The sequence below is a fragment of the Rhinopithecus roxellana genome, chromosome 20 (genome assembly GCF_007565055.1).
Source record: "Rhinopithecus roxellana isolate Shanxi Qingling chromosome 20, ASM756505v1, whole genome shotgun sequence".
Classification (NCBI taxonomy): domain Eukaryota; kingdom Metazoa; phylum Chordata; class Mammalia; order Primates; family Cercopithecidae; genus Rhinopithecus; species Rhinopithecus roxellana.
In genome coordinates, this window is record NC_044568.1 from 53,478,391 (window position 1) to 53,539,338 (window position 60,948).

General features: G+C 51.5%; 1 protein-coding gene across 5 annotated transcripts; it reads left to right on the plus strand.

Annotated features, from left to right (window-relative positions):
• The first annotated feature begins 19,329 nt into the window (after window positions 1–19,329).
• Window positions 19,330–59,631, plus strand: MEAK7 (MTOR associated protein, eak-7 homolog). Of its 5 annotated transcripts, none has more exons than XM_030925163.1 (8): window positions 19,330–19,350; window positions 35,370–35,547; window positions 38,300–38,530; window positions 47,768–47,912; window positions 51,083–51,511; window positions 55,336–55,454; window positions 57,044–57,223; window positions 57,720–59,631. In XM_030925163.1, the coding sequence occupies exons 2-8, from the start codon at window positions 35,395–35,397 to the stop codon at window positions 57,831–57,833; spliced, it is 1,371 nt and encodes a 456-aa protein (XP_030781023.1). In that variant the 5' UTR covers window positions 19,330–19,350; window positions 35,370–35,394; the 3' UTR covers window positions 57,834–59,631. The 5 variants fall into 5 exon arrangements, with proteins under 5 accessions (XP_030781023.1, XP_010353930.2, XP_030781022.1 ...); XM_010355628.2 differs by lacking the exon at window positions 19,330–19,350 and adding an exon at window positions 28,189–28,351; XM_030925162.1 differs by lacking the exon at window positions 19,330–19,350 and adding an exon at window positions 31,515–33,371.
• Window positions 59,632–60,948: the final 1,317 nt, after the last annotated feature.

Sequence of the window (60,948 nt, forward strand, 5' to 3'; positions counted from 1 at the left end):
GTTGTGACCCCTTTATGACTTTTACAAAAGCCATAGGCAGAAATCACAAGTCCCCCGTGGCCCATATATGGATGGCGCTAAGTGAGCTTGGCCGCTTCTGCAGGCAGTGTGGCATCCCTGCAAATTCACTCCAGCTTTCAAAGAGCGGGGAGGTGGGGGTGGTCTGGCAGGTGTGTGGAGCTGGGCAGAAAGACAGGCCTATGAGAGATTCTCTGTGGTGCCCTTAGGAAGAGCGGGCACCGTTCTGAGAGCTCTTGTTCGGTAGGTGCCCAAAGTCTGAAGCAGGTGTCACCATCCCCATCTTACAGATGGGGAAAGTGAGGCTAGTTAGATAGCTGGCCCAGGTCACACAGCCAGCAGATGTGCAGAGCGTGGCTTCTCGGCCCCAGCTCTTTGTCCCCGTGCTCTGCTGCCTCTGACTGATGGGGAGCACTTTACGACGAGCTGCCTCGCGCACAGGCCTTCAGGATTTTTGCTCTGTCATGTGATTCAGTGAGTTTGACCTTGGGCATCAGCCCAACCCACTTCTCTTTTCTTTATGTCTCCTTTCTGTTCTCTGTGATCTAGGGCAGTGGCTGAGGACATCAATTCTGGAGTTAGATCTGAGGTGTGAGCCCCCAGCTCCTCCCCTCCTGTGTGATTTCGAGCAAGTCAGTCCACCTTTCTGTGCCTTGATTTCCTCATATGTAATATTTGCATAATACCTGAGTTTGCTTCATTGAATTGTATTGTGGAGATGATGACATGAGTCACTGCTGGTAAAGGCCTTAGAATAGTGCTTGGCACACAGAGCAATGCACATGCCTGCTATTAACATATTTTAAGATAACAAATCCACATTTGCTCAAAGAACGGAACTTTGTTGGAAAATTCTCTTAATCTGCTCCTGGGTGCCCTGCCAAGCAGTCTGTTCTGCTTAGAGCCAGGAGGCTCAGCTGGAGTCCCTGCCAGCCCTGCCCGGCCCTGCCCTGACTCGCTGTGTGCCCTTGGGCGAGTTGCTGGGTCTTCCTGAGCATCCATTTTCACACCTGTGAAATCAGGCCTCATTCTTCTCTGCAAGAGGCCTCTGAGCATTCAAAGAAATTCTGACTCAAAAGCAGCAAGTAGCTGAATCTGAGAGTCTTTTCTCTTCCTTCTAACCACGTCATCCAAGATTCATACAGGTGCATCAAACATCCCAGGACTCTCCCTGCTTCTGTGAGCTTGGCCGCCTGCTACCATTGGAAAGCCCTCGGAGTCATTAATAACATAGTCTCAAACATAACAACCACTGTCTTTTCCTGTTTTCCAGCTTGTGGGCTGACGAGGGGCTGGAATTGTCATCTCCATCCACAGTGGGATTGGCAGGGGGACTGGAAGGACTTTGGGAACTCTAAGTCCTAACAAAGAAAACAGTCCGCCTGGGGCTCTCCAAGGCTGTGGCCTCCACTGTGGGTGCATGCTGAGGCTCGGACCTGTTTGCCCCTTCTCCGAGGCATCACATGACTCTCCTGAGCGGGAGAAAGGTCCCCCTTCCTTGTGTGTGCAGGGCCAGCCCCTGCCTGGTTGTGCTGACCGGGAGGATTTGTGCTTTCTGATGGGGATTTGTATGCAATCTGCTTAGACCCTTAGCCCGGCTGGTGCTGCCAGACAAAAGGCAGTGGCAGAGGCTGGGCCCACGTGGCTGCAGGGAGGCCAGGAAGGAGGTGGAAAAGCAGAAGGAAACGCCCCTCCTCCAGTCTGGGGCGGAGACACTGCCCTGCAAGCAGGGCTGCAGTGGGAGGACTGATCGCTTGCGGCTGTCGTGATTTTCAAGGATAGGCTCAGGGAGGGGAGATGGGGTCAGAGAGCTTTTGAGGCAGTTTCTGGAAGCAGGGACTCCGAAAGTTCCCTCCTTAGGTTCTTCTGAGCAAATGGCCACCCATTCCCTGGACCTTCATTTCCACAACAACCAAGGGACCCTTAGTAGTAATGCTGAAAGTGAGTTGTGAGGGTAAGGTATCTTAACCATTAAGCTGCTGTCCTTGGGGCAGGGACAAAAATATTAACCAACAGACCAGCATGGTGGCACACACCTGTAATCCCAGCATGGTGGCACACACCTGTAATCCCAGCACTTTGGGAGGTGGATGTGGGAGGATCACTTGAGCTCAGTTCAAGACCAGCCTGGGTAACAGAGTGGGACCCTGTTTCTTTCTTTTCTTCTTTTCTTTTCTTTTCTTCTTTCTTTCTTTTTTTTTGATTTGGAGTCTCGCCCTGTTGCCCAGGCTGGAGTGTACTGGCTCAATCTTGGCTCACTGCAACCTCTGCCTCCGGGGTTCAAGCAATTCTCCTGCTTCAACCTCCCGAGTAGCTGGGTTTATAGGCGCCCGCCACCACATCCAGCTAATTTTCTGTATTTTTAGTAAAGACGGGGTTTCACCATGTTGGTCACGCTGGTCTCGAACTCCTGACCTCAGGTGATCCATCACCTCGGCCTCCCAAAGTGTTGGGATTACAGGCCTGAGCTATCACACCCGGCCAGCAAACCAAACCAAAACAAACCAAAACAACAATAAAAAACCAAACCAAAACAACAACAATATTAGCCGTTTGGTGGCATGCACCTGTAGAACCAACTACCCAGGAGGCTGAGGCAGGAGGATCGCTTGAGCCCAGGAGGTTGAGGCTGCAATGAGCTGTGATGGTGCCACTGCACTGCAGCCTGGGTGACACAGAGCAAGACCCTGTCTCTGAAGAAATAAAATAAAAAATTAACATGTCTCCATGTCCTTCTCTGAGCTTCCAAGTAGGGCTGATGAATGGATGAACGGTTTGGCAGGTCTGGGATTCTGGTGGCTCTGATCAGGTAAGGGTTATGTTGACATCAGGGAGAGTGCCGTGGAAAGATCCACGGAAGAGGAGGTCATGTAGGGGTGAGGAAGAGACGTTGGAGGCCCACACTGGGTGGGCTGCTGCTTGGTGTGGGCCTCTGGGGCCATGTGTGAGCACCGAGGACACTTGTCACATGTCTCTGGAATCCCATTATAGATTTGGGGGCAGGCACACATGATGAGTTCTGAGCTGGACACCACGTGGAACTCTTTGCCAGTTCCAGTCGCATGGGAAGCAGATTCGAATCCTGAGTGGGAGTTAGATGTGCCAGCAATGTACTGAATGTAATACCCATGCTGGTCGAGGGGCTGGGGAGAGGCCAGCTGTGGGGCGCGTCTGGCACTGACAGAGCAGAGCGGGAGGGAGGATGGCAGTTTCGGAGCCGGGAAGAGCCTCAGCCTGCAGAGCAGCAATGAGAAAGTCAGGGAGCCCAGAAGAAAGAGAACTGCACGGAGGGGCGGAGTGGCCGGGCTCTAGGAGAGGACTGAGAGGAGGGGGCGGAGTGGTCGGGCTCCAGGAGCCATTCCCTGCTCTCACATTGGCTGGGAGCAGGGACACCGCCAGATTCTCTCTTGCAGGGAGATCTGAGCTGTGCATCCCTGTGGCCACCATAAACCCAAGAACACAGACACAGTAGCCAAAAAAAGAGGGATGAGTTCTGTTATTGGAGCCAGGGTAAGGTGAGGAGGGGTCCCAGGCTGAGGGCTGCAGGGGGCCCCATAGGATGGAAGCAGTTTCAAACAGGCTGCCGTGTGGCAACCATGTCGACCTGTAGGTTTCTAAAGCTGCCCTTTGGTGCCACAAGGCCCCATGTCTTCCCAAGGCTCCCGCTGGTGTGACGACAGCTTATAGTTACACACTAGTGGTTCCTGATGCTGCTGGGCATTGGAACCCCAGGTGCCTGCACCCCATCTCCCAGAGCTTGCCACTCAGCCGGTCTGGAAGCAGCCCTGCCAGCAGAGCTTGTCTAAGCGTCCCACGAGATCCTGGCAGCAGGGCAGCGGGGCTCAGGGCTGCTGGGCGCACCAAGAGCCACAGGCGGTCTGATCTTTTGACTCAGCTAGCTGTTGGCTGCAGTCAACATTGTGTACTATCAAAGTCTGTGCATCCATGCGTGTGTCTCAGCTCAGGTGAGCTCCGGGACTGCCTGAAGCCTGCTCTCCAGGGCCGTGGACGCTCCCATCCTGTGGGTCTCATCAACCCAACCCCAGGTCACTTAGCATCAGGTGTTAGAGGTTTCAAAAATCACAGCCAGATGAACGTTCTTTTATTTGGGGCCAGGTCATTTCCTGGTGGCCTCCTCTGGGTGTTGGTGCCCCAGATTAGTCCACGAAATCTGCAGGCTGGCGGGTAGGGCTGTGTCTGAAGGCCAAAGGATGCCCCCGCATCCGTGGGCCATCCGGCTGTGGTGCCCACATGGTGTTCCCTCCCCAGGGGGAGCTGCTGAGCCCCAGCGCCCTGGCTGCCCCTCTCTGCCCTCTGTTTCCTGGTGCGTGTAAAAAGCTGTCACTGGGGTTGTCATGGGAATACACGCAGCCTCCCTGCCAGTGCACAGAGGGCTGAAATCACTTTAAAGGAGGGCACAACCTTTCTTCCTTCCAGAGGAGAGAAGAGACCAAACAGATGTAAAACGGCCTGGAGAACAATGACTTCAATACTCACAGGTGTGAGCCACAGAGTAGGCCAGTCATGAGTTGAATGGTGGACATGTCCTGCACCTGTGGCCTTATTTAGACAGAGGGTCTTTGCAGATGAGATCATCCTAGATTAGGGGCGGGTCCTAAATCCAATGACTGGTGTCCTTCTAAGAGGCAGAAGAGGGCTGGGTGCAGTGTCTCACACCTATAATCCCAGCACCTTGGGAGGCAGAGGCAGGAGGATCACTTAAGCCCAGGAGTTTGAGACCAGCCTGGGCAACAAAGTGAGATCTTGTCTCTACTAAAAGTGAAAAAAAAAAAAAAAAAAAATTAGCCAGGTGTGGTGGGGCACCTGTGGTCCAAGCTACTCAGGAGGCTGAGGTGGGAGGATCACCTGAGCCCTGGAGGTTGAGGCTTCAGTGAGCTGTGATTGCACCACTGCACTGTAGCCTGTGTGACACAGTGAGATCCTGTCTCAAAAAAACAAAACAAAACAAAAGAAGCAGAAGAGATGGACACAGAGAAGGCCACGTGAAGCTGGAGGTAGCCATTGGAGCAATGCAGCCACAAGCCGGGGACTGCAGGCAACTGCCCGAAGTAGCAGAAAGGCTGGGCAGATTCTCCCTCACAGTGCTCAGAAGAAAACAGCCCTGTGGACACCTGGCTTTGGACTTCTGGCCTCCTGGACGGTGAGACGAAAGGCTCTGTTGCTTTCAGGCACCCAGTTGGTGACACTTTGTTATGGCAGCTACAGGAAACAAATACAAGGTCCATTCCAGAAAAAATCAAGCTCTAGGCCCAGAGTGTGAGCTCCATACTGGTCCCTGAAGAAGGGGCCGGGCAGATCGAGGGCTGGGAGTGTCCAAACCCGAGAGTGCCAAGGATCCCCTCATCGCCTTTAGCCAAGCCTGGGTCAGGGACATCCCTGGTCAGCGCCTGGTCAGCTTTAAGGTGCACAAGAGTCTCCCAGGATCTTGTTAAAATGCAGATTCTGATTCAGTAGGTCCTGGCGGCTGGAGGCTGCCTTCCTAACCGGCTCCCTAGGGATGCTGGCGCTGCTGGTCCCGGACCGCCCTCTCAGCAGTGAGGTCTCAGATTAGTGCTTCTTCCTGGGTGTTCCCTGGGCCACATGTATCAGTGTCACCTAGATGCTGGTTAAAAATGGGAAAATCCGCTGGATGTGGTGGCACCTGTAATCCCAGCACTTTGGGAGGCCGAGGGGAGCAGATCAGGAGGTCAAGAGATCGAGACCATCCTGGCCAACATGGTGAAACCCCCCCCATCTCTACTAAAAATACAAAAATTAGCTGGACGTGCTGGCACACGCCTGTAGTCCCAGCTACTTGGGAGGCTGAGGCAGGAGAATTACTTGAACCCAGGAGGCGGAGGTTGCAGTGAGCTGAGATTGTGCCACTGCACTCCAGCCTGGCAACAGAGTGAGGCTCTGTCCCCCCCACCCCCCCCCCAAAAAAAAAGAAAAGAAAACCCAGGGCATCATTTCTAACCTACGAAATTAGGCTGCTTGGGACTGAGCCCCAGACATTTGCATGTTTAACCACTTCCCAGGACAGTCATATAACTACTGAGGTTTAAAGTATTCAGGGTTGGGCTGGGTGTAGCGGCTCATACCTATAATCCCAGTACTTTGGGAGGCCAAGGCAGGAGGACTGCTTGAGGCCAGGAGTTTGAGACCAGGCTGGACAACATAGTGAGACCCTCATCTCCACACACAAAAAAATCAAAACAATTAACTGGGTGTGGTGGTGCATGCCTGTAGTCCCAGCTATTTTGGGAGTCTGACGCAGGAGGATCTCTTGAGCCCAGGAGGTTGAGACTACAGTGAGCCATGATCACATCATTGCAGTCCAGCCTGGGCAACAGAGCAAGACCCTGCCTCAATTTTTTAAAAAAGCACTCAGGGTGTTGAGGACATAAAATAGACATGCCACATCTTTGTGGGTTTCTAGGATGATCAAGGCTGAGACAGTGGCCTTTGGAGGAACCTGAGCCTTTCTATTGGGAGGGGACAGGGGAAGGTAGCACCCACGTGTTTAGAGCTCCTGTGCTGTGCCAAGCCCTGTGCCTTACATTCATTAGTGTATGTCATTCTCAGAGCATCCCCTGTGAAGCAGGTCCTATCCTCACTCCCATTTTACAGACGAGGAAGCTGAAGCCCAGAGAGACAAAATGTCTACTCAATATTGCACAAACAGAGGTGGCAGAGTCAGCTTTCCAGCCAGCTGCCTGAGGAGGCACCGCTCCCAGTTTCACAGTGTGACCCCTGCCCCCTGGCTCGGTCTCAGTATAGCTCTGTTCAAGCCGGTGCTTCTCAAACTTCAATGTGGATGCGAGTCACCTGGTTAAAGTGCAGTCTGGCTCCCGGGTGATGCCAGCCCTGTTGGCCTTGGACCAGGCGTTGGTTGGTATGGGGTTGCGAGCAAGGGTACCGCTCCACAAACCCTCAAGAGATGAAACCCATGGCACCTGTCAGGGAGTGGGGGCAAGTCCTGACCTGGGCAGCTCCATCCTGTTTTCCAGCCATGGTAACACCTAGGTAATAGGAACCACTTTGCCTTGGAATTGCAAAGCAATTGACATTTCATAGAGCCAAGAAGTTTATTTGCTTGATGGGCACCTGCTCACGGATTTCTTTGAAAACGCAACAGCTGTCCAGGGCCTGCTAGTCTCATTAGGCACCTGGATGGAATTACCTTCTCCAAGTACCTAATGAGAATAGACTCGCTCACTCTAAATTAGAAAAGCCTGGGAAATCAGGGCGGTATAATTGCAGAGAGGATGGAGGTAGGCGGCAGGAGCTCATCTTACAGAATAGTGCCCTTGGGAGGCGGGAGGGGAGCAGCTGCAGCCGGTGGGGGCTCAGGCGCGCTTCTCATCTCGTCTTCCCATTTCCTTTGAAGAACAGTGTTGAAGAACTGCAGATCCCTGGTCATGTGAGAAAGGGATGTGTTTGTTGTTTTTTAATCTGTCTTTTCTAAGGTTTAGGTTAAAATGACTTTGTGAAACAGGCAACGATGAAGGATATTACTTTTCTTTCTTTTAAATGTCTTTAGTTGGTAAAATAAGTAGACGGCTTTGGATTAGTCTCTTGATGTTTTAACTTGCCTATGAAACCCACAGGTCTGGAGACAATATTTAGCCATCTGTATGTAGGAAGATGTGTGTTCTAGGATGTTAAACAAGTGTTGTGCATAAAAGCAAAAGACAGCAACTGAAAGGAGCAACCGAAGTGCCCGTCAATGGGGACTGGCTCGATAAATTATTATCGACTTAGACAGTGGCAGGTTAGGAAAACAGATTGGTGTGAGCTCCTAATATATTGTGAAATGAGAAAAAAGTCAAGGTGTAAGACAGTCATCTGCTTCCAGTGTGTCCATGCTTAAAGGCTATAGGTGGATGTGAATGTACACCCCTAGAACTCTGGAAAAATCCATGGGAAGCTTCTGTGGCGGTCGCCTCCTGGGAGCAGGTCTGGAGGAGGTGGAGAGGAAGTTTCCTTTTTCTTAAGTCGTCGGGACTTTTTGAAAATGTTACTGTGTTCGCGGATGAAGGAAACTCCCAGGTCAGGGGCTGATGGTTGTAGGATTTCGTTTCTTTACACCTTGGTCTAGAGAGGGCTGATTGCACTGAAATTCCCGTGGGCTGGTCGGGGGCTGCCTGCGTGCACACAGCGTGGGGCCTGCACTTCTCGTCCGGGTTCTCACTCTTAAGCCTGCATCGGAGCCCCAAGGAGGGCTTCTTAAACTGCGGACGGCAGCCCGCTCCAGGAATCTCTGACTCAAGAGCTGTGTGTGCGGTGTGAGGATTTTTGTAGTTGAGTAAGTTCGTAAGTGGCTGCTGCGGGCCAATAAACCCACCCTGAGGACCAGAGCTGCCGGGTTCCAGCCCTGGTGTGGGGTATTCCTCTCTCCAAATAGCTTACTACCCTTTTCCCACAAAACAGCAGGTGGCAGAGGAGGGTCCATCCTTTGTGCTGAAACCCCCATTAACCTCAGTAGGGAAGGCGCCAGGTTCAAGAGGCCAACGAAGAGACTCCGAGACAGTAAACGAGACACGGGTTTTACTGGGGGCTACGAACAGGGGAGAGCAGGTGGACAGGGGAGCCACAGCTGTCTGCAAACATCTTGCAATTTACACAGCATTTTCATTTAACCTCCTCCCGCTAAGGGCCTCCACCTGGCAACCTGCAGTAACCGAAAACTCAGGGCCTCAATCCCCTGTACAGCTCGTGTTCCACGGGCCAGGCTGGGGTAGGGGTGGGGGAGAGGGGACTGGGGACTGAGGCTCAGATGTATCTCATAGACAAGGAACGGATCTCGGGGTTGGCCAACCCAGATTCCCTAGCTCAGAACATGCATCCAGATGCATCTGCCGTCCAGGGTCATCCTCACCTTCTCAGGTAAGCTTCAGTGAGTACCCTCAGGCACCCTATAGTACCTGGCTGCTGTTTCGTGGTTAACCAGGAGAGCAGCTCCGTGACTCCAGGCTGGCCTTGCCTGCCGTGTAGTCTCAGTTTTAAAAGCAACCATGCCTGAGCCCCACCCAGACCTGGAACATCGGAATCGTTAGTGTGGGCTCGGTCATGGGTATTTTTAAGAAAACCACAGGTGAACTTCGGACAGGGACTGTGGATTCATTTCCTAGGTCTACTGTACCGCAAACTGCGGGCAGGGGGTTAAAATCACCAGAAATCAACTTCCTCACAGCTCTGGATGCCACAAGCCCAAAGTCAAGGTGTCACCAGGGCTGGTGCCTCTCGAGGCCTGCAGATCCTGTCTTCCTGTGTGACTTTTCACAACACCTTCCCTCTGTGCATGTCTGTCTCTGTCCAATTAAAAAAAAGGCCATGCATAGTGTCTCACGCCTGTAATCCCAGTACTTTAGGAGGCCAGGAGGTCAGGAGTTCAAGACTAGCCTGGCCAACATGGCGAAACCCCATCTCTGTTAAAAACAAAACAAAAAACAAATTAGCTGGGCGTGGTGGTGCATGTCTGTAATCCCAGCTGCTCGGGAGGCTAAGGCAGGAAAATCGCTTGAACCTGGGAGGAGGAGGCTGCAGCGAGCCAAGATCTCACCACTGCACTCCAGCCTGGGCAACAAAGTGAGACTCCATCTTTAAAAAAAAAAAAGAAAAATACCAGTCACACTAGATCATAGGCCCAGTACCCTGGTGTGACCTCACCTTAACTAATTCCATCTGCAATGACACTATTTTCTTTTTCTTTTTCTTTTATTTTTTTTTGAGACGGAGTCTCTCTCTGTCACCCAGGCTGGAGTGCTGTGGTCGGATCTCAGCTCACTGCAAGCTCCACCTCCTGGGTTCACGCCATTCTCCTGCCTCAGCCTCCCGGGTAGCTGGGACTACAGGTGCCGCCACCTCGCCCGGCTAGTTTTTTGTAGTTTTTAGTAGAGACAGGGTTTCTTTTTTTTTTTTTTTTTTGAGACAGAGTCTCGCTCTGTCACCCAGGCTGGAGTGCAGTGGCCGGATCTCAGCTCACTGCAAGCTCCACCTCAGGGGTTTACGCCATTCTCCTGCCTCAGCCTCCCGAGTAGCTGGGACTACAGGCGGCCACCACCTCGCCCGGGTAGTTTTTTTTTTTTTTGTATTTTTTTTAGTAGAGACGGGGTTTCACCATGTTAGCCAGGATAGTCTCGACCTCCTGACCTCGTGATCCGCCCATCTCGGCCTCCCAAAGTGCTGGGATTACAGGCTTGAGCCACCGCGCCCGGCCGGCAGGGTTTCACCGTGTTAGCCAGGATGGTCTCGATCTTCTGACCTCGTGATCCTCCCGTCTCGGCCTCCCAAAGTGCTGGGATTACAGGCTTGAGCCACCGCGCCCTGCCCGACACTATTTTCAAATAAGTCATATCATCACATCCTGGGGCACTGGGAGAAAGACTTTAACACATGAATTTTGTGGAGGGACAGAATTTAATCCAATGAGACTGAATATAAGGTTTACTTCTGGGCTGGGCGGAGCAGCTAACACCTGTAATCCCAGCACTTTGGGAGGCTGAGATGGGTGGATTGCTTGAGTCCAGGAGTTCGAGGCCAACCTGGGCAACTTGGTAAGGCCCTGTAAAATTAAAAAAAAAAAAAAAAAAAAAGCCAGGTGTGGTGGCACATGCCTGTAGTCCCAGCTACTCGAGAGGCTGAGGTGACAGGATCACTTGAGCTCAGGAAGTGGAGGCTGCAGTGAGCTGTGATTGCATCACGTACTCCAGCCTCAGTGACAGAGCGAGACCCTGTCTCCAAAAAAATAGTTTGCTCCTCCAGCCGTCACGAATACGTGAAGGACTCGGACCTTGTGAAAGTTCGGATTCTGATTCAGGAGGTCTGGGGTGAAGCTGGAGACTGCATTGCCAACCAGAGTCCAGCAATCGACTCTCAGCTTCTATGATGAAATGATTGTTAATTTTGTTAGATGCAATGGCAGTTCTGTGGTTAGTGCAAAGGCATCATTTTTTTAAAAAAAATGCATCAAATATGTTGAAAGCTCAAATGTCAGAATTGACTTACTTTAAACATTCCAGTAAACAGTAGGAGATGGCAAAATGTTAACAATGGCTGCATCTGGGTGGTGGGTATAAGAGGGCTTGTTTTTTTAGTCTCATTTTCCACATATTAGACATTTTTCATAATCTCTTTGGAAAAGCTCTCCAGCACCTGGGGCTGAGTACCTCTGGGACAGGCCCTGGAAGGTGGGTCGCTTAGGGCTTGATATCAGTTCCCAGCTGGTTGTCGAGTTCTTCAAGTGGGAACGGGCTGCGTGTAGCAGCATTTTTATTAGTTTTCAACCACAGTCACTTCTTCCTGTTGCCCTCTGGGTACTGGGAGGCACGTGGGAAGGGCTGGAATTCTGGGATCCCCCAGTATGGTTTACCTGCTCTGGGGCAACAGGGACAATTTAGGTTTCTAAGCAATATTCTGGCCGGGTGCTGTGGCTCATGCCTGTAATCCCAGCACTTTGGGAGGCCGAGGTGGGCAGATCACCTGAGGTCAGGAGTTGGAGACGAGCCTGGTCAACATGATGAAACCCTGTCTCTACTAAAAATACAAAAATTATCTGGGTGTGATGGTGGACACTGGTCATCTCAGCTACTTGGGAGGCTGAGGCAGGAGAATCACTTGAACCTAGGAGGTGGGGGTTGCAGTGAGCCGAGATCACGCCACTGCACTCCAGCCTGGGCAACAGAGTGAGACTCCATCTCAGAAAAAAAAAAATTCTTTGTTTCTGCTGTTTATTTGCTGACAGTGCATGTGTTTCTTTTCCCTACCATGCGTGGGTGTGCCTGCCATGTTCTTAAGTCCTCTTCCTAGAGGTTTTTATTTAACCCCTTCTGGGTCCCCACTCTGCCTGGTGGGGCTGGTGGACTGACCCTTCTTACTGCCAGCCCATGTGTGAGGCTTTACAGGGCAGCTCCTCTCCCTGTGGAGGACACGGCCTCTCTCGCTGCCTCCTGTGTCCCCTGCCCTTCCATGATGCCCAGCACATTATAGGCACTCAAGTGTGCCGAACACTGAATCTTACAGGTCTGGCTACTCCCAAGGAGCCTAGCTCAGGGAGGTTGATTAACCCAGCCAAAGCCGCTGAGCTGCGGTCTGAACTGTGGAGCCAGTGCTGTCCAACATCGAAACACAGACAGTGGAGGTAGAATGCAAGCCCTGTGTGATTCTAAGTGTTTTAGAATTCACATTTTAAAAAGAGAAATAACATTAATATTAATACGCTTTGAACCTAATATGGCCAAAATACTATTTCTACATGGAATTTCTATTTCACAATTATTTTGGGGTAACATGGAAGAGATCAACGTGGTGATGGAACATTTCTGTATCTTCACTATAGATGGGAGAGTTGTTCTATAGTGATGGTCACACGGCTCTACGACCCTTGTGAGGAAATGACAGACTCCGACACACACAGTGTACCAGTGTCTGTTTCCCAGTTTGGATTAGGTGAGATAGAACCACAGGGAAACGTGGTGAAGGGTATATGGGACCTCTGTGCACTGTCTTTGCAACTTTCTGTTGAACCTATAATTATTTCTAAATAGTAGTGTTTTTTTTGAGATGGAGTCTCACTCTGTTGTTCAGGCTGGAGTGCAGTGCTGCGATCTCAGCTCACTGCAGCCTCGACCTCTCAGCCTCAAGCGATTCTCCCTGCCTCAGCCTCCAGAGTGGCTGGGATCACAGGTGCCCACAACCACTCTCGGCTAATTTTTGTATTTTTAGTAGAGACAGGGTTTTGCCATGTTGGCCAGGCTGGCCTCGAACTCCTGACTTCGGGTGATCTGCCCGCCTCGGCCTCTCAAAGTGCTGGGATGATAGGCTTGAGTCACTGCTCTTGGCCATAAAATAGTAGTTTAAAATTCGAGATTTTAAAATTAAAAAAGAAAAAACAACCAAGTCTTTGAACACTGCTGTGTCTTCACGCTTATGGCACATCTGGGTTTGGACCTGAGACATTCAAGTAGCGGGTGTGGCCCGAGGCCACAGTGTCAGACAGCCATGACCCTCGCTCCATGCCCCCAGCACAGCGTTCTTGAGCTGGGATTGCTGGAGGCTTGCACTGTCTCTCCCACAGACTGGTTGCCTGGTAGATAAGCTACTGCCCTGCTTTGAGCTTCAGTTTGTGTATTTGTTAAGTGGGAAGAATGGCAGTGCCTATCGCAGAGTGGTGGCTGCCAGGGTTAAGTGGGATGCTGTGTGTTCAGCACTTAGCATGGGCCTGGCCCATAGGTGGGTGAATGTGAGCCTGGCCCACATCTACTGATATTAATCATATTTACAATCCCAAATGGCATGTTCATCTGGTTCTGCCTAATGTTAGAAAGCCCTGCTGCCTCCCTCTGTTAATCTCCCTGAAACAGTCCATTCCTGGCCATCTCTTCTCCTTTGAACTGCTGGGCAGGAACCTCTATGCATTTAGCCTGGGCACCGAGTCCCTGGTTGCCCTCGATGCCTGGTGCCTTCTGGAGAGGTGGCTTGCTGCCTGCCTGTCTGCTTGGAGGCCAGACCTTCTGTAAAGATCCGTGCAAAGCCTCTTTCGAAACTAAGGACTTCCGTCAGCAGCCCTGGCTGTGCCTTGTCACTGGGCATGTTTACCATATAAGGCGATCCCTGCAGAGGCAGGGACCCAGGTAAGCAGGCGGCCTCACAAGCCTCGCTCCACTAAGCCGCAAAGGCTCCCCAGCTGAGTGCGTGCACAGAGGACTTCAGCAACTAGGAGATTTTCTCACCTTTTATGGTCTTAGAAGAAGAAAGACCTGTGTACCACAAAAGCAGAAACAGCCTTAGCGCAGTGAGAACTGTGGGTTGAACTCACAGCAACTCTTGTTGCAAAAGCAACTTTTGTGAGAAGCCCAGGATGTAGCTAACTCTGCAGGGTGCCTGGTGCCCAAGATAAAGTGACTGTGGAGCTGTGAGCCCGGAGTTCCTGTGCAGTGGCAAGACAGCAGCTGCAGAATTTAAGTTGGGGGGGCTTTTGGATGGGGCATAACCCTCCCCCATGACCCCTCCTTAGCCTCGTGCTCACCCACAGGGTCTTCCCCCACACCGTCCTCCCCCAGATCAGGCTTCCCCACTGTCCTTGAAGCCTGTACTGTCGTCAAAGAACATCACCTCCCTCCACCCCCGTTATTTTCATACCAGTTCTGGGCTGCGGGCCATGGAAGCCAAGGTGGGGTAGAGAGTGGGCAGGAGGGTCTTGGGGACACCTGAAAGGTGAGGGAGGGAAGAACATGGGGACATGTGTTCCAGGCAAAATGGAAAGGCCAGTGTGAAGGAGTCGAGCTGGGCCATGCGTGTGGGGAGAGAGGGCCATGGAAAGGCCGGGGTGAAGGAGTTGAGCTGGGCCATGCGCATGGGGAGAGACCAGGCTCAGATGGTGGGAGCTGAGTGAGAGGTCAGCCTAGGGTGGTGGGCAGTCGTGGAAGGGTTTTAAAGTAGGGGAGAGGCAGGATCCATTGTACCTGGGGGAATCGAGGGGGGCAGGAGCAACCAACTCACCATTTGTTCATTCAGTAGCCATTTCTTTTTCTTTTCTTTTTTTTTTCCACTGGCTCTGTCACCCAGGCTGAAGTGTGGTGACACAATCACAACTCACTTTAGCCTCTATGTCCTAGGCTCAAGCAATCTTCCTGCCCCAGCCTCCAGAGAAGCTGGGACTGGAGACGTGCACCACCACATCCCAGCTAATTTTTGACTTTTTGTAGAGATGAGGGAACTCCCTGTGTTGCCCAGGCTGGTCTTGAAATCCTGGGCTCAAGTGATCCTCCCATCTTGGCCTCCCAAAGTGCTGGGATTCCAGGTGTGAGCCACCACGCTCGGCTAAGCAGCTGTTTCTTGAGCCCCAGCTGTGGGCCAGACCAGGCCTAGGTGCAGGGGACATAGACGTGACGTCCCTGCACTCAGGCTCTATGTCCTGGTGGGACTTAAAGGACAGGGTGACAGTCTCCCTCAGCCTTTCGGACGCTGCTTTTCCTTGGCTGACCTTTCCTGGATTTTTCTTGTTGTCTGAAAGACCACCATGGTGGCTAAATGGTAGAAAGGAAAGCTTTGCGGGGGTATCAGTTTGCAAACCGGAAAAGATGGTCTCCAATGTGTGCCATAGGTACCGTCTCTTCAAAGAGGGGAGGAACAGGCTGGGTTTTATGCTTCACAGGGCCTGTAGCCCACAGTGGTTACACATATTCAGCAGGTCTGGGGGGAAGTGATATTTATGAAGGGAGCAGAGTGCATGGGCAGTGGTTAAACACATGTAACATACATGTAACATACCTGGCATGTTCACATTGGAGTGAGGTTAGCATTAAAGAGAGGTGGAACTTGGCTCTCTGCATGGAAAGGTGAACTGTAGGGCACACACTTTGTGGGTAGCTTCTGTAAGCTGCCGAAACAGCCTTAAGGTCTGTAATTACTTCTCAGAAAAGAATGTAAGTCCATTCCTTCCTCCGGTCAGAGTTGGAGCGGTTGGATAATTTGCCTGATAGCTCTAGTTATTAGGGTGTTTTGCAAACGTGTTTTTTTCTTGTAGCCATAGGGATTTAAAAATTTGCCAGGCCAGGTGCAGTGGCTCATGCCTGTAATACCAGCACCTTGGGAAGCTGAGGCGGGCAGATCACTTGAGGTCAGGAGTTCGAGACTAGCCTGGGTAACATGATGAAACCCTGTCTGTACAAAAAATATAAAAATTAGCCAGCCATGGTGGCACATGCCTGTAATCCCAGATACTCGGGAGGCTGAGGTGGGAGAATCGCTTGAGCCCAGGAGGCAGAGGTTGCATTGAGCTAAGATTGCGTCAGTGTATTCCAGCCTGGGTGACAAAGTGAGGCTGTCTCAAATAAATAAATTTGGCCAGGTGTGGTGGCTCACGCCTGTAAACCCAGAACTTTGGGAGGCCGAGGCGGGCTGACCACGAGGTCAGGAGTTTGGGACCAGCCTGGCTGACATAGTGAAACCCCATCTCTACTACAAATGCAAAAATTAGCTGGGTGTGGTGGCACGCGCCTATAGTCCCAGCTATTCAGGAGTTTGAGGTGGGAGAATTGCTTGAACCTGGGAGACGGAGGTTGCAGTGAGCTGAGAGCATGCCGTTGTACTCCAGCCTGGGTGACAGTGAGACTGTCTCCAAAGAAAAAAAAAAAAAATTAATTTCCCATGCTAGCTGGGCCCTGAACCTTGAACCCTGGAACCACAGGTAACTTTGTTTCCTTAACCTTATGTCCATCTTAGCTGATATAGGGGCATCTATTTTGGTCTCTCAGATCACACTTCCTATCACCTCTGAAAGGATCCTGACTTGTTTTACCTGGGTAATTCAGAGGTAGGAAGAGGCAAGAACCCCAAGTTACTATTTTGTGCCCTAAGCTTTGAAAACCGCTGGGCCTTTCCCGCCTCCTCCCCACCCCGCCACCCGTTGTAGGTTTTCACTTTGTTCTCACACCATGTGTGAGAATTGTCCCCCAGTTCTCACGTCTACCTCCACTGTCCTAACTGAACCTGGTGCTCCGGCCAAGCAGTTAGGAAATGGTTTCCAAAAGCAGAAAAAAATGATCTAAGAGTACAGAATAGGGAGTAGAAGGGCAGCCCCCCAGCAGCAGAGGCGGACAGGCACCACCTCAGCCAGGTGCTCAGGGGTGGCATCGGCGACCAGGAGTCACACTGATAATTCTGGCCCTTGACAGGATGTGGTGAGAAGGGCCACTTCACCTCCAGGGTCTGTCTCCCAAACCCATAACCTCCGTCCAATCATGAGACCATCAGCCGAATGGCAATAGTGGGGGACACGTGGCTGAATCCCTGACCAGGACTCCTCAAATTGTCAAGGACATCAAAACCAGTCTGAGAAACCGCGAGAGCCAGGAGCAGCCCAGGGACACCTGATGGCTAAATGTCTCATGGGACCCGGGGTAGAAAAGGATATTAGGCAAACACGAAGAAGAGTGAATAAAATGCAGATGACAGCCGGGCGCGGTGGCTCAAGCCTGTAATCCCAGCACTTTGGGAGGCTGAGACGGGCGGATCACGAGGTCAGGAGATCGAGACCATCCTGGCTAACACGGTGAAACCCCGTCTCTACTAAAAATACAAAAAACTAGCCGGGCGAGGTGGCGGGCTGCCTGTAGTCCCAGCTACTCCGGAGGCTGAGGCAGGAGAATGGCGTAAACCTGGGAGGCGGAGCTTGCAGTGAGCTGAGATCCGGCCACTGCACTCCAGCCTGGGAGACAGAGCCAGACTCCGTCTCAAAAAAAAAAAAAAAAAAAAAAAAAAAAAAAAAAAAAAATGCAGATGACTTACTAATACATGAATTGGCTCCTTTATGGTGACAGATGGACCAGAGTCATGTCAGATGTTAAGGTGTGCTGGAAGAGGGTGCGGGTTGCACAAGAACTCTGTGTCATATCAACAGTCCTTTATGTCTAAAACCATTGTAAGATTTCTTTGTAAAAACCACCACCGTAGCAATGTGTTTTTGCAGTGATCGCGAGCGCCACCTCGTGGACACAGGTAAGCATTGGCCGTGACCAACCTCCCGGGAAAGGAAGGAACAATTGCGGAGGATCGATGATGCGATGAGCCGCTGTGATTGATTCCGGTCTTGGGAAATGGAAAAGGCCGCTTCCTGCCCCGCAGTGGCTCCCAGTCCGGTGGAGGGAAATGGTGCGAGGCAAATTCAGGACTCCTGGTCACAGCCAGCATCTGTTCCATCTTTACCTGGGGTTAGGGACCGAGCTTACGGATCCCATCTTAATTTGTCCAAGGCAGTCTGGAGGGGTGCCACGATGCAGTCAGCCGTGTTTCCTGCTGCCCCTCAAACCTGCTCAGTGGGAGTGGGGGGAAGAGGGCCGCCCTCTTGCCCCTTCTTTCCCCGCTATGAGAAGCCCAGACCTTTCCCGTGGTTTTTTTTTTTTTTTTTTTTTTTTTGTCTAAGGGAATTAGTTCCTGGTATCACTTTAGATCAAAAGCAGTCTCTATTCATGAATTTAAAATGTTCGGTCCCAGGCAGTAAAATATGGACACTGACTTACCATTAGTTTTCTCACATGCCCTCAAGAGCCTACTGGGGCAGCAGGGACTGGTTTTTCTCTTCCCTGCTACCCTCCTTCCATGCAACTGCTGTTTTTGATGAGGATTGCTAGATCACATCCGGATGCCCAGCTATGTTTGCATTTCAGATAAACAATGAACCCTTTTTTAGTACAATTATGTCTCATGCAATATTGGGGTCTTTTTCTACTAAAAAGTATGTGAAATTCAAACTTAACTGGGCATTTTTTTTTTTTTGACGGGATCTCACTCTGTTGCCCAGGCTGGAGTGCAGTGGTGCGATCATAGCTCATTGCAGGCTTGACCTCCTGGGCTCAAGTGATCCTCCTACCTTAGCCTCCCAAGTAGCTGGGGCCACTGGCTATTCATGAATTTAATATTCATCACCACCATGCCAGACGAATTTTTGTCTGAGATACAAGGTCTCGATGTGTTTTCCAGACTGGTCTCGAACTTCTGGACTAAAGCAATCCTCCTACCTTGGCCTCCCAAAGCATTGGGATTATAGGCATGAGCCACTGCACCCGGCCACCATTCTCTGATTTTTTTTTTTTTTGGCTCTGTCACTCAGGCTGGAGTGCAGTGGCATGATCTTGGCTCACTGCAAGCTCTGCCTCCCGGGGTTAAGCATTTCTCCTCTTTAGCTTCCTGAGTAGCTGGGATTGCAGGAGTGTGTCACCACGCCTGCCTAATTTTTGTATTTTAGTAGAGACGGGGTTTCACCATGTTGGCCAGGCTGGTTTTGAACTTCTGACCTTGGAATCCGCTTACCTCGGCCTCCCAAAGTGCTGCGATTACAGGTGTGAGCCGCTGCACCTGGTTACCTGTATTTTTATTACTGTTGTCTGACTGCCTAATTTGTGAGCCCCTTCCGGATCGGAAGGAGGGAGAGGGCACAGAAAGTTTTCACTTGTCCATTGGGGTGAGATGTTGGCTTCCCATTGGTGCTGTAACAAATTACCCAAAAACTCAGTGGCTGAAGACACATGAATGTGTCTTACAGTCCTGCAGTCAGAAGCCTGAAATCAAGGGGTCAGCAGCGTGGCGTCCTCTCTGGAGGCTCTAGAGGAGATTCCCTCCCCTCTTCCATCTTCAGGGCAGTAGCGTGGCGCTGTTCAGTGCCTCACCCCCCCCGCTTCCATCACATCTCCTCCGGACCCTGAGCCTCCTGTCTTCCCCCATTAGGATTGCTGTGATTGCCTGGGGCCCACCTGGGCAAATCTGGGATAATCGCCTCATTTCAAAGTCCTTAACTCAGGCACATCTGCGAAGTCCTTCTTGCCGTGTCAGGTAACATATGCGCAGGTTCTGGGGATTAGGGCATGGACGTCTTTGGGGGCTGTTCGGCGTCCCACGGGGGTAAGCTGGCTTCAGGCGATCTGTGGCCTGTGTTTCCAGTTGATTTTGAGCTTGTGGTCACTTGTGTGTGTGTGTCCTTTGAGACTCTGCTGCCAGGCTGTGCCTGCTGTAGCCCTCAGCTGGGCAGTGCCTGGCCTTTCACCCTCCTGGTTCACCCTGGGCCCTGGCCCCGCAGCCCCTCACTGCTGAGCTCCTGGTGCTCTGTGGCAGGTCCCCTTCCGCGATGTCTACAGGCTGCTGTGGCCACCTGTCCCAGATGTCCACCTCTGACCTGCTGGGAGGCAGGGCAGTCAGTTCCTGGGAACAGACCTTGTTCTGCTGCCCTGGCCCCTCAACTGCCTCACGTGTGACATGGCCATTGGCTGGAGCTCTTTGAGGGGGGCCACTGAAGCCCCCGAGCCCTGAGAGGCTGACCCTGTACTCGCTCTGAGGGGAAATGGAACTCGGCCCACTAGCAGGTCTCCACAGCCTTGACCCTTTCACCACCATCTATGTGAGGCCTCAAAAAAGTGTGCACTTTCCTTAAAAAACAAAAACAAAAAAACCCAAAAAACTTAGTATAATTCTCATCGCACAAAATTAAGCATTTTGAGGTGTATAATTCCATGACATTGAGGATATGTTCACAATTGCTGCTACTGTTGCCTCTGTCTAGTTCCAAAATATTTTTATTACACCCGAAGGAGACCCCAGAGCCATTATTAGCAGTCACGTCTCGTTCCTCGCGCTCCAGCCCTGGCAACCACAGTCTCCTTTCTCTAAATTTGTCTTTTCTGGACATCTTACGTCAAAGCTACAAAACGTGGTCCTTTGTGTCTGGCTGCTTTCACGTAACATCAGATTTTTATTTTTATTTTTTCTAAAAAAATAAAAAATAATTAAAAAAAATTTTTTTTGAGACAATCTCACTCTGTCACACAGGCTGGAGTGCAGTGGCATGATCTTGGCTCACTGCAACCTCTGCCTCCTGGGTTCAAGCGATTCTCGTGTCTCAGCCTCTTGAGTAGCTAACATTACAGGCGCCTGCCACCACACTCGACTAATTTTTGTATTTTTAGTAGAGACAGGGTTTCACCATGTTGGCCAGACTGGTCTCAAACTCCTGACCTCAGGTGATTCACCTGCCTCGGCCTCCCAAAGTGCTGGGATTACAGGCGTGAGCCACTGCACCCGGCTGTAACATCAGATTTTCAAGGATTATCCACGTTGTAACATGTCAGTGGTTCATTCCTTTTTTTAAATTGCCAAATAATATTCCATTGTGTGGATGTACCATATCTTGTTTATCCATTCTTCAGATGGACTTTTATCTTTTTTCCACTTTCGGCTTGTGAACAGTGCTGCTTGAACATCCATGTACTAGTGTATGTTTGAATACAGGTTTTCAGCTTTGTGGTGTGTGTATCTAGGCGTGGGACTGCTGGTCCTATGCTAACTCTGTTTAACTTTGGCACCGTTTCACGAGCGTTGCAGGAGGAGACAACTACTTCCTCTCCAACACTTGTTATTTTAAAAACTTTAGCCCTCTTAGGCCAGGCATGGTGGCTCATGCCTGTAATCCCAACACTCTGGGAGGTCAAGGTGGGAGGATCGCTTGAGGCCAGGAGTTCAAGACCAGCCTGGGCAACATCGTGAGGCCTTGTCTCTACAAAAAATAAAAATAATCTGGTGTGATGGGGTGCCCCAGTGGTTCCAGCTACTTAGGAGGCTGAGGTGGGAGGGTGGCTTGAGCCACCTCAGGCATGGTGGCTCATGCCTGTAATCCCAACACTCTGGGAGGTCGAGGTTGCAGTGAGCTGAGCTGTGATTGCACCACTGTACTCCAGACTGGGCGATAGAACAAGACCCTGTCTCAAAAACAAAGTAAAAACGTTAGCCATACTAGTGGGTGAGCCATACATTTATTTTTGATTTTTGAGTTTTGACTTTGAAATGTTGCATGTGGTCCAGCAAGCACTGCACAGTACAATAACTGCCCGCCACAAGTGGCCATTCAAACTGAAAATGAGAATAAGTTCAATAAAATGAACTCGACTTCCCCTGCTGCACAGGCCAGCATGGCTCCCGGCTCCAAGCTCACGGCACAGATGGATCACTGCCCCCCCACCGAGTACTGCTGGAGGCTGCTGGTGGTGCCTTCCGGGGGCACAGCTGCTCCTGTGTTTGCTGCTTGGTGGTGGCCTCCTAACAGCCTTACCCACAAGGTGGTCCATGCAGCCCAAACTTTGGGGTTCCAGAGATGGAGAGTCAAGGGCAAGGAGCGCATGGGGAAGAGAGAGTGGAGGTTCAGCCTCAATGGGGGCCCGGTGGTGGCTCAGTCCTTCTGTGGAGGTGTCAAACGTGGACTTGGAAAATTGGGCAGGGCTGTCGCTAGCAGAGGCACTGCTGTGGATGGCAGGACCAGCCTGGTCAGGACCCCCGGGAGCCAAGGAGGGTTCAATGCCCAAAGCCAGCATAAAAAAACAAACTGGTGCCCAGGGGACAGCTGGACAGCCCATGGACATCCCAGGGAGCAGCAGCTGGTTGAAATAGCATGATGTATATTCTTAAAAGAGACAGTCTCACTTTATATGCAAAATGTCAAGTAATATAAATATCTTATTTAAAAAAAACTGAGAATAGCCAGGTGCGGTGACTCATGCCTGTAATCCCAGCACTTTGGGAGGCTAAGGCGAGTGGATCACCTAAGGTCAGGAGTTCGAGACCAGCTTGGCCAACATGGTGAAACCCCCCCCCCCCCACTAAAAATTACAAAAATTAGGCGGGGCGCGGTGGCTCAAGCCTGTAATCCCAGCACTTTGGGAGGCCGAGACGGGCGGATCACGAGGTCAGGAGATGGAGACCATCCTGGCTAACACGGTGAAACCCCGTCTCTACTAAAAAAATACAAAAAAACTAGCCGGGCGAGGTGGCGGGTGCCTGTAGTCCCAGCTACTCGGGAGGCTGAGGCAGGAGAATGGCGTGAACCCGGGAGGCGGAGCTTGCAGTGAGCTGAGATCCGGCCATTGCACTCCAGCCTGGGCGACAGAGCGAGACTCCGTCTCAAAAAAAAAAAAAATAGATGGGTGTGGTGGTCCATGCCTGTCATCCCAGCTACTCGGGAGGCTGAGGCAGGAGAATCGCTTGAAGCAGTGAGCCGAGATTGCGCCATTGCCCTCCAGCCTGGGCAACAAGAGCGAAACTCCATCAAAAACAGAAACACAGTAACTTTCCAAGCAGGCAGGTGGGCAGATTGGAGTGTAGGCTGTTTCTGGAGGCTTTGGCCACGAGGTGGCGCCACCTCGGTAGCTCTCAAATAGCGCTGCTCTGCATTTGCGCCTGTGGTTTTCTTTGGTTTTCTGGGGGATTTTGTTTCGTTTTTTTTTTTTCTTTTTTCTTTTTTTCTTTTTACAGTATCTCACTCTCCTGCCCAGGCTGGAGTGCAGTGGTGTAATCACGGCTCACTGCAGCCTCGACCTCCTAGGCTCAAGCGATCCTCCTGCCTCAGCTCCCCGAGTAGCTGGGACTACGGGTGTGCCATACCACACCCAGCCAAGTTTTTGATTTTTGTAGAGATGGGGTCTCACTATGTTGCCTAGGCTGGCACATCGGCTCCAGTTTGCTCCTGCGGGCCCCCAGTGCCTGCACCTGAGAGGCTACCATGGCTGTCCATCCTTGGTGTGCCTCAGCCTACAAAAAACTGTTGCTCTGTCAAAAGTGCCACTGCCTCGGATGGCAGTGAAAAAGACACACCTGGTTGATGTGTGCAGGAAGTACAGGGGTGTAGAGGCTGGAAACAGGGTCCAGTCCTTCATGTCTAAAGGCCCGTGTGTCTTGGGCATCAGGAACCTTGGCTGCAGGTGACAGGCACCTAACTCTAAGAAACCGAGGTGAAGAGCTGGGGCTGCTCACTTGTGTCATTGGCATCCAGGGCTGGGGGTACCCTGGCTCTAGACCCGTTAGTCTGTGGAGCTGCTTCTCCTGGGACATCGGCCTCGGATGTCAGAGCAATTTCTTGGTGAGGGGCCCTACCTTGTGCACTGTCACCAGCCAGGCCTGCTGCCCTCAGGCAGAAAGCCTTCTATTTTTGTTGCAGCTTAAACAATAAGAGATGTCCAGCCAGGTGTGGTGGCTAACCCCTGTAATTCCAGCACTTCGGGAGGCCGAGGCAGGCAGATAACCTGAGGTGAGGAGTTTAAGAGCAGCCTGGCCAATATGGTGAAACCCTGTCTGTACTAAAAATACAAAAATTAGCTGGGTGTGGTGGCGGGTGCCTGTAATCCCAGCTAATTGGGAGGTTGAGGCAGAAGAATCACTTGAACCCGGGAGGTGTAGGTTGCAGCAAGCCGAGATCGCACCATACGCTCCAGCCTGGGCGACAGAGTGAGACTCTGTCTCCAAAAAAAAAAAAAAAAAAGCAAAAAGGATATCTGGTTGGCAGGAGGTGAGGACACCCGGATGGGCAGGCCATCCAGCCCTGACCAGCTGATGTTGGAACCAGGGAGCTCCCCAAAGGCTGGCACAGCTGGGTGGGCACACGACAGGTGCTGTCATCCTGTGTCCCTGAATCAGGGTGACCGGCTGAGACTCCAGCCTTCCCGTCGTTGGCTGGAATTCACCGGCTGAGCACGGCTACGCTCAGTGCGGAGCTCTTCTTGGCAGGTGCTGGCGCTGCTGTTGCATAATCAGGCTGGAGTCAAAATGACATCACTGCAAGTGGCCACCCTATCCTTTCCTTCTTGCAACAGATATTTATTGGCACCCACCAGGTGCCAGGCACTTGGCTCTGTATTAAGGCAAAGCTGGCAGGTGTGTTTACTAGGAGCCTGCATTCTGGGAGGGTGGGGGTGGGGGGGAGAAGAGGAAAAAACACAGCAAAATAAAACAATGGTGGAGAGCAGCGAGGGCCGCAAAAGCTGATCAGGAAAGCGCAAGCAGGAAGCAGACAGGCAGGGAGGCCTGAGTGTGGTGGAGGCAGGCCTCCCGTGAGCCCAAACCTGGAAGGTGAGAAGGGTAGGGCCAGGCTGCAATCTGGTGGTGCCCCGCCCAGGGAGGAGCAAGAAAAAAAGGCTTCTCTTGAGTGCCGGCAGAAGGGCCGGAGGAGATTACCCCTGCCCCCACCAGTGAGATTAGAAATCGGGTGGCAGGTGAGATTCGAAGTTAGGCGAGACCTTGTGAACCATGGCAAGATGCCTTTGAAGGGCTTTCAGAAGTGGGGTAATGTGATTTTCTGTCACTCTAGTGACTGAGTTGGAGAGCGGCAGGCTGCAAGGGAGGCAGCCATGGAGGTGGGAGGCCAGGGGTGGTCCAGGCCGGCCACCTATTGGAGGGAGAGGGAGGAGGCAGAGGGTAAAGACTCCTCCCCACCACTTCCTCACAGCAGCTATGAAGCCCTGTGCCACCATCACCTCACAGCGTAGCAGCTTCATGGAGTCCCTGTCAACTGGCACCTGTGGGCTGGAGGACAGCCTGTACGTACTCTGATTACTGACATGAGTTCTTCCCTGGGGCGTCTTGGGTTCCACCGGCAAGTACAATGTCCACTGAGGGCTGACCCCATGAGGTCTTTGAAAACCAGAGGCTCCATCCTCCCAATCCATAGAAATGGCCGCAGAATGATCAAACCAGGTTACTTCCACAGCAGCGAGTGTGCCGCACCAGGAAAAGCCCCGGACTCAGACTTGGGGCCCAGAGTCCCTGCACTCCAGCTGTGCATCCCTGGAAAAGTCACTTCTCTGAACCCCACTGTTTTGATGACGGGAGCAATGCCTCCCCTCCAGGGGTGTTGGGAGGGTGGTGCTGGATTCTGATGAAAAGGCTTGGAGAGGCAGCAGAGCCTTGACGCAAGAAAGGAAAATGTTCAGATGGCCCCTGAGTTATTTTCAAGCCTAGAGGTTCCTGTTTGTATCTTTAAATCCCACCTCTTGCTTTGCTGGTACCCTGACCCTCAACCCTTCCAATGTCCTTGTTTTTTTCCCTTATCTAACCCACAGCCACCCCCTCCCTAACCATCCCTCTCCCCTCAATGTACCCGTCATGCCCCACTTCTTCGGCAAGTGGGGACTGAGTGCTAGAGGTGGAGCATGCGGAGGTCAGAGGCTCTTGGTGCTGGGTCACCACTGCCTGGCATAGTGCTTGGCACGTAGTAGGTGTGCAGTAGGTATTTGCAAACCGTAGAGACAAGTGCCGCCCAGTGGTCTTACAGTTGTGCCAGCCCAACTAGCCTGACACCACCAGCATGGAGTCCATAGTCTGACAGTCAGGCCTGTTCATCTGTGGCCCCAGGGAACCCTGGGCAGCTCAAGGGACACAGGTAAAGAGAGTGTTCCTAGGATCTTGTAGAAGGGTGGAGCTCAGGTGAGGTTTAGATGAAGCAGTCTTTTTTTTTTTTTTGAGGCTGAGTCTTGTCATGTCGCCCAGGCTAGAGTGCAGTGGCGCCATCTCAGTTCACTACAACCTCCACCTCCAGGTTCGAGTGATTCTCCTGCCTCAGCCTCCCGAGTAGCTGGGACTACAGGCACCCACCACCATGCCCAGCTAATTTTGCACTTTTTAAGAAGAGACTGGGTTTCATCCTGGTTTTACCAGGCTGGTCTAGAGCTCCAGACCTCAGGTAATCCACCCACCTCAGCCTCCCACAGTGCTGGGATTACAGGTGCCTGTCACCATGCCTGGCTAATTTTTGTATTTTTAGTAGAGACAGGGTTTCACCATGTTGGCCAGGATGGTCTTGAACTCCTGACCTCAGGTGATCCACCAGCCTTCGCCTCCCAAAGTGCTGGGATCACAGGCGTAGATGAGGCAGGCTTCTGACAGGCTTAGAACAAGGCTAGGTGCGAGGCACGCAGCATCAGGCCTGGTCTGCAAAGAGGCTCCTGTTTTTTTGGGCATCCCCAGGTTGTGATAGTTAAGGAATACTGAGCCTGGAAGTGGACTGTTGGGGGATCTTCCTCCAGGTTGGAAACCCAAGCTGCTTCCATATCAAAGTGACTTACATCCTCCAGGGAGGAGCAGGCTGTTTACTTCTTACTGATAGGATTTCAGATAGCAAAGTTCTTGCAAATCGGTGATTTGAGAGAGCAAAGTTCCTCCGTGAGTAGGAAAACTGTTGTCCTCAAAGATGGGGCCATTGTGACATGCGATAGCTGCTGCAGCGTGTCCTTGAAAACGAAGGTTCCTTGTTAACTTTGCGGCTGGTTTTATCTGAGCCTGTTATTCCAGCCTGATGAGTGGTCAGCTGGATGTTTGTTGTTGCGGTGTTAAGGGCCTCGCTGTGTTACCCAGGCTGGAATGCAGTGGCACAGTCACAGTTCACTGCAGCCAACCTTCCAGGGTCACGTGATCCTCCCTCCTCAGTCTCTTGAGTAGCTGGGACTACAGATGTGCACTACCCCATCCAGCTAGTTTTTTTTTGTAGGGATGGGGTTTTGTCATGTTACCCAGGCTGGTCTCCAACTCCTGAGCTCAAGCAGTCCGCCTGCCTCACCAGGTGGATTTTTCTAGTCCCACTGTGGCGGATGAGCTGCAGGAAGGAAGGAGGCCATTACTGCCCTCCAGCCTGGGAGTCCTGGGGACGTGGAGGGGAGCGGGCGGATGGAGGGCACATCCTAGAAGTCAGATGTGAGCACTCAGACATGGGGAGAGAGTGGGGAGGCTGCGTCCACAGTGACTCCGGGTCTCTGACTCAGGCTGTGGAAGGGGAGATGATGCACCGAGGCAGGAGGTAAGCTCAGTTCTGGAGGAAAGAGGCTGAGTTTGAGGCCCTGGTGAAACAGCCTCGTGCAGATACCTGATAAGTGCGCGGTGTTGGCGGGCAAGGTCACAGTTTTCCAGGTTGGAAAACCAGCAGGTCATGCAGGGGAGAGAGCCGGTACCGCGGACATGTGGGAGCTGAATCTGCAGGAAGGTGGCCCCCAGGGAGGATGCGTGGGGTGGAAAGAGTAGAGAGAAGCCGAAAAACTCCAGAGCAGAAGCCAGAAGGGCCCAGGGAAGACCACCAGCGACAGCGAGCGAGCCAGGGCCAGGAATGGGTGCCGGGGTGCCCACGAGAGAGCTCTGAGAGCACGATCACCAAGCACCAAACGCTGCCTGCGGGGACCCAAAGCACCCCTTGGATGTAGTGACCAGGCCCCCGGGACCAGGTTTCGGAGGGTTTGGGAAGGAACGAGCTGAAGAAGTAGGGTGACAGGTTCAGACGTCTTGGAGTGAAGAGGGACCAGCTGAAGCGGGGCAAGTGGGGTGGAGGGAGTCTGTTTAGCCAGGCTGTGGAGCTGGCGCCTGATGGCTGCCGGGAAGGACCTGGTGCCAGGGAAGAGCAAGAGGCAGGGGCAGGCGGCAGAGGGGAGGCCCGAGGGGAGGCGGTCCCAAGGCTCCAGGCCAGGACCAGCAGGCCGGGGAGTCGGGGGACAGTTGCCTGGGGCCCATGAGGCTGTACTGTGGAGGCCTCTGCAGGGTAGAGTCCCGCCTCCTCTCGGCTGTGTCCACATGGGCCACTCTACTCCCCCGGGGTGCCTTCACCCCCAAGCTCAGCCTCTCCCCCAGGATCTCCCACACGCTGGCTGCTCCGCTCCAGCGCCCAGCCCCGACACCCCTTCTCCCCAGGTACCACTGCTGGCCCTAGGCGCTGCCAGGCCTGAGTCATCAGCCACACTCTCCAGGCGGCGCCTGGGTAAGCACGCAGCTGGACCGGATTCCCGGGCCTGCAGCCGCTCCTCCCGCAGACCGCGGCCCCGCCCCTCCGCCCCACCCACCAGGTTCGGCCCATTCCCTGTGAGGTGCGTCACCGTTGGCTGACTCATCTATTGGGTTCCGCCCCACTCCTCTGCTTCCACGATTGGGGCAAATGACTGCCCCTCAGCAGTGTTGCCTGGCAACGGGGAAGGGGCGGTTCCTGAGAGGAAGCCGTGGGCTGCTGGATCCCACCAAGCAGGATAGCACCAGGAAGCCCGGCAGGGTAGGTACCTGGGCTGAGGGCCGCGGTGAGCTGACCCGGAGGCACAGGCCCAGCTGAGGTGGGGACTGGAGCAGACGGGTCCAGAGTAGGCCTGGGCCCTGCCCCTCCCTGGCCTCCCACGCCTCTCCAGGCCATCGGGTCGGGGGAGGGAGAGGTGAAGGCTGCAGGGAGGTGAGGGGTAGGGACAGCTGGGAGGGATGGAGGGAGGGTCCCCTGGGGAGATCAGAATCACCCTGCACCTCCCGCTATTCATGTGGTCAAGGTAAGAGGGTGGGGAGGTGTCTCCCCAAGGGTTAAGGCCAGCCGTGTTGAAGGGGGATTCAGAGCCTGTGTAGACGTGGAAAGGGAGCGGTGCCTCCGCGGAGGAGGCCAGTCTGGGGTAGACACTGAAGTGTGTGTGGAGGGTGTCTTCCTTCTTGTATTCTGACCACACCCGTCTGGGCTTTTCCAGGACAGTGAGCTAATAACTGTTGCCAGGCCATGTAGGTGGCCTGCGCAGTACAGGTCACCTTCTGGCCCACTGGAACTCCTTGCCCAGACTCAAGCTGCCCCTTTGCACAAGAGCCTCTGGGCTCTGAGACACAGACAGGACTTTGAAGCCTGTCCTGATGAGGCAGTTGGAATCTCCCCAGCTTGTAGGGGTACAGAGGGCCCCTTGTGTGGCTCTAGAGATGCGGGGCCCTTGGAGTAGAGAGTTGGGGCTTGGGAGGCAGGGTGGGAAGCAGCCGTGTAACAGCCTGTTGGAGAAGCTCTGAGCAGGAGGTGACTGAGCCACTCCTAGGATACTAGTGGGAACCATGGGGGCCATCCTGCAGACAATCCGCCCTTGTCCACCCCTCTATCACGGAGGCACAGCAACCTTCTGTTCCTTCCGAGCAGGGCAGTTTCTCTTGTTCCAAGACAAGAACTCAAGGAGCCATTCTCTGTTGTCTTGGGCCCATTATTCTGTCCAGTATACCTCCAGTAAGCAGAGCAAATGCCCTGGGTTACCGTATTTAATCTTCTCAATCTTACGTTAAATAAATTACTTGATGATGCTTATTAAAAGCACATTAATTATTCAAGACCATTGCAATGGGTGTAGGGACCACAGCAATAGGATTTTGTAGTAAAGGAGAGAGATTGGGCTCAACTCTGAGTATAGCATGGGCAAGTGGGAAACCAGGGAACAGGGTGGGGATCGGTAGATGGAAAATGACTAAGGAAACATCAGGGTGGTAAGGTGGATTCTGGGTAAGCTGACCTAACAGATTCTTACTGAAGCTAGGCTGGGGTGATCAGACATCACCTAGAGTGAGCTCGTCCAACCTGTGGGCCGTATGTGGCCCAAGATGGCTTTGAATGACACCCAGTGCAAATTCATAAGCTTTCTTAAAACATGAGGTTTTTTTGCCTATATATGTAGATATATGAGCTTATCAGTTATCATTAGTGTTAGTGGGTTTTATGTGTGGCCCAAGACAGTTCTTCCAGTGTGCCCCAGGGAAGCTGAAAGATTAGATATCCCTGACCTAAGCTTTAAACCTGGTTAGATTGCAAGTGAACAGATAATGGTGATCAAATACCAAGGATGGGTGGTTTTCTTTCTTTCTTTCATTTTTTTTTTTTTTTTTTTTTTTTTTTTTTGCTAAAGCCAGATTTTACACAGAAGGACACAGATGGGCCTAGCAGCCTGACTAAGGTCTGGTCAAACAAAAAATCTTTGTCACTTATTATGGGCTGCTGAGACTTTTGTTTTTATTTTTTTGAGACAGGGTCTCGCTCTGTCACTTAGGCTGGAGTGCAGTGTTGTAATCTTGGCTCACTGTGACCTCTCCCTCCGGGTTCAAGTGATCTTCCCACCTCAGCCTCCTGAATAGCTGGGACTACAGGCACATGCCACCACACCCGGCTAAGTTTTGTATTTTTGACAGAGACGAAGTCTCACTGTGTTGCTCAGGCTGGTCTCAAACTCCTGGCCTCAAATGATTCTCCCAAAGTTCTGGGATTATAGGCCTGAGCCACTGTACCTGGCTTCCATTTTGTTCCACTGCCCCACATCCTCAGAAGCCAGGTTTTCCCTGGTTTATCCTTGTCTTTATCCCTACTGATGTCTGAGATGGACACTTCCTTGTTGTGAGGCCATCCTGTGCACTGTAGGATTTTTAGCAGCATCCCTGGCCTCTGCCTGCTAGATGCCAGCGGCACTCCCCTGCCCAGTTGTGACAACCACACGCTTTTCGAGTCATTGCCAAATGTCCCCTGGGGGACAAAACTGCCCCCAGTTGAGCTCCACTGGTATAAGCATCCTTGACGTGCGCTCTCAGCACCAGCGTGCATTGTTTTTTTTTTTTTTTTGAGACAGAGTTTCACTCTTGTTGCCCAGGCTGCAGTGCAGTGGCGTGATCTCAGCTCCCCACAACCGCCGCCCCCCCGGGTTCAAGCAATTCTCCTGCCTCGGCCTCCCAAGTAGCTGGGATTCCAGGCATGCACCACCACACCCGGCTAATTTTGTATTTTTAGTAGAGATGGGGTTTCTCCATGTTGGTCAGGCTAGTCTCGAACTCCCAGCCTCAGGTGATCCACCCACCTTGGCCTCCCAAAGTGCTGGGATTACACATGAGCCACCGCGCCCGGCGTGCCTTGTCCTTTAGGAGAACTTGATACAAGGGAACCCACAGAGGTCTCACGGCCAAGGTAGGGTTGTGTTCTACACAACTTGGCAGGGAAGAGGCCACCCCATGTACCAAGGTGTACTCTGAAAGTCCCGTGACACCAAGAAAACTTGCCAGGGACTGAAAGCTCAGGAACTTGGATTTAGAGAGAGAAGAATGCATTAAAGGCCTTCATGTCCTCCTCCAGATTAATTAGATGTCTGGCCTGATGAAAGAGATTGAGGCGCGAGGATGGATGAACTGTGGAACACTTTGTATCATTGCCATTTCTTTTTTTCTTTTTTCTTTTCTTTTCTTTTTTTTTGAGATGCAGTCGCCCAGGCTGGTGTGCAATGGCACGATCTCGACTCACTGCAACCTCTGCCTCCCGGGTTCAAGCGATTCTCCTGCCTCAACCTCCTGAGTAGCTGGAATTATAGGCGTGTGCCACCACGCCTGGCTAATTTTGTATTTTTAGTGGAGATGGGGTTTCTCCATGTTGGTTAGGCTGATCTCAAACTCCCGACCCCAGGTGATCTGCCCGCCTCGGCCTCCCAAAGTGCTGGGATTACAGGTGTGAGCCACTGTGCCTGGCCAACCATTGCCATTTCTTTATCTTGCCTGGCACAGGGCTCTCAAAGGAGACAGCCTGTCCTTGAGCCATTCTGAGATGTGTCCCTTCACCAGCACTCTGCAGGCACTAAGAATGGCAGTGCCGGGGACAACGCTGTGTTCTTAGGGGCTGCCCACCTTCCCACCTCCCTGGCACCAGCCCTGGGGTTCCTACCGGGGGGCTCTCACACACCCTCCTCTCTCCTGCTTGAAAAACTGGCGTTGCCAGCCTGGCTCTGCGTCCAAGCCTTTGCTGTCATCTCCTGGGCCTGCGCTGGTTTGCACTGCTTCTGTGCATTTCTAGGCTCCTGTCCTGCCTGTTGGCATTTGCCCAGCCCTGTACCTTTCTCCTGGCCGTCTGGGGACGGTGGGCGCTGGCCAGGCTGCACCCTGCTACTGTTCTCCGACCACAGTCGGGGAGCCTGTTTCTGGTGGAAAGGGGGAGTTGCAGTGGGATGGAAGTGAGGGGCTGGGTGGAGTCAGGCCAGGGCCCTCTTGCGCTGCAGCCCTCTGCTGCCCTCCCCCACGTGCCCCGAGTTCCACCCTCACCTCCCCATGCTCTTGCCTGTGCCCTTTGCATGCTGTTCCCACTTCCTGGTGAGCCACCTGTGAGTCTCTCAAGACCCAGCTGGAATGTGACCTTTGGGACCTTTTCCACTCTTGACTCTTCTTGTTATACCCCCAGGCCACACCCGTCCCCATGCCCTTGTCTCTGTTTCCTCTCTTTTTGAGACGAGTCTCACTCGCCACCCAGGCTGGTGTGCAGTGGCATGATCTCGGCTCACTGCAACTTCCGCCACCTGGGTTCAACCAATTCTCCTGCCTCAGCCTCCCAAGTAGCTGGGATTACAGGTGCACAGCACCACACCTGGCTAATTTTTTGTATTTTTAGTGGAGACGGGATTTCACGTCGTTGGCCAGCCTTGTTTGGAACTCCTGACTTCAGGAGGTGGTGTGGCCCACCTTGCAGCCTCTTAGAGTTGAAGCAGAGGGTGGGTCTGCTTTGTTTTGGCTGCTTGGGCTGTGTCCTTGCAGCGCCCAGACTCAGCTGGCACAGCCCCTCTGTCTCCGAGCTGGGTCAGTCAGTGCGGCCCCTCTGTCTCGGAGCTGGGTCAGCCGGCGCAGCCCTCTGTCTCAGAGCTGGGGACAGCCCTCTGCCGCTGGACATTGAGTCCTGGCTGGAAGTTTTCCTTCTGGGCTCTCCTGCTGCTGCAAAACTTGAGCAGTAGAAGCCGTGAGATCAGATGGGGCATGGGTGAGAGAGCCCCATCTGATCTCAGGGGTCGGTAAGCCCCTGTTTCCAGCCTGTCTCTGCAAAGTGTACCTCCGTCCCCTTCCAAGGAGCCCTCCACTAGAGACTTCCTGTGCAGGGGGCACATGACCAGTGAGGCCTGTCAAAGGTCCATGCGCTGCAAGGATGGCTGTCATATAAAAGGCAGAGAAATAACTCGCTTTAGTGGGGGTGTGGTGAGACTGGAAGCTCATGCTTTGCTGATGGGAATATAAAGTGGGGAGCACTCTGGTGGCCCCTCGGAATGTTAAACATAGAATTACCATGTGACCCAGCAAGTCCACCTCTAGGTGTCGACACTGGAAATTGGAACAGAGGGACTGAGGTACTCAGATGTTCATTGCAGCACTATTCATAATAGCCGGAAGTGGAAACAGCCCCAGCGTCCGTCAGCTAATGATGGATAGGCAAAGTGTGGTCCATCCATACAACGAAATACTAATCAGCCGTAAAAAGTGGAATGCTGACCCACGCTACAACGTAGGTAGGCCTCAAAAACGTGATGCTAAATGAAAAGAGACAATCATAAAGGGCCACATATCATATAATTCCATTTATTATTTTTTTAGAGATGAGGTCTTGCCCTTTTACCCAGGCTGGAGTGCAGTGGCATGATCATAGCTCACTGCAGCCTTGACCTCCTGGGCTCACGCGATCCTCCCACCTCAGCCTTTAGAGCAGCTAGGACTGTAAGCACATGCCACTGTGCCTGGCTAATTTTTACATTTTTAGTGGGGGTGAGGTCTTGCTGTGTTGCTCAGGCTGGTCTCAAACTCCTGGGCTCGAGTGATTCTCCTGCCTTGGCCTCCCAAAGTGCTGGGATTACAGGTGTGAGCCACCGCGCCTGGCCATATAATTTCATTTATATGAAACACCCAGAATACAGAAATGCATTGGGACAGAAAGTAGACGGGTGATGACCAGGGCATGTGGGAGGGAGGAATGAGAGGAAATTGCTCATGCACAGGGTTTCCTCAGAGGGTGATGAAAATGTTTTTGAACTGTGAGGGTTGCACCATATTGTGAATGTGCTAAATGCCACGGTACACTTTAAAACGGTTAATTTTATGTTATGTGAATGTCATATCAATAAAAAGAAGAGAGATCCTGACTACCCTGTTATCCCTTGAGGGTGTGAAGTGTCAGGTGTTGGTGCGCACCATGACTCATGCCCCACCCTACTAGCATGGGCTTTCCCCCTTTGGCTAAATACCTTGGGGGATAATTTACTGTTGCAGTGACTTTGTTTATCGAGGTGTCTGTGTGGGAGAAGGTGGTTGTCTCTCCAGCAGTCTCATTGACACTGGGTTTCCGGAAAAAGTCCAGGGCCGGGAACTAAGTCACAGCACCTTTTACCTCTTGAGAGATTTTGTTTTCGTTTCTAACCATGCTTTTTTGTTTGAATCCCCTGATTTACTGGTGCTTGACTTACTCCTTTAATGAGGTTTGTGACAGTGAACAAGGCCCCAGGTCACCTGATGTCGGTGCCAGTCTCTGTTAATGCTCCTCCAGCGCCTCAAACGCCGCATGAGGCTCGTGGGCTGGGATCATACAGGCACGCATCAGTGCAGGGGAGGTCTCGGCCCTTTGCTTTGATTGAGTTGGTTGATAATCACGGCAATCTTCTGAGGCTGGGCTGTGACTTCTCCTGCTTACGACTGGGGAAACTGAGGCAGAGAGTGTTTTAGTAGCTTGCCCAAGACTACACAGCTAGGAGGAGGCAGAGCCAGGATCACAAAGGAAAAACTTCCCAACTAGGGTGTAGCAGTATTCTCAAGGTGAGTTAATCAAATACGTGTGATTGTTCAGCCTTTGATATATATTTTCCAACTCTGGTTTTAAAGAATGAATATTTAGATTGATTAAAATACAGATTTTTTGTTCTGCCTCTGATTATATTAGCTTGGGCACTATGTTCTCGAACCCAGACTTTTTGACAATTACGGGTGTGTTTCAGTAGGTCGTGGGCGTCAGGATGGGCTTTTCCAGCTTTATTTGTATCAGCTATTAATTTCTGCCACCTTGAAACAATATTAGCCAGGCATGGTGGTTCATGTCTCTAATCCCAACACTGGGAGGCTGAGGCAGGAGAATCACTTAAGGCCAGAAGCTGGAGACCAGCCTGGGCAACGTAACAAGACCCCATCTCTACAGAAGACAAAAAAAAAAAATTAGCCAGGCATCATGGTGTGGTCCTGTAGTCCCAGCTATTCAGGAGGCTGAGTGGGGAGGATTGCCTGAGCCCAGGCGGTTGAGGCTGCAGGGAGCTGTGATGGCGCCACTGCACTCCAGCCTGGTCAGCAGAGTGAGATCCCACCTCAGCAACACAAAACAAAACCCAATATTATGTAGGTCTGATGTGTTTTAGCTACATTTCGTGGCTAAATCAATACATATTAACTTGACCATATCATTATCAACATTTATTTTCTGTGATTATTAAATTGTGATTTTTCTAACGTTGTGTCTTTCCCTTCTGCAGAGAATTCTGCCAGATACCAGAACAGATGGGGAACAGCGGAAGCCATGTGGGGCAGAACTTTTGTTCACAGTTTCTTCCTGAGGAACAGGCAGAGATTGATCGATTGTTTGATGCTCTGTCATCGGATAAAAACAGTCCAAATGTCTCCTCCAAATCCTTTTCTCTGAAGGCACTACAGGCAAGAGTAACAACCAGTGGTTCGTGTTTATTTGGGAGCAGGGGTCTGCAGACTGTGGCCCTCAGGCCAGAATCTGCTTTCTTGTTTTTGTAATGTGACGGATGGCAACACTAAAAAGTTCCTTTTCTGTAAAGGGCCAGTAAGTTTTGGCTTTGTGAGCTATGTGGTCTCTTGCAACTCCTCTGCTCTGCTGTTACTGTGTGAAAATAGCCATAGACAGTGTCTAAACGCATCCCTTCCGCTTTTTGAAATCAATAGTCTCTTATCGGTATTAAAGAAAAGAACCTGGAGTAGATGATGAATGATTGACGCGATGTTTTGGGGACATTTCTAACTTGAGATGAACATCAGGGGAGATAGCCTGCCTCCTGTGTCTCTTGAGCCATGTGCCTCCTAACTGCCCTCCCAGAGACGGGGACACAGACTGGGTGATGGATCCGCCCTCGTGAACTCGTTGGTCCGGGAACCATGACGTGTCAGGTGCACCTGTGCCTCTAGAATGTGTATGTGTTTGATGGCTAGGAATGTTATGATATTCCTAACGAAGTAATGACATTTTAGATTCAAGGCTCATCTTGTGGGGAGTTAAAACTGCCCATTCGCCCATGTTTTTGCCTGTTCCACGGGGCTCTCAGCTGCAGATTTGAGTGCTCAGACTGAGGCAAGACACTGACAAGGAGATACTGTCAGCTCATCTTCCTGGGAGTCCAGGCAGCCATCCTAGCAGCCTCCTTCCTCTTCTAGAATGTGCAGCGTGGGAGCAGATGAGGAAACGGGCCAGGGAGGTTATCTAGGTCACAGCCGTGTGGTTGTGTGTGCATGCGTTGTGCATGTGTGTGCATGCGTGTATGTAGCGCCACTAGATGAGAAGTGCCCCGGGAGGCCTATGGGAACAAGCAGAATTAGCCAGGCCCATTTCAGACTTCACTGTAGAGTGGGTGTTAATGTTCAGATACATACAGTTAAGAGTTGATCAGAAGACCTTGGTGATGGAATGAAGTTTCCTTGAGGAAAGGATGAGAGGTTGCTTTTCCAGTAGAACTTTGCAGACACTGACAGAAATAGGAGTGCTGTTTTTGAGTGGCGAGGGCAGAGGCCTGCCTTTGAAGAGCTGCAGAATATTGATCCTGGAATATGCAGTGTCCACCCAGCTGGTTGTTACAGGAGAGTCCAGCTCGCAGACCCTGCTGTGCAGGATGTGATTGGCTTGTGATTTGCTCGCTCTCTCCATTTAGTTGTAAATCCAGGACCAAAGCAGATTTGATGCAGGAGGCAAAAAGGAAAACAATATTTCATTAGAACGTTATCGTCCAGGCATTAAGAATTAAATTTGCTGGATACGGTGGCTCACGCCTGAAATCCCAGCACTTTGGGAGGCCAAGGCAGGAGTATCACTTGAGCCCAGGAGTTTGGGACCAGCCTGGGCAATACAGCAAGACCCCATCTCGACAAAAAATACAAAAATTAGCGTGGTGGCATGTGCCTGTAGTCTCAGCCATTCAGGAGGCTGAGGTAGGCAGATCAACTGAGCCTCGGAGGTAGACGTTCCAGTGAGCTGTGATTGAGCTACCACACTCCATCCTGGGTGACAGAGGGAGACCCTGTCTCAAAAAAAAAAAAAAAAAAAAAAAAACCCTAAATTTAAAATTGAAATAAAAGTGAATGAAAGATGCATATTGAGCCCAAGGAACATGGACAGGAAGTAAAAGCTGATATATTTGGAAACCCCTAATACAGAGACCGAATTAGCTGTATACAGACATATGTTACACGTGTTAATAAATTCCGCCATGCAAATGGCAGCTGCTGGAATCTAGAATGAAGATGATTTTCAAAGCAGAGTGAAGCTCAGATGGTGGCCAGAGGCAGGAATGACGAGACAGGAGAGTTTGGAGGCAGGGTGGGGGCAGATTGTGGGAGGGTCTGATGGCCAAGGTAAGCCACACCCAGGATGCTTAGGTGGTGTGAGGCCCTTAGGTGAGAGAACATCCTGCATCCTGGTGATGCAGGAGTATTTGGTAGCTGACAGCAGCATTGTGAAGTGGCCAAGGCTGGTCTTGGCCCCCTACTTATTTTCCTGTGATACTACTGATACGGCTCCCAGTGAGTGGAAGAACACCAGGGTTCTTGGTCCTCATGCCAGTTTAGATAAAATGACATGGACACACGTGGAGTGGCTTTAAGGAGCAGAGAGTTTAATAGGCAAGAAGGAAGGAGAAGGCAGAAGGAAGAGGCTCCCCCATACAGAGACGGAGGGGCGGCTCCAGAGCCAAAAGAAGAGGTCCTCAAGTGCAGTGGACACCAGCCAGGTATATATGCAGAGGCTGGAGGAGGTGATGTCTGATTTGCATAGGTCTTGGGATTGGTTTGACCAGGTATGTCATTCACCTAGCCCACGAAAAAGCTGGCCCTCCCACCCTAACCTTTTAATGTGTAAATGCAGGGCGCCCTGGATGTTCTACACACATGGGGATATGTGGAGGCGGCCATGTGGGGAAAGGGCAAGAAGGCCGTGATAATTACCATGTTAGGTGGACCCAGTTTCTAATGGACTGCATTTGCATATCAAAGGTTGTCGGCCTGGCTCTAAGAGCCCAGGCTTTACAAGAAACCTTTTCAGAGATGCTTTAAAAAATGAAAACTTCCCAAGCATCCCTTTTCCTCTCTATCTGCCTAAAATAATTTAATAACTCCTAGTTACCAAGTCGAGCTCGTGTACTGTCTAACCATTTTTTCTGCTTGTCCCCGGCAGAACCATGTCGGGGGAGCCGTTCCCCTGGAGATGGTCACCAGGCTGTACGATGGCATGCGGAGGGTCGACCTGACAGGGAAGGCGAAGGGACCCAGTGAGAACGTGTCCCAGGAACAGTTCACAGCATCCATGTCCCACCTGTTGAAAGGAAACTCCGAGGAGAAGAGTCTCATGATTATGAAAATGATTTCTGCCACAGAAGGTCCCGTGAAGGCCAGAGAAGTCCAAAAGGTAGTGAGGCCACGAGGCCCTTTGCAGCCTCCTCAGCAGTCTTGGTGACCATCGGTGGGGGATGGAGGCCAGTTACATGGCAGACAGAGGAGTAAACCAAAAAGTATCTGAGATGGGTCTCAATTAGTTGAAGTTTATTTTGCCAAGGTTAAGGGCATGTCTGGGAGAGAGACCTGTGCCTTTCTCCAAAGATGATTTTGAGGGCTTCAGGACTTAAAGGGGAAAAGCAGGCCATAGGGGAAAGAGGGAGGGTCTGGTCCCATTACTAAATCCACATTTTGTAAGAGGAAGGGAGCAGTTAGGGGAATAGTCAATGTGTGTTTGTCTTGCATTCTGTAAATCAGCACTTTACATACAATCAGGTGAGCATAGTCACTACCTGTGGAGATTTTATTTTATTTTATTTAGTTTTTGAAATGGAGTCTTGATCTGTCACCCAGGCCGGAGTTGAGTGGTGCGATCTCAGCTCACTGCAACCTCCGCCGCTCAGGTTCAAGTGATTCTCCTGCCTCAGCCTCCTTAGTAGCTGGGACTGCAGGCGCGCACCACCATGCCTGGCTGATTTTTGCATTTTTAGTAGAGACGAGGTTTCACCATGTTGGCCAGGCTGGTCTCAAACTCCTGAGCTTAGGTGGTCTGCCCGCCTCGGCCTCCCAAAGTGGTGGAATTACAGGTGTGAGCCCCCTGTGGAGACTTTAAACCTTTTATCTGTAGCTCTCTGCTTAGGAACAAAAGGAAAGACAGTTTCTTGCATGACTCAGCTTTTAGCTTAATTTTTCCCTGTGGCAGAGTGAATTGGAGTCCTGAGCTTTTATTTTTTCCCTCCTTTGTCTTTCAAAAATCTTTCAAATCAGAAAAATGGGGGGGAAAAGGGAAAAGAGAAAAGAAAGAAGGAAAAAAGTTGAAACATTATTTTAAAGACTTGTAGCCAGGAAAAAATTTTAGGATTCGTTCCAAATTGTGGAAAATAATAACAATTGGAAAACCCTGGACAAGGCTGGAATCTAGTAACAGGTGTGCTATGCTTTATTCTGAAACATTTTTCTCTCTCCAATTCCCCACTTACATTAAAGACAAAATCATAGTAGGACCAACTTGTTTATAAGACAAGTTTTAGTCTTATACTTAGCTTGATTATTTGCATAATATACAGCAAGAGTAATGATTTGCCATATAGGCACTTACTCTCTCTGTTTAAATTATCTTTGCTAGAACTTTTCCTTAAGGAGTCTGAGATTAGACATTTTTGTTTTTTTGTTTTCTTTTTTTTTTTTTTTTTGAGACGGAGTCTCGCTCTGTCGCCCAGGCGGGAGTGCAGTGGCCGGATCTCAGCTCACTGCAAGCCCCACCTCCCGGGTTTACTCCATTCTCCTCCCTCAGCCTCCCGAGTAGCTGGGACTACAGGCGCCCGCCACCTCGCCCGGCTAGTTTTTTGTATTTTTTTAGTAGAGACGGGGTTTCACCGGGTTAGCCAGGATGGTCTCGATCTCCTGACCTCGTGATCTGCCCGTCTCGGCCTCCCAAAGTGCTGGGATTACAGGCTTGAGCCACCGCGCCCGGCCTGTTTGTTTTCTTTTAGATTAGACCTTTGGAAAAGCCCCAAGGCTAGCCAAGAATGCATCTGTACCTGTAGATACCCATGTGACTTGGGTGAATTCCTCTCTCTTTTTTTTTTTTTTTTGAGACGGAGTCTCGCTCTGTCACCCAGACTGGAGTGCAGTGGCCAGATCTCAGCTCACTGCAAGCTCCGCCTCCCGGGTTCACGCCATTCTCCTGCCTCAGCCTCCTGAGTAGCTGGGACTACAGGCGCCGCCACCTCGCCCGGCTAGTTTTTTGTCTTTTTAGTAGAGACGGGGTTTCACTGTGTTAGCCAGGATGGTCTCGATCTCCTGACCTCGTGATCCGCCCTGTCTCGGCCTCTCAAAGTGCTGGGATTACAGGCTTGAGCCACCGCGCCTGGCCGAATTCCTCTCTCTTTGAGGTTCCAAGAAAACTTGGAGTATTTGGGCCTGTCAGAAAGTGACATCCTTTACTTACCACAGGTCAGGACCCTGTAAAGGACAAAGTGTGAGGCCAGTTTGTCCAGTGGCTTTTATCAGCTCTATAGGTCAGCTTTGTTTTCTCAAGGTAATCTGAAAATGCTGTTCCAGTCAAAGCCTTCGTGAAATAACCAGTGTCTCCAATTATGTCCTGTTATAAAAGAAAATAGATTCTTATTGAATGTATGCAAATAATTATATTGCCATAAATTAAGAATACTCACAAATAGTGTCGAAATTTTGGGGAAATTAGGTAGAGAGAAAGGGATTATGTTTTAAATTTTGCTCACTAGAGTATACTTTGATTGTTAAAAACTGTAAATAGCTTAAAAGAGAAAGTTTAGCTTTGACTGTTTTCTAAGCAAGTAACTTAATAATGGGATGGGAAATATTTCAATAAAACTTAAAATCTGGGCCGGGCGCAGTGGCTCACGCCTGTAATCCCAGCACTTTGGGAGGCCGAGGTGGGTAGATCACGAGGTCAGGAGATCAAGACCAGCCTGGCTAACATGGTGAAACCCCGTCTCTACTAAAAATACAAAAAAAAAAAACTAGCTGGGCGTGGTGGCGGGCGCCTGTAGTCCCAACTACTTGGGAGACTGAGGCAGGAGAATGGCGTGAACCCAGAGGTGGAACTTGCAGTGGGTGGAGATCGCGCCACCGCACTCCAGCCCGGGCGACAGAGTGAGACTCCGTCTCAAAAACCAAAACACACACACACACACACTCATAAAATCTGGCCGGGGCAGTGGCTCATGCCTATAATCCCAGTACTTTGGGAGGCCAAGGTGGGCGGATCACAAGGTCAGGAATTTGAGACCAGCCTGGCCAATATGGTGAAACCCCGTCTCTACTAAAAATTATAAGAATTAGCTGGGTATGGTGGCACATGCCTGTAGTCCCAGCTACTTAGGAGACTGAGGCAGGAGAATCATTTGAACCTGGGAGGCGGAGGTTGCAGTGAGCTGAGATAGCACCCCTGTACTCCAGCCTGGGCGACAGAGTGAGACTCCATCTCAAAAACAAACAAAAAATGTTTGTTAGACCAGTTACCTAAAGGCGCAAAACAAAAACAAAAACCTGCTGTGGGTGTGATTGCTTTGCCCTATAGGGAGGGAGTCTAGGTAACCTGCAGAACTAATGAAAATGGTACTTGAATTAATCAGACATAGGAAGAGTGTGTCCTGGGTCATAAAGGTTTTCAGTTTCATAGAACAATTTAGACATATTTTAAAAAGTCAAGAGCACAAAATGTTACATTAGAAGAAAACATTTCTTTTGGATTTTTAAGAGGAAAACATTTTTGGCATCAGGCCACAACAGCAGTTAGAACTTGAGGGGAAAAACGTTCAGGAGCTGACGAAAAAGTTGAAGGAGGGAGTTATTATCTCAGGTCTTCTCAAAGAGAAAACAGCAAAATGCAGTAAAAGTTCAACTTTTGGGTTAAAAAAATTAAAACCTCTTGTGATTTTATTAATCAGTATCTTAAAAGAATCTTGTTTTAACAAATTCTTTAGTGTGTTAGTGTATTTTTTTTTTTTTTTTTGAGACGGAGTCTCGTTCTGTCGCCCAGGCTGGAGTGCAGTGGCCGGATCTCAGCTCACTGCAAGCTCCGCCTCCTGGGTTTACGCCATTCTCCTGCCTCAGCCTCCCGAGTAGCTGGGACTACAGGTGCCCGCCACCTCACCCGGCTAGTTTTTTGTATCTTTTAGTAGAGACGGGGTTTCACCATGTAGACCATGATGGTCTCGATCTCCTGACCTCGTGATCTGCCCGTCTCGGCCTCCCAAAGTGCTGGGATTATAGGCTTGAGCCACCGCGCCCGGCCATGTTAGTGTATTTTTAATATTTAAGCCTAATTTCTAGAAAGACTTATAAATAATTTCCTTTTAATTACAGCCAATTTGATCACAAAAAGTTTTTTTTCCAGAAATCATCTTTTTTTGTTGTTGTCTGGGTGACGGGGTCTTGCTCTGTTGCCCAGGCTGGAGTGCAGTGGTGTGATTTGAACTCACTGCAATTGTCGCCTCCCAGGTTCAAGAGATTCTCCTTCCTCAGGCTCCCACGTAGCTGTGACCACAGGCGGGTGCCACCACACACAGCTAATTTTTGTGTTTTTAGTAGAGATGGGGTTTCATCATGTTGGCCAGGCTGGTTTGAAACTCCTGAGCTCAGGCAGTTTGCCTGCCTTGGCCTCCCAAAGTGCTAGGATTACTGGCGTGAGCCACTGTGCCCGGCCCCCACTTTTATTTCTTTTCTTTTTCCTTTTTTATTTGTGTGTGTGTGTTTTGAGACACAGTCTTGCTCTGTCACCCAGACTGGAGTGCAGTGGCACAATCTTGGCTCACTGCACCTTCTGCCTCCTGGGTTCAAGTGATTCCTCCTGCCTCAGTCTCCTGAGCAGCTGGGATTACAGGCTTCCACCACCACACCTGGCTAATTTTTGTATATATTTTATTTAATTACTTATTTTTATTTTATTTTATTTATTTTGAGATGGAGTTTCACTCTTGTTGCCCAGGCTGGAGTGCAGTGGCACGATCTTGGCTCACGGCAACCTCTGCCTTCTGGGTTCAAGTGATTCTCCTGCCTCAGCCTCCCAAGTAGCTGGGATCACAGGCATGTGCCACCACATCCAGCTAATTTTGTGTTTTTAGTAGAAACGGGGTTTCTGCATGTTAGTCAAGCTGGTCTTGAACTCCCAATCTCAGGTGATCCACCTGCCTCAGCCTCCCAAAGTGCTGGGATACCAGGTGTGAGCCACCGTGCCCGGCCCTATTTAATTTTTTTTAAGACAGGGTCTCGCTCTGTTGCCGAGGCTGGAATGCAGTGGCACGATCTCGGCTCACTGCAACCTCCATCTCCGAGGCTCAAGTGGTTCTCCTGCCTCAGCATCCCACGTAGGTGGGATTACAGGTGTGTGCCACCATGCCTGGCTACTTTTTGCATTTTTAGTAGATATGGGGTCTCATCATGTTGGCCAGGCTGGTCACGACCTCCTGACCTGAAGTGATCTGCCCGCCTTGGCCCCCTCCAAGTTAATTTTTATGTTTTTAGTAGAGACAGAGTTTCACCACGTTGGCCAGGCTGGTCTCAAACTACTGACCTTCAAGTGATCCACTTGCCTTGGCCTCCCAAAGTGGAGGGATGACAGGCGTGTGCCACCGCGCCTGGCCCCCACTTCCATTTTGATTTGAGTAATTTGAGCTGTCTCCCTTTTTTCTGTTAGTCTAGCTAAAGGTTCTTCAGATTTTTGTTGAGCTTTTCAATGAACCAACTTTTGGTTTCATTAAAGAGTAGCTGTGTAGTAATAACCTTTTTAGACAAAAGAAAATCAGGTAACACAGTAGAAAAGCAAGGAGCTTAAGAGCTGAGAGGAACTGGTCTGTTTATACCTTTGGGGTTCAATAAAGAAACACATTTCTCTCAGAAACGAGTGTGGCACCTTCTCTGTTTTCTTTAAGGAATCTCAGACTGTTAGACATTATTTTAGGTCCTTCATACAGCGGAGGGTGGCAAGAGGAAGCAGACATGTGTGGAAGCAAATGGAGAAGACAATTCAGTCGACTGAGGGAAAGAAATCTTTTTTTTTCCCTCAAAAAACAAGACCCTAGGAGAGGCAAAAAAGCATTATGTCCCTTTAAATATAAATACACACACACATAAACACACACACACAGACACACATATATATCTTGGATATTAGCTTTTAATTAAGCTGACTTTAACCATTGAGCTCTTTTAAAAAATCATTTTAAATCTCTTACTACCATGTTTTACCTGGGACAAAAATGACTGCTATTTTAAAAGTAACACAAACATCAAACCAGAAAGGATTTGATGTAGGAACCAAAGTCAGGCTGTTGAGGTTAAAAAAAAAAAAAAAAAAAATGGGCGGAAACTTAGCTCCTGAGCGAGAGTGCAGGGCGGCTGCGCTGGGTCTTTCAGTTTGGGCCTTTCAGCAAAGGTTGTGGAAATAAAGCCCCTCAGGCAGTCAAAGTCTTTTTTTCCTTTTGGTGGCCTTGTTCTTGCCTTCTTTTTTACCCCAGCTGTGGGAATTTAGCCAGTTCAGAGGCCTTGTTTCCCCATAATTTGGATTTGACCAAGTCAGGTAGAGTTGATCAAACCAAATGGGAAAAAGACCGAAACAACAAAACAGAAACCACAAATAAAAACAGTTCAGCAGGCCGGGCGGGCGGCTCACGCCTGTCACCCCCGCACTGTGGGAGGCCGAGGGCCGGGCGGGCGGCTCACGCCTGTCACCCCCGCACTGTGGGAGGCCGAGGGCCGGGCGGGCGGCTCACGCCTGTCATCCCCGCACTGTGGGAGGCCGAGGGCCGAGGCGGGCGGCTCACGCCTGTCACCCCCGCACTGTGGGAGACCAGGGCCGGGTGGGCGGCTCACGCCTGTCACCCCCGCACTGTGGGAGGCCGAGGGCCGAGGCGGGCGGCTCACGCCTGTCACCCCCGCACTGTGGGAGGCCGAGGGCCGAGGCGGGTGGCTCACGCCTGTCATCCCCGCACTGTGGGAGGCCGAGGGCCGAGGCGGGCGGCTCACGCCTGTCACCCCCGCACTGTGGGAGACCAGGGCCGGGTGGGCGGCTCACGCCTGTCACCCCCGCACTGTGGGAGGCCGAGGGCCGAGGCGGGCGGCTCACGCCTGTCATCCCCGCACTGTGGGAGGCCGAGGGCCGAGGCGGGCGGCTCACGCCTGTCATCCCCGCACTGTGGGAGGCCGAGGGCCGAGGCGGGCGGCTCACGCCTGTCACCCCCGCACTGTGGGAGACCAGGGCCGGGTGGGCGGCTCACGCCTGTCATCCCCGCACTGTGGGAGGCCGAGGGCCGGGCGGGCGGCTCACGCCTGTCACCCCCGCACTGTGGGAGGCCGAGGGCCGAGGCGGGTGGCTCACGCCTGTCATCCCCGCACTGTGGGAGGCCGAGGGCCGAGGCGGGCGGCTCACGCCTGTCATCCCCGCACTGTGGGAGGCCGAGGGCCGAGGCGGGCGGCTCACGCCTGTCACCCCCGCACTGTGGGAGACCAGGGCCGGGTGGGCGGCTCACGCCTGTCATCCCCGCACTGTGGGAGGCCGAGGGCCGGGCGGGCGGCTCACGCCTGTCACCCCCGCACTGTGGGGAGGCCGGGCCGCGGCGGGTGGCTCACGCCTGTCATCCCCGCACTGTGGGAGGCTGAGGGCCGAGGCGGGCGGCTCACGCCTGTCACCCCCGCACTGTGGGAGACCAGGGCCGGGTGGGCGGCTCACGCCTGTCATCCCCGCACTGTGGGAGGCCGAGGGGGAGGCGGCGGCTCACGCCTGTCATCCCCGCATGTGGGAGGCCGAGGGGAGAGGGGGCGGCTCACGTGTAACCCCCGCATGTGGCCGAGGAAGGCGCCGGGTGGGCGGCTCATGAATCCCCGCACTGTGGGAGGCCGAGGGCCGGGCGGGCGGCTCACGCCTGTCACCCCGCACTGTGGGAGGCCGAGGGCCGAGGCGGGTGGCTCACGCCTGTCATCCCCGCACTGTGGGAGGCCGAGGGCCGAGGCGGGCGGCTCACGCCTGTCATCCCCGCACTGTGGGAGGCCGAGGGCCGAGGCGGGCGGCTCACGCCTGTCACCCCCGCACTGTGGGAGACCAGGGCCGGGTGGGCGGCTCACGCCTGTCATCCCCGCACTGTGGGAGGCCGAGGGCCGGGCGGGCGGCTCACGCCTGTCACCCCCGCACTGTGGGAGGCCGAGGGCCGAGGCGGGTGGCTCACGCCTGTCATCCCCGCACTGTGGGAGGCTGAGGGCCGAGGCGGGCGGCTCACGCCTGTCACCCCCGCACTGTGGGAGACCAGGGCCGGGTGGGCGGCTCACGCCTGTCATCCCCGCACTGTGGGAGGCCGAGGGCCGAGGCGGGCGGCTCACGCCTGTCATCCCCGCACTGTGGGAGGCCGAGGGCCGAGGCGGGCGGCTCACGCCTGTCACCCCCGCACTGTGGGAGGCCGAGGGCCCGGGCGGGCGGCTCACGCCTGTCAGCCCCGCACTTCGGGAGGCCGAGGGCCCAGGCGGGTGGCTCACGCCTGTAATCCCAGCACTGTGGGAGGCCGAGGGCTGAGACGGGCGGATCACGAGGTCAGGAGATCGAGACCATCCTGGCTAACACGGTGAAACCCCGTCTCTACTAAAAAATACAAAAAACTAGCCGGGCGAGGTGGCGGGCGCCTGTAGTCCCAGCTACTCGGGAGGCTGAGGCAGGAGAATGGCGTGAACCCGGGAGGCGGAGCTTGCAGTGAACTGAGATCCGGCCACTGCACTCCAGCCCCGGCGACAGAGCAAGACTCCAACTCAAAAAAAAAAAAAAAAAAAAAAAAAAAAAACTAGCCGGGCAAGGTGGCGGCCCCTGTAGTCCCAGCTACTCGGGAGGCTGAGGCAGGAGAATGGCTTAAACCCGGGAGGCGGAGCTTGCAGTGAACTGAGATCCAGCCACTGCACTCCAGTCCGGGAGACACAGCGAGACTCCGTCTCAAAAAAAGTTCAGCAAAACAAACTCTCACTCACACGGTTTCTACAATTACTGAGTGCGCTAATGGTAAGGAGAAATGAAGACCAGTTGGTTGTTAATCTTAAGTTTTAGTCGTCAGGAGAATTTTTAAGACAAAACCCCAATTCAGCTACTTTCCCAGGCTGCAGATTGCCCTCTGCCATCTTAGAAGCCGGAAAACCTCAAACTCTCCTTCTCTGTTGGAAGCGAGCAGCAACTCCAGAAAGTAGTTGCCTGCCCTCTGTCATTGCGGAAACAGGAAGACTTGCCTCCCTTTTTGGAAGCAAGTAAAACTCAGCAAAATAAACCTTAGATCTCAACCAAATTTGGGGAGATCAGGGATTTTCTGGAGGGGGAGCTCCTGGGCCTCAGCAAATCGTCCTGTTGGTTTGAGCGATGAAGACAGTAGGCACTGTGGAGCTGTGCATCCTCGGGGAGCCCGAAACCCTAATACTGTTGGGCTGAGGTCAGAAGGCCTGGACGAAGGCTTTGGGAAAACTTCTAGGCCAGCCAAGTGTATCATTAGAAAAATGAGTAACTACATACATTGCATGACCTTTCCCCACATTATGGCCCATCATAGTTGGCATTAAAGAAAATTGCCATTCTCATGTGGACATGACGGAGGTCTCAGGTTATGGTGGAACTGTTTTTAATGGTAAAATTGTGATCTTAAAGTTTACAGAGGATCTGGTTGGCTCTGTGGTGCACGTGCTAAGCCACCGACAGGAGCTGAGAGGCTGGACTGGGAAGGAAGCCCCAGGGCCCGCCCCTCGGGTGCAGGTGCTGGCTGCTCAGCTGCTCTCTGAGATGAAGCTGCAAGGCAAGTGTGCGTGGACTCGGTGATTTAGGTCTTTTGCTGTAGAGCGGTACCCGCTGTCTCCGTTACTGTAGCTGTGTAGTAAAGCTTTGAAACCAGAAAGCGTGAGCCCTCGAACCTTCTCCTAGGTTTCTAGTTTGTTGGCATATTTTTAAATAATCCTTCTTATTTTCCCGAAAGCAACAGTGATGTCCCCACTTCCATTACTGATATGAAGCACTTGTGCCTTGCCCCTTTTTCCTTAGTCAGTCTAGCTAAAGGGTTTTCACATTTTTGTTGGTTCTTTTTGAAGAACCAGCTTTTAGTTTCATTAATTTTCTGTTGTCTTTCTAGTTTCTGCTTTATTTTCCCCAAGCTTTTATTTTCTTCCTTTTGTTTGCTTTAAATTTGTTTGGTCTTCTCTTTCTAGTTTCTTTTTTTTTTTTTTGAGACGGAGTCTCGCTCTGTCACCCAAGCTGGAGTGCAGTGGCCAGATCTCAGCTCACTGCAAGCTCCGCCTCCCGGGTTCACGCCATTCTCCTGCCTCAGCCTCCCGAGTAGCTGGGACTACAGGTGCCCGCCACCTCGCCTGGCTAGTTGTTTGTATTTTTTAGTAGAGACGGGGTTTCACCGTGTTAGCCAGGATGGTCTCGATCTCCTGACCTTGTGATCCGCCCACCTCGGCCTCCCAAAGTGCTGGGATTATAGGCTTGAGCCACCGCGCCCGGCCTCTCTTTCTAGTTTCTTAAGGTAGAATATTAGGTTATTGATTTGAGATCTTCTTTTTCATATCAGCATTTACAGTTGCAAATTTTACCTTCCAGCAGTGCCTTAGCTGCATGCCATCAGTTTTGATAGATTATGTTTTTATTTTCATTGATCTCAATATTTTCTTTTCTTTTTTTTTTTTTTTGAGACGGAGTCTCGCTCTGTCACCCAGGCTGGAGTGCAGTGGCCGGATCTTGGCTCACTGCAAGCGCTGCCTACCGGGTTTACACCATTCTCCTGCCTCAGCCTCCCGAGTAGCTGGGACTACAGGCGCCTGCCACCTCGCCCGGCTAGTTTTTGTATTTTTAGTAGAGACGGGGTTTCACCAGGTTAGCCAGGATGGTCTCGATCTCCTGACCTTGTGATCCGCCCGCCTCAGCCTCCCAAAGTGCTGGGATTACAGGCTTGAGCCACTGCGCGCGGCCTGATCTCAATATTTTCTAATGTCCCTTAGGATTTTTCTTTGGCCTATTGACTATGTAAAAGTATGTTATTTAATTTCTCCATGCCTATGAATGCCTCAAATTGCCTTCTAGTATTGAGTTTTAATTTCATTTCATTATGTTTAGAGAACATACTTTGTATGATTTCAATCCTTTAAAATTCATTGATACATCATTTATGGCCTATTATATGATCACTTCTGGGTAGTGGTTAAAGCACATGTGAGAAGAATGTGTATTCGGCTGTTGGGTGAGAAGGAGTATATATTTAAATTTACTTGGGATTAAAAAAACCTTGTGGCAGATCACATTGCAAAGCAGACTTGCTTTATAAATATGTTGCTCTTTTGTTTTAAAGCTAGATTTTAAAGTACAGCTTGAAAATAGGTTATATTTCAGAAATTAATTCAGATGAGGTTGGAACTTGGAAAGAATTTTAAAAGTATCAGTAATTTGTCTTATGGATAAACTGTTCATCTGTCTACAATTAGTAGTTTTTTTTTTTTTTTTTTTTTTTTTTTTGAGACGGAGTCTCACTCTTGTTGCCCAGGCTGGAGTCTAGTAGAGTGATCTTGGCTCACTACAGTCTCCGCTTCCTGGTTTCAAGCAATTCTCCTGCCTCAGCCTCTCAAGTAGCTGAGATTACAGGTGCCCGCCACTACGCCCGACTAATTTGTTTTTGGTTTTTTTTTTTGTATTTTAGTAGAGACAGGGGTTTCACCATGTTGGTCAGGCTGGTCTCGAACTCCTGACTTTAGGTGATCCACCCACCTCAGCCTTCCAAAGTGCTGGAATTACAGGTGTGAACCACTGCACCCCTCTAGAATTAGTATATTTTAAAAGAATCATGAAAATAAAAATTAACGTTTATCATTGAAGTAGAGAAAGTTAATTCAGACAATTAAAATTATCCTTAAGGTTTCAAGTAATATATAGGTCATGAGAAATGAAACTGTTTGAAAAATAAATGGAAGCGATAGGAATTTCAAAATATCAGAAGTTGGGAAGTAGTTTTACATTTTCTGCTTAATAAAATGGGCTTGAGACAAAATGTTATTTCAGCTTAGATTCAAATTTTCGCTAGGCTGGGAATTATAATCGCTGTAAATGGAGCCTTTGTGTCAGCAAGAGCTTAAAATGTAAAAGCTCCTCTGGTCCTTGTAATAACCAAGCAGGGCAGGTTCTGGCCTTACCTCCATTTTCCACCTGAGGAAACTGAGGTACGGAGGTGCAGATCTTGGCATGGTCATGCTGTTCCTGAGCTCGAGTTTGAAACCAGCTTTGGAGTCCCAGGTGTGTGCTCCCACGCTCTTACCCTGTCACCTCTTAGTGGGTGAGGGATGGAAAACAGGACTCCAAGTGCTGTATGATGAAGCCTGATTAGTGGTGAATGAAACCCGCTCTTCCCAGATAAACTACAGGAGTCCCAGGAAGTGCCCTACCAGCCCCTTGACTGGCTGGGAACAATGCCCTTCCAGTGAACTTGGCAGGACAGATGCCCTCTGATGAGCAGCTCCAGGTGTAGCTCAGGCATCTATTCCAGCCCCATTGCCAGGGCACCGCCATCTCGACGGGCTCCGAAATGCTGCTTGGAGAGGAGAGAAAAATGTTGAAGTCAGATTGTTGAGATCAGTGCTGGCCAACAGATAAAGCAAGCCCCATGTGAAATTTTCACTTTTCTGGGGACCATGTTAAAAGGGTAAAGAGAAACAGGGGAAACTGATTCTAATAATTATGTCCTAAATACAATTTTGAAATGTAATGAATATTTAAAAATTGAGATAATTTACATTTTTTTCATACCAAGTCTTTGAAATCAGGTGTGCCTTTTACACTTCCGGTACCTCTCAGTTCACACGAGCCTTGTTTTGTGTGCTCAGTAATTGCTGCGTGGCTCATGGCTCCCGTACTCAGTGTGGGTTTAGATAGTAGCTATACAGTGACATAACAGCCCCGCTAATGCTCATTGTCCCCTTCCCCTAGATGGCAAGAGGTTTCTGGGGCCTCAGTGGCTGGACTGTGACTGTGACCGAGCCATGATCGAGGACTGGGTGTTCAGGGTCCCCCACGTGGCCATATTCCTGAGTGTGGTCATTCACAAGGGCTTTCTCATCCTGTGCTCGTCCCTGGATCTGACGACCCTGGTCCCCGAGTGTCAAGTGGACCAGGGCAGGGGTTTTGAGAGCATCCTGGACATCCTCTCTGTCATGTACATCAACGCCCACCTGCCTCGGGAGCAGCGGCACTGCTGGCGCCTGCTCTTTTCATCTGAGCTCCACGGACACAGCTTCTCCCAGCTCTGCGGCCACATCACTCACCGGGGGCCCTGTGTGGCTGTCCTTGAGGACCACGACAAGCACGTGTTTGGTGGGTTTGCCTCCTGCTCCTGGGAGGTGAAACCTCAGTTTCAAGGTAAGACTTGGTCACCTGAACCTGGAGGAGTGGCACAGCCTAGGCAAAGAGCTCTGGAGAGAGGGAGGGGGCGGGAGTGCTAAATCTGGCTCTCCCATCTTCTCCAAGTGTTTCTTGAGACGCAGTTGGGGCAATAGGAAAACGTGATGCTGCTCAGTGGTGTTTATCACATCACAGTTCTTCAGGACAGACCGTGTGACCCCCAGTTTTCAGGTGAGGACACAGGCCCGGTTATTACACGGTGCTGGGTCTACCGGGCCTGGGAGAAGTCAAGCCACAGATCCCTCGGAGGGGACCAGGAGATGCTGATTGGTTCAGATCGGATGTTTTCCTTCCCTGGGCCTTCCTGCCCCTGCCCCCACCACCACGTGTGTTTGCTTGTTGGAATTTGAAAGCTTTCTGCATGACCTTGAATGTACTGGATGAAAGGCTCTGAGTAAATTCTCCTCTTTCCCTTAAGGAATAATATTCTGATGAAAACAGTCCTTTAAAATTATTTAAAACACAGGCCAGGCGCAGTGGCTCACACCTGGAATCCCATCATTTTGGGAGGCTGAGGTGGGAGGATCACTTGAGCCCAGGAGTTTGAGACCAGCATGGGCAACATAGTGAGAACTCATCTCTATCTTTAAAAAAATAAAATAATAAGCCCAGGCGCAGAGGCTTAAGCCTGTAATCCCAGCACTTTGGGAGTCCAAGGCAGGTGGGCCACTTGAGGTTAGGCATTCGAGACCAGCCCAGCCAACGTGGTGAAACCACATCTCTACTAATAGTAAAATTGGCATGGTGGTGCACGCCTGTAATCCCAGCTACATGGGAGGCTGAGGCTTGAGAATTGCTTGAACTTGGGAGGCAGAGTTGCAGTGAGCCGAGATCACACCACTGCACTCCAGCCTGGGCGACAGAGTGAGACTCCATCTCTAAATAAATAAATAAATAAATAAATAAATAAATAGGTTTTTGAAACGTTGACAGACGCATCGCCCGTCAGTGGGCTGTCCTCTGTACTCAAGAGTGGGCCACCATCCCCAGGGTTTGCCTTCATCACTCCCCCGTACATCCTGTATCTTACCCCGCACCTCTGGAATGGTCGTCTCTCCACCAGGCAGAGGTTCTGGAGGCCAGGAACTGTGTCCAGGTGGAGTTGCCCCTGCAGGAGAACTTTCAGCAGAGGCTAGGTGGCATCTGGCTGGGACAGGTAGCAGGGGTCCCAGGTTGAGGGTTGGGCACCTCTATCTCCTAGACCGCATTGTTTCTAGGGTTTGATTTCTATCTAGGTTTCAGGATGTTCTAGATCTTTATCTTAGTTCTGGGAATGGTAGGAATTCTCCCCAAATCAAAGTTTCCAGGTGCCAGCCCTGCTGGTGGGCCTTTCTAAAGACAGCAGCCTCAGCCTTGCCATGGCCACTGTCTTCTGCACACCTACCTTTCCCTGCCTCCGTGTCACAGGCATGGGGCACCAGCCCAGCCTCAGGCTCCGGGAAATTGCACATTGCTCTGCCTCACTGCACAGCTGAAGGCTTGGCTTTAGGATGTGAAAAGACCCTGAGCATCATGATCAGGTTAAAGCTGCTGCTACCTCCAGAGCCCTTAATGTTAGTTTCAGATGGACTCTGCTGGCTCTTCATGTTTTATTAACAAGCAGACTTAATCTTCCTGAAACATGCGCAAAAAATGCAGCGGCCAAGTTTTCAAACCCGAGTTCATTCTGTTGCAGTACGTGTCCATACTTGGGAAATAACAGCAGAGGGCAGCCTCGCACCATGTATGGTACAAATCCATGGACTTTGGGTCAAGTTCAGAGAGCGTGTTGTCCGCTTGTCCTGGAAATAATGACCTCTAATATCTGAGACTTTAAGTGATTTAATAGCTGTGGGGCAAACAATGAAGGCAAATGCTGGGGAAGGTGGCACCCTCCTTGAGTATGGAGGATCTTTCACTGTGGGGCGATGTGGCTTCGTCAACATTTTTAAAGGACTGTTTTCATAGTTTTATTTGAGGAAAGAAGAATCGATTATACGTAGAACCTTTTTTGCTTGTGCTTTCTGTGCAGTAGTTGAAAAGGCCCAAGGCTTTGGATTGAACACAGGATTTTGAGTCCTAGCTCTGTCCCTGGGCAAGGTGACTGATGAATTTTCTGGGCCTCAGTTCCTCAGAATTACATGAAACCATGCTGTGTGGGCAGGCAGGCAGCTCCTCAGCGGCCGAGCGCCAGGTGGTGGCAGCATGCTTGAGTGTTGTTTTATGAGAATGAGATAAGGAGCCCTTGCTGTTGGCATGACTTTTTTGTTTTCAGGTAATCATAACTCCTCAGGTCCTTGCCCTGTATCCTGGGAAATGATGCTTCCCCCACCTGGCCTTCCCCATGGAGAACAGCCCTTGGGGGTGGACTGGCATCTGGGCCCACGCAGCCAAAGCCTGAACTCTGTGGCCCCGCCACGTTGCTCCGCAGTACGACAGGCTCAGGATTGCAAAGCAAAGGGCCGCGTACCTGAAGTCCAGTGCGGGAGGGTCGGGTGGGGCCAATACAGTCGGGTATGACTGAGCTGTTCATGGCGGCGTCTAAACCTGCCCTCAAGCCTCTGAGGCTGCTGAAACCTCAGTGAAGCAAGCCTCGGTCTGTAGCCCAGAGTAAAGTCCTTCTCTTAGCTGGTTCCGGTGGAACTTTCTAGCCTAACTACCTTCCTTCCTTCACCCGACGCTCTCAAGCCCCACTGTTGCCTACCTGTCCCACACCTTGTCCTCATGGGGTCCCTTCTTCATGGGGGGCTCTGTTTCAGGGCCTCCCTCTTGACCTTGGAAGCTGCCTCCCAGAAGCCTCCCAGACCCTGATGGCAGAGGCCCCCCGGGGATCTTTCTAGATTGGAGGCCTTGGGTGGTGTCAGCCCACACTACAGACTGGGCCCTGTTTGCTTGCTTAGGGCCATCATCCTCTTCCAGCCTCCTGGTCTTGGTGCCCCCTTCTTATCTACATTCTACCATGGTGCCCCCAATTTTCTTCCTGTGACTTCTTTCCCCCCGATGACTAGCCCAACCCCAAATTCCTATGGGTAGCCTTCCGGCTTGTTGTGACACTTGTGTATGCTGGTGTCGGGGCAGGCAGCCCTTTCGGCCAAGTCCTCAGAACATGGTGGGAAGCGCCCCTTGCTGGGAACTCCGAGGATGAGGCCTGGCCTACGGCCCTCTCCCCAGTGCTGAGGTGCTTATGGAGGGAGGGAGTCTCTGAGACTGAGGACCCACAGTTTCCAGAGTTTTGACGGGTACCTTTCTTCTAATGGCCTGTGTGCCCACCCCATGCCTGTGGGCGAGGGTAGACGACCACCTTTCCCAGGCCGTGCTCCTGGGGGCAGCTCTGCACCCGCAGGTTTTCTCTCTCTGCATGGTATGTTCTTTCAGGCCAGGCTCAGCACTATGCAGCGTCACTTGGCTGCTCGGGTAGGCTGTGCTGGAGGCCTTGGTCTCTGCGGAGTGACCTGCCTGCTCCTTGCTCATAAGCTAAAGGAAGCCTGTTCTTTCTGGCTTGGATGTGCTTGGCCAGCCTGGACTGACTCCAGACAGTGGGCAGAGTTGTGATCTCTGCTCCCCCTGGCCAGAGCTAAAAGATGTCCCATTCCTTATTAGCTGTCCCTCTAATCCCTGCACCCCCAGCTCATCCAGCTGGGTCCCCAGCAGCTTGTCCCAACCCCCGATCTGCCGACACCTGGATATGGATGAGAGGGGTCTTGGCCATGTTGCTTCCTGAGCCGCAGCTTTCTGGTGTTTCTGGCCCTCTGGGACCGGCTCAGACACTGACCCTGTTTGTTTTGTTCTCTGGCCACTTTCAGGGGATGACAGATGCTTCCTGTTCTCCATCTGTCCCAGCATGGCCGTGTACACACACACGGGCTACAATGACCACTACATGTACTTGAACCATGGACAGCAGACGATCCCGAATGGACTGGTGAGCCTGGGCAGAGCGTGGGGGTCTCGCCTTGGTGATGTCCCCCCACGAAGGTGTCAACCCTGAGGCTCAGCTCCACAGATCAGGGCAGGGCGTGTGGCATTTATCTCCTTACACACGCCATGTCCAGTTCCTTCTGCCTCCAGGGCCGGTGCTGGAGATAGTGACAGCTGGGCCAGGATTTCCCTTAAAGAAGGATGTGGCCTCTGCTGGAGCTTCTCAGTGGTTTGTGTGCAGATGGCGCACTTGGCCCCTTTTTCTGGCCCTCAGATGATTGGTTTGTGGCCTTTGAGGTTAGGGATAGTGTTAGCGCCACACCTGTCCCTGCACGTCACTGCCCTGCCTCATACCTGGGAGTGCTGGACTGAGGGGAATGGACGGCCGGCAGCTCATGAGACAGCATGTGGGGCCCTGGTTGGGGTGACCATGGCTCCTGTCCAGCCCTCGCTTCAGCTTGGTGACGTGGCACTGGAAGCACAGGGAAGTGGGGGAGGCCTAGGCCAGGTACAGGGAGCAGGTGGGCATGGGTCCAGGCAGGCCCGGGGGCAGGAGCTGGGGCAGCATCCACGCCAACGCTCAACTTACTCCTGCCAGCTCCCCTGCCGATTTCTTTCCTCTGCTACTTGACAGAAAGCTGTTACTGGGAAAATCCAGTCCTGTGTCTGCAGAGCTGAGGGCAGAGAAGGCTGGTCCGCTAGAGGGGCCAGTGTCCTTCCCAGGCTTACCACACTGATGCCCTGGAGAGAGGGAGGGGCGTGGCTGGGCCTCCTAGAACACCTGACATCTTCTGGAAAGGGCGATCTGGTGGCGGCAGGAGAGAGGGTGCCAGCCTCACAGAGAGCACCTGGCAGGCCCCGGTCATCGCTTGTCATTGGCCGTGAGGGACAGAGCGTTTCCGACTGTCGACTCCGGACAGTGTGCTCAGGTCTCTTGTTGCCCAGGGTCAGAACTAGGGCGTGCCAGGTGTTCCAGGCCTACCAGGGACCAGAGGAGGTGCTCGGCAGGGCGAGGTTGAACAGCTCAGAGCCCAGCCATGTGACGGGGGGTGGAAGGCGCAGGGGTTCGTGTCCGCCTCTGCCTCTGCCTCCGGGTCTGCCTCTGCATCCTGTAAGCCACACACTCGGAGCTGAGTTTCCCAGTCTGTCTTGGGGTGAGGATCGCTGCCCGGAAGCGGGGGCACTGGTGCCCCGACATGGGGGGTTTGCAGTATCAGCTTCTGTATTCCTTTCTCCCCTTATCTTAACTGGGTGGGGCCCTGGGCCCTGCGGGTCTCTTTCTATATATATATATATATTTAACATTTTTAATTCTCTGACGTCACTTGTGCTTTCAGCAAGCAAATCCTCTTGAGAAAGAGCCATGGGTGGTGGGTGTCTGCAGACATAGATGACTGTTCTAGTCACTTGGCATGGGATACTTAAATGGTAGCATTGATGTTTCACAGTTAAGGAAAACATAGATGATGGCGTTCACACGCACCCGCCCTGTCTCAGGCTGGTACTTAAGGTGAGAGGCTGGCTCATGGTATTTGATGTCCACAGGCCCTGAGGAGTTGCTGATGCTGTTCTTTGTCCTGGCTTCCTTTGCAGGGGATGGGGGGGCAGCACAATTACTTTGGGCTTTGGGTGGATGTTGATTTTGGGAAAGGACACAGCAGAGCTAAGCCCACGTGCACCACGTACAACAGCCCGCAGCTGTCGGCCCAGGAGAACTTCCAGTTTGATAAGATGGAGGTGTGGGCGGTTGGAGACCCTTCAGAGGAGCAGTTGGTGAGTGGAGCCATCCTCTGCCTCCCAGGATGGCCTCTTGAGCCTGGGGGCCTTTCTCCATTTTCTTACCATTACCCCCTTTACTCTTCTGTCTGCAGATAGTTTCTCGCAAATTTGATCCTGGCAGCTGATGCTGACTTGGATGCCAGGAGATGCATGGCTGGAAGTCTTGTCTGGGATTTGTGGGCGGTTTAGTAGAGCAGCCCTGGGAAGCGGGGGGGTCCTCAAGTGCAAGCCAGGTGGCCCTTCATTCTGTCTGCCCACCTGCAAGAGGAAGGTCTGGGGTTCCTTCTTCCCTGGTTCTGCACCTGATTTGCTACTGACCCCTGAACCTCCTGTAATACCTCCTACCCACCCAGCCATTGAATCCCAGAGTGGGAGGGGCCTTAGGGGGAACCAGAGCATGCCCACCCGAGAAGGCTGAAAAACTAGCAGGAAGCCGCTGCCTGTTGTTGGGCCATCATGGAACACACCCACCCTTTCTTCTCTTTTCAAGGCCAAGGGCAACAAGAGCATCCTGGACGTGGACCCTGAAGCCCAGGCCCTGCTGGAGATCAGTGGGCGGTCGCGCCACAGCGAAGGGCTCCGGGAAATCCCGGACGATGAGTGAGGAGCTGCCTGAGCCTTCCTGGATTCCTCTGGGTAGAGGGCACCGCCTGCAGCCCCTCTTCCCTCTCCCATGGTTTAACTGTAATAGAGTGCCACACGGGTCACAGCCAGGTAGTCCCAGCTGTGCCAACAAGACGCCCTCTGTAGCCATGTCCTGACTGATGGGTGGATCTCCCAGAAATAGACGTTTTTTAAATTTTATTTTTTGCCCTACAGGGTCACTCTCAGGATCTCTCTAAGAAGTCTTAAGTGTTAAATTAGTAACTCAATCTTATACTTTGTTCTTTTTTTACCAATGACATCCTAAGCAGCTGAGACTTTTCAGACCCCCGCTGGCATTAGGGAATCCCGCTGGCATTAGGGAATCCCGCTGGCATTAGCGTTTGTGGGGAGCGCGACCTCTCTATTGAGGAGGGGCTTCCTCCCGCTGAGGTTCACATGGCCTCACTCAGGCCATCCTGTTAGAAGGTGGGACCTGATGGTCTGTTCTGACGGGTAAGGGACAGAGGCATCTGGATGAAAATCTGGACGCTTTCTGGGAACAGCTTCCAATGGCATGGGAGTTCTGTATTTAAAAGCATGAACTGTCTAAAATGGGGAAATGGAGGCAGGAGACTGAGGTAACATGGTCTCGTGGTGGCGTGAGTCCTCAGAAGTTGTTTGTAATTAAGGTTCCACACCCAGCTCTCTCAACTGTTTTTAAATGAATGTGTGTCATGAATAGATGGGAAAGTTGGGAGATCTGTCTACAGAGAAGCAAAGTTGTGGTTCTCTTGCTAACTTCAAGGTGAGGGACACTGGGCGCCCTAAGTTTGGGAGCTTGGTTGATAAATACATACATGGTCCATTCCATGAATCAGTGGTGAGTGACTGGCCTGGGTTCTAGACCTCTGGGAACCAGCGCCTGAGTCACAGCTGTCTAGGTCTCGGTGCTGGCCTGGGTTCTAGACCTCCGGGGACTGGTGCCTGAGTCCCAGCTGTCTAGGCCTCGGTGCTGGCCTGGGTTCTAGACCTCTGGGGACCGGCGCCTGAGTCAGTTGTTGGTATAGCCATTTGCCCAGGGCTGCTCGCAAGGGGGATGATGGAAAATTCAGCAGTGTAAACTCGCTTTAAACAAGCTCCAGTGATCCCGAAATACTGAATATCATGTAGGTGGGTTGTTGGGTCAGCAGAGCTGCCATCTGCCCACGTCTGGAAAACAACACATGGTGAGTCACCAGTTGGCCACGAGAATTCTCCACTTTAAAGGCACTGTGAGCTTGTCTCTAAGATACATGCCTCTGCCTTTTGTCTTTTGCCATAAGCTTTGACCTGTTGTAGAGCTGATGAAAATACAGCCTCTTATTATATAGTTCGCCTTGATTATAAGCCATAGTAAATCGAGCTGTTCGCATTTTGCAGGCCCTGCATTTTCTACTAGGAGGTTCATCGAACCTTCCACTTAGCAATACCCCGACTCAGGCAGAATGCCTTGTAAATTAGCCTTCAAAAGAAAAGTGCACGCTCAGACAGTGTGTGGAGGAGCAGGAGCGTGATGCAGACAAGGACTTAGTCATGACTGATTTTCCTTGGCCGGTTTTTAATGGCTTGTGGGGAACATTGTCATCTTCTGAACTGACATGTTGGCAGATGTAGACTATTAGGTTGCTCAAACATCTCTACCATGAGTCCAAGGAATTTAGATCCCTATTATCACTTTGTTTTTGAATGTTTTTTATCAAAATGCAACTAAATACCTTGCTATTAAACTGCCATGATGCCTCAGTTAAAAAAAAAATTAAAATAAAGGTCTGTCAGTGTCTGCGCCTAGATGATCGATCCCTTCATTGCTGCTTCTGCCTAGGCTGCCGCAAAGGTTAGGACTTTGTCCACTTACATGCTTTCTACCCTGAGCTTGTTCTAAGGAGAGTGCAGATCACAAGTGGACCCGCCTCCAGGCGGCGCACTTAGAGAAAGGGCACATGGCCCGGGCTTGGGAGCCTGGGGGATGCAGCTCTCTCCATGGGCTTCTCTTGGTGCATGGTTCTGCCTCTGGGCACTCAACCTTTTTAGGATGTGTGCAGGGCTGGGGCCGGTGGACCTGACAATACCTTACCTGGCTCTGAGAAACTTTTAATCCTAGTTTGTACAAATGAATAGTTTGTTCTTTTGTGAAACCAGAATGATAATTCAGGTTCTAAGGACTAGAGGTCTCCCTACAAATGACTTATCAGGGCCCTAGAAAGTGCTAGAAGGAAGAGGTTAAAAAAAAAAAAAATTGTCCATGTTGCAAACTGTTATAAATGATTGCCACATTTGTAAGCTATTATTTTTTCCCACCATATTTTTTAATTAAAAAGGCTGGGGCTGGTCATGGTGGCTCACGCCTATAATCCCAGCACTTTGGGAGGCCGAGGCAGGTGAATCACCTGAGGTCAGAAGTTCGACACCAGCCTGACCAACATGGAGAAACCCCATCTCTACTAAAAATACAAAATTAACTGGGCATGGTGAGCTACTCAGGAGGCTACTCAGGAGGCTGAGGCAGTAGAATTGCTTGAACCAGGGAGGCAGAGGTTGCGGTAAGTCGAGATCGTGCCATTGCACTCTAGCCTGGGCAACAAGAGTGAAACTCCGTTTCAAAAAAAAAAAGAAAAAAAGAAGCTGGTTGTGGTGGCTCACGCCTGTAATCCCAGCACTTTGGGAGGCTGAGGCAGGCAGATAACTTGAGCCCAGGAGTTCAAGACCAGCCTGGGCAACATGGCAAAAACCTGTCTCTACAAAAAAATACAAAAATTAAGTAGGCGTGGTGACACATTCCTGTGGTCCCAGATACTTGGGAGGCTGAGGTGTGAGGATCATTTAAGCCTGGGAGGTTGAGGCTGCTATGGTATGAGCTGTGATTGTGCCACTGTACTCCAGCCTGGGCAACACAGCAAGACCTTATCTTAAAAAAAATTGTGTACCTGGTTTAGAAAAAAAAGATAAAAGGATACAACTTAAAGTCAGTCATCTTCCTGCCTCTTGTCCAGCTATTTTCCCTCCTGACAGGCAAAGGCACTGATGCAAAAATCACTCAGGTCTCCTCCCTGTGACTTGGTGCACACCTGAGCGTCACCGTGTTTTACACACTGATG

What these genes read in the sequence shown, in the direction of transcription:
- MEAK7 (XM_030925163.1), top strand. Translation starts at nt 35,395, where the DNA reads ATGGGGAACAGCGGAAGCCATGTGGGGCAGAACTTTTGTTCACAGTTT. An exon ending in GGTGAAACCTCAGTTTCAAG is followed by an intron (nt 51,512 to 55,335) that starts GTAAGACTTGGT and finishes GGCCACTTTCAG; the next exon opens with GGGATGACAGATGCTTCCTG. An exon ending in AGACGATCCCGAATGGACTG is followed by an intron (nt 55,455 to 57,043) that starts GTGAGCCTGGGC and finishes CTTCCTTTGCAG; the next exon opens with GGGATGGGGGGGCAGCACAA.